Genomic DNA, 72,089 nt, shown 5'->3' on the forward strand with positions numbered 1-72,089 from the left:
ATGGCATTTAGATCATCATCCTTTTTCTTTATGAGGGCTTTTACCCCGGTTGGGTCACTAGGGTCATGCCCTAGATCAACAATAATCTCCTCAAGAGATTTTATCCTATTGTCCTTGGCCTTAGAGGACAACCTCTCAAAATCTAGTTGAGTGTTTGTGTTCTTCAAAGATTCTTTCAGCTCATGAGCTAATGTGGCCTTCTCTACCAAGGTGGCATAGACCATCTCCCCAGTCTGCTTGTGGAGCTCAATTTGGTCCATAGGATGTATGTCTTTGGCCAGGACCTCCACCCTTGTTTTGATGAAATCTGCAGTTGTCATTGGGTGCGGCCCCTTAGGTTTGAAATGGCTGAAAATCATTTTTTCCTCTTTGAAGTCGTAGACCGACATCAACCTTTCCTGCTGGGCTGGAGTGGCATCTATAAACTGTTTGTAAACCTCAGCCCTCAATAACTCATTTGCTGCCTTGATTTCTTTGAAGGTAGCCTTAGCACTTTTAAGCTTCTGGCTTTGCTGAGAAGAGGATGACACCTCCAAACCAAGCTGTAAATTCTGCTCCTGCTGAAAGGAGCTTGTCCCTGTATGTTGGCTGCCTTCCCTGTCCTTTGCTGTATCGTTCAAGACATCTCCAGTGATGTCTTCCACCTCTGGGGAATCTGCCCTTTGCCTTTTGGCCTCTGGCTGGTGGGAGGATCCACTGAGGGGAGTGGACTCTTCTCTTTGCCTTTTAGTACCCCTCTCTTCATGTGCTGGGGTCTGCAAAACTGAGGTAGTTAGTGGCTCAATTTGAGGTGGCGGTGTTTGCATTAGGGGGGTTTCTGGCAGCCCAGTTTGTGGCAGAACAGTTTGTCCTTGTTGCTGCTCTGTTTGTTGTTCTGTTTGCTGATCCTTTTGCTGTGACTGTTGCTCTGACTGTTCCTTTTTTGCTTCATCCTCTGCATCCATTTTTCCTTTTCCTTTATCTAAGCCTGGTGCTGCTGTAGAGAGTGTCTGCGGCGCTGTCCTGGTAACTGAGGCTCCTTGTCCCACTGATTGAGGTAGTCTGAAAGGTACCTGGATCACATAGTCCAGGTCAATAGTCTTCTCAAGTTCTTTCATATTTCTAAGCATTCTTTCTTCTTCAGTTAAGCTCTCAACTAGAGTGTCCAGCTGCCATTCTTGTAAGTTGGCATACTTTTCTATGTGTGGGTAGTGGCAGTGTTTAATCCCTAGGAGTCTGTACTTAGTTCTCCTAGCAGTGATGAAACCTTGAGGGTCATAAGGGACCCATCGAAAACTGTATGACAATTTATATTTGTCCTTGAGGATCAGGTCTGCAGATTCCCATCCTTCCTTCTTGTTCATGATGAAAGGGCCCAACTCATTTTTGAAGTTAAGGTGTGCCTTTTTCTTGGAGCTGTGGAAATGGGTAAGGTCTGACTGAATCAATTGCCTGTAATACTCCAAGGCAAATAATCTCATAGGAACATACTTGGGTAGCCTGTATGGACAGAGCTCACAGCCATATACTCTGAACACAGTATGGTGTTCATATAGGTACCAATCACCTATTTTGTACTTCTTAGACAGCTGCAAAGCTTTCTTGATCTCATTAGATACTCTGGGTGGAGGGGACTTCATAAGCATGCAGGAGACTGGGTACACAAACTGGTCAACAAATTCACAGTAGGTATAGGGTGAATTTGTGATTTCATGATAGACTGAGGTCCAGAAAATGACAGATCTCCTCTCTCCTTTGTTATCCAGCCTTCTGATGTAGCATGGGAAAGCTTCAGAATGATAAAACATGAACAGGTGGTAGATATAAGCTGAGTATCTGAAGACCCCCTGTCTGTCCATTTTGCTCAATTGATCATGAATCCTATTGGCTATGAACTTAGCAAAGTTATACTTTCGGGCAGGGGGTTGACGTGGGCTGTAAGCAGACAGCAATACGAGCATGGCTTGATCCACATGCTTACTGTTTTGGTAACCTAACACATAGGCTATCATGTCTAGTAGCAGCCTGCCTGAGTCATTGAAATGTTCATGCAGATAAGGGGGTGGCCCTGTAGGCTGGCACTAAGCTCTCATGTAGTTCCTGGTGACCTTTTGCAGCTCCTCACTGGTCATCTTGTCACCAGCTTCCAGCAAGTACCTCATGGAGAATGGGACTAGCAACTCCGTTTGATCAAACTGCAACATCTTGTTGATGGACTCAGCATTTATATAAAAAAGGATCCTCCCTGATGGAGTATTGACAGCTCTGTGCTCCAGATCATAGTTTTGAGCACATAAGTGAATGATTTCAGGGAAAACATTCACAGCTGGGAGACAGTAATAGGGCAGGTTTGACTCCCACATTCCATCTGTACCAAGTCCCTCCTTATGGTCTTCCCTCAGTGTAGTGAAGGTCTTCAAAAAGTCCCTGTCTCCCTCAAAGTCATTGATGAGACAATCCTTGTCAATAAATGGCAAGGCCTCCAGTTCCTTATTGGTTTGATTCAGTGGAGTAACACTGAGGGAAGAGGATGCAGAGGCAGCCATGATTTAATCTGTATGTGTGCAGGGAGAGGTAATAGTTTGATAAGTCTTTGAAGACTTAAGCAGCAGGTAAACTGTACACAATGTGATGTCCTCTTCTAGTGTAAAATTGTAAGCAGGTTGGTAAAATGCTGTAATTTCTCAGGGATGTGGATTGCCTAAGGGAACCTTGCAGAGACAGTGATAATTCATTAGGAAGAGTGCAGGTGGCCTGTACTTGGCAAAAGGGAACAATGCCGAGTACCTCGGGGGTAAATTTTGCAGTTTTAACCCGCGAACTGATTTCTCCAATGTCAAATTGTGGCTTAGGGATGGGGCAAGTTGCTTGGGTTTGGTTTAGGTGCTCAGGTGGAGCTGAATTAAGTGAATTTACCAGTCTTTAATGGTGAATTCTACAGAGAATTGGAATTCATGGGCAAAGTGGAAGGAAATGGCAAAATACCTGGAAAATCGACTTGGAAGCTCGCGGGCCGGGTTGTGGAGACTTGGTGCCGTCGAATTCTGAACTTTGAATGGTCGGATTGCTGAATTTGATGGCTGAGTGAGAGGTTTCGCAGCAGCTGTTGGCAACGGCTAGTTTCTCTTTCGCATGAAAATGAGCGAAAACGACTCATTTAGTCGTTTAAATCGTTAAATTTGGCAAAAGTGTGCACTTGGCGCTTTTCCGCTGATGACGTCAGCATGACGTCATGGCGGGGCCCAGGTACCGAGGTGACGTGGCGGCTGAGGTGTTCGCCAGGGTGGCAGGACACGGTGGCAGGCGGGTACAGTGGCGGGTCCGCGTGGAGGGCCACGGGACGCTGGGGCGGGTACCGGCGAAGTGACGTCAGGGTGACGTGCAAATGACGTGGGAGGGGAGTGGTAATAGGGGTGGCGGTAAGCGGGTTCCCCGCACCACCTTTGGGCAAAGGCGGTAATGGGGAGGGGGGCTCCGAACAACCCCACCGCCTGCCACGCGTCCCCTGTACGGGATGGGCGAAACCACTTTCCCCGGATGCTAAAGGTCGGCAGGTCGGGGAGTGAAAATGACCGCCCACCTTTAGATCTGGGCGACGGAGATCTGACGACTGGCGGGCCTTCCGACTGGTCGAGCATGTTGGGGAGGGGTCCCGTCAGCGTAATAAAATATTCAATTTAATAATTGGGCGGAGGACTATAGGAAAGTGGGTTTTTTCACAGTTTTTGGGTTTTTTGAGCTTTTTCAAGGGTTTATATGGGAAAACGGGGTTTTTGTGTGTTTTCAGCAGAGAGACGGTGAGGGTTGAGGGAGAGGATTTCTGCTCATAACCAGAGGTCAGAGCACATCCAAGACAAGGTTGACCGCAGTCCCGGGTGGACTGAAGTCCCCTTAGACCATTTAATTGGCTATAATGCCAAAAGGAGAATATGTAGATAATGCTGGGATTTATACACCTTGGTGTTAGTAATATTAGGGAAAAAGGTGATATAAGGGATTTATATAGTAGGGTAAGTGTTAGTTATGGAGGAGGGGGTAAGTGGATGTGGAAACCATTGAGTTTATGTGAAACAAGCTTGGTTTCAAGAGTAGATCAAAATGAAAAGATTTTTAGACAAGAAATGTGGCTTTTAAAGATCAAGAACCACCATGAAAACTTAGTCTTTTCCATGAATCTCAGGCTAGTGAGGGAATGTTAGAAATGAAATTGGAGGGGAGTGAGGGAAATTAGTCATGCTTCCAGCTGTAATCTTTTGCCTTGCTGCCCACCATCACCAATCTTGCAATGATAGGGATAACCTTTCTGCAACCCCAGCTACCTACCCAGCTACTTGCCTAGCATTTTATTTCTTCTTGGAGGGTGCATTTGGACTTGCAAACCCTTACTTGCCTTTTCTTTTCTTTGGCTTTTTCTTTTGCTTTTTCTATCTACTTCTACCCTTATCTCTTCCAAGGTCCCAGATTAAGCTGTTGGGATCCTTTTCTTCTCTACCTAAACTAGTTGTCTGCCAAGATTAACCAGTTTGGACAGACTTCTTTCTCTAGTCTACAACACAAAATTGAACACATGGCATGATCCAGATTAGACTGTTGGATCATCCATCAAAATTTGAAATAAGGTCATCAACATTTGAAACACTTTACACACCTTCTTGCTCTTTAGGAAATATGGGACCTTTGTGAACTCAAAGCAGAGCATATTTGGACTTTCTCTTGCCAATCATGAAATATGAAACCTATTGGTATAGGTATCCAACAACATCTTCAAAACATTGCTTGATGAAGGGTGATGAGTTGATTTCATTGTAGTGGTAGGCTCATATTTAAGGATTTTTCCTTCTTTATGGTGTTTCTTCCTCTCTAGTGAAGAATCTCCCTCCATGATGGTAGAAACCCTAGAATCAGGAAAATGGAAAAAATAGTCAAGAATGAGTGAAAAGATGAAATGAGGGGTTTGAGGAATGGAAATGATGGTAGCAAAGTTTTTAGGAGGTGAATAGGGACTGCAAGAAACTTATTAAGCTTAAATGAAGTGAAATGAGGGAAAATAATTCTTATGAGAAATTGTAAGACATAGCTTTGAGGAAATCTGCTCAAACTGCTAGGTATTTGCTAGGTTTTAGTTAAAGGTGAGGCAATTTAATGATTTATATGTTGTTTAGTGAATCAAAGTTTATTTTAAACATGTACAGAGGTGTGAGGTGGAATATTTACATGTTTAGAATATCAAAAATAGACAAACCATCAGTTACCCTAGCTTGCAGCATGAAAATTTCACCTAAAGCCCTAGATGAAGAGAACTTACATTTGAATTCATCTTGCTAAAGGAAAAAGGTAAGCAGAGTGTTATACTTACTTGGGAACGAGCTTAGGATAGAAAGAAATAAGTTTGGAAGCTTCAAAATCAAATTTGGGCGAGTTTTTAATAATTTCTGGCTGCTCTGGCACAAGCGTAGTGTAGTGTCTGGAAGCGCAACATAGTGTCTAGAAGTGAAGCGCAAGCCTCAGAAGCACAACGTAGTCTCTGGAAGTGCAGCGCCACCAATTTTTGACCAAGTTTGCCTAGAAACACATGTTTTTTTTTGCCAATGGAGGGGAAAGCTTGATGAATAAAGGAAAATATAAGGCAAATGAAATGAGTTTGGAGCCTTTTGGGTTTTTATAGGCAAGTATGATTCCATTTTGAATGGAAAAGGGTCCCACATACCTTTTCAAACCCTAATTTTTCACCTTTAAAACTGAGCCACTTTGGAGAGCTCAAACCTGAGTTTCTTTATACCTTTTTTAACAATGCAACTTCTTCTTCTGGAACCTTTGATATTTAAACCATGAATAAATTATGAAAATTCATCAAACTTATGCCAAAGAATTGCTTGTTACAACTCATTTAATGTTGGATTTACACATGATGAGGATGGACCTTGAAACCCTAATGACTTAATGAAGACATGAGACTAAATGGAATGTTAATGATGATGACTGATATAATGAAAACATCATTTTATTATTATTCCTTCATTTGAGTGAGGTAGGCGACTAGCATGTGTGATTTTTCCAAAAGAATGAAGACCTTCCTAGACAAACTAGCTAGTGACCAAATTTTACTTTGAAAACCTAGTGACATGATAAAATTTGACCTTGAGACTCCTGATAGACTTGGTAAAAGCATATTTGATCACTAGTAACAAGAAGAAAAGATTGACACTAACATTGTCTCCAGCTGGGGATGGAAGCTCCTTGGAGGTGTCAAGAACATCGTAGACCAAGTAGCCTTATTCATTAGGCAATGGAGTCAAAATGTAGAAAACTAAACTGTAACTGAAAAGTGACTAACTATTTGACATGACAAAATTGAAAAAGTAAAATAAAAGCAACAAATGATCAAATAAGCCTTATGGCCTTCTCCTCAAGTTTCAAACCCCTATGATAACCACTTAGATACTAGAACATAAAAAACAAATCGTATGTACAATGGCAGTGAGAATTTGCAGAAATTGTTTCAAACATGGTAGTGCTTGAGAAGCATACCATTGATCGCTCCTCCTGAATAATATTCTCCATTCATTTCCTCCAAATAGAAAAGCATTATTCCCTCTGAAAGCTGAAATTTTGTAGGGTCCCTTCCACAAAATTTCAAATTTTCCATGTTTGCCTTTCTCTTCATTTCTAGCATCCCAACGAAGAACCACATCTCCCAAATTGAAATTGTCTTCCTTTGTCTTGCGATCATAGATATTTTTTATTCTTTCCTGAAGTTTAGAGGTGTTTTGAAAAACTTCCTATCCAGTTTGTTGTAGATGGATCATCTGGTTTATTCTTTTTTGCATATCATTGGTTTCGTTGTCCAATTCCTACAAAATTTTCATGATCAGGACAATAAGAGATAAGGAAAAACTGTGTCGATCTCGTACACCGACTGAAAAGGATACATACCTATTGATTTCTTGTTACTGACTCTATCCGCCCATAAAGCATTAATGAGCTTTTTGTGCAAGTTCTTCTTGTTCACTTCTAAAACTTTTTTGATGATGTTGATCAAAGATTTGTTGGAAGATTCAGCCAGACCATTCCCTTGTGGATGATAAGCAGTGGAGTCTCCCAATACAATATGGTACTTAGCACAAAACTCCACCATCCTTTTTGACTTAAAAGCAACAACATTACCAATGAATATTATCTGCGAGCATACAAATCTAGACAAGGTATTAGATTCAATAAATTGAATGATAACAAAATCAATAGCTTGCCTGGTTGGGATTGCCTCAATCCATTTTGTAAAGTAGTCCATGGTTGTTAAGATCCATTTGTGATGTTCTGATGATGAAGGATGAATCTTTCCAATGAAGTCAAGACCCCATTGTTGGAAAGGAGCTGTGATTGAAATGGGTTGCAAGGGTAATGGCAAAAGTTTTATTTTTCCTTGGAAAATCTGACATTCATGACAACTCATCACTATTTTATATACATTAGAAAAAAGAGTGGGCCAATAGAAACCAACCCTTAAGATCTTATTTGTTGTAGTGTTCCAGAAGTGATGGCCACCACAGTCTCATTTGTGAAAATATTTCATCACATCCTTTGCTTCATTTTCTACCAAACAATTTAGCAACCACCACCAGGATCTTTCCAATATACAACACAATTAATAACACAATGCTTTGAAGATTTCAACTTTAAAGATCTAGTTTTAACTTTGGGAAATTCTGGTGGAGGATTAAAATGCTACAAGACATAAACAATGTCAGAATACCATGGAGATGAAATGAACATATCAGGTACCTGTAAGTATGAGTCTTCTTCTTCTTCTTTTTTAGAAAGTGTTGCAATCAAATTGATGTTTAGTGCATGTAGATTAGATTCAGCCATAATCTTATCTAAACCTTGTCCTTTGATGAGCTTTATGGGCTTTATCTCCAAGTCATACTCTAGCATGGTTGCAATCCATTTTCCCCTTCTGTCTTCAGGATTTGTTTGCAAAAGAATTTCTTTTACTGTTGCTGTTGGAACATAAGCAACGGTGTGATAATGCAGAATATAAACTCAGAAATATTTGAGATCTTTCACCAATGCCAAAGCCTGCTTCTCAATGATGTTGTATCTTAGTGCTAGATATCTTATTGTGCAACTAAAGAATGCTATAGGCTGCTCATTTTTCTGATCTTTCTTTTGCATTAGGACTAATGCTAATGTATGCTCAAAGGCAAATGAAAAAATGATAAAATCTGAAGTGTAATCTGGACTAATCAGTATAGGAGCAGTAGATAATGAAAATTTGACTGCATGGAAATATTTCTTTTAGCCTCTAAAGACCATTTTACCTCGTTTTCCTTCTTCAACATGTCTGTCATCTCTTTTAAATGTTCAACGAGGTTGGGGATGAATCTTCTCAAAAAATTTATTTTCCCATTAGAAGACTGAATTTATTTCTTGTTCCTTGGGAAATTTAGGTGCTAAATGGCTTGGACTCTTATAGGATCAATGCGAACTCCATCCTTGGAGATAATGTGTCCCAACAACTTACCTTCTTCCATGGTGAATAGGCTCTTCTTTGGATTGAGTGAAATACCAAATTTTCTACATTTCTGCAAAATAATTCTTAAATGATGTAAATGATCTTCATCAGACTTGGAAAAAACTATAAGATCATCTAAATATATAACCAAAAATACATTCTTTTCATTAGCGAAATCTATGTCCATAGCCCGTTGAAAGATCGGTCCTGCATTCTTTAATCCAAATGGCATCTTGGCATACATGAATGTACCCCATGGCGTTGTGAAGGCCGTTTTCAACTAATCATCTTTGTGCACCAAAATCTTGTTGTACCCAGAATATACATCTAGCAATGACATCCTGGAAGACCCAACTACCCTCTAAAGTATGTGATCCATCTTTGGTAGGGGATAATTATCTTTCAGAGACACTTTGTTTAAATTTCTGAAATCAATGCAAAGCCGAATTTACCCGTCTTCTTTATTACTGGCACTAGATTATACATCCATTCAAAAAATCAAATAGGAACTATGGTACCATACTTATAAAGCCTATTTACCTCTTTTCCAATTGATGGTAGCAACTTAGGACTAATCCTTCTTAGTTTCTGGCAAAATGGCTTTTGATCAGGCTTTTATGGAATGGTATGCTGAATGATATTCTTGTCATAAACCTTTAGCTCTAAATAGTCCCAAGAAAATATGTTAGAAAATTCTATCATTAAAGATATGTACTTACTTTTCATTTCAGGAGATAAGGACTTTGACAGTTTGATCATCTTAGGCTTGTCAACTGCACCAATGTTTACATCTTCAACACCTTTCTATGTGGGGACCATGGTGGGCTTTTTAGCAACATCGTCATGATCAAGAAACTCTTCCAAAGGTACAATACCTATTGGAATGTTGTTGTCCTTCAGCTACAATATTTCAATCTCAGTTGATTGAATCTCTCAATCATTTATATTGGATGTATCATCAATGTGGGAATTCTAGAATTCCCCTTCCATTTGTAGAAAATTGTTGATTTGTTTGTCATCCCAAAACACTTGCCAAAATCTCATATTATCTGGAATAACTGGGTGGTGTTTAACATGGATAGAATACTTCTGATTGGAGTGAATGGGAATCTTCACCATACTAGTTGCAGTAGCAAGAGACTCACCTATAACATTCCGAGTTATAGGAATAAGAGACAAAGTATATTCTCAAAATTTTTGAGGATGTCAAGTACAATATTGTGATAAGCTCTCATTCTTGGATGCTTGGCTTGGTATTCCCCTTTTACTTGTTTTATTACCAACTCGGAGTTGCCATAAACATAAATTTTCTTTGCTCCCAACTTCCTCAAAATCTCGAGGCCAACAATCAATGCCTCATACTCCGCCTCATTGTTTGAGCATTCAAAAGCTAACTTGTAAGAACTCATTCTTACATTGCGTGGAATTTTACATGAATGATGCAATGTACCATGAATCGAAGAACCAATCCCAACTCCTTCTTTTCCCAATGCACCATCAAACTCCATGGTCCAAAGAACATTTATTTCATCTGGAAAAAGGATTTTTGAAGGCTAAACTATTTGATCTTTTGGAATATGGTTGGTTATCTCAAGGCACTCTGTTTTCTGCACTATCTTAGCAATCTTTTCAAGAGGGTTTATTGGCTGGAAACACTCTTCATTCATCTCTTTTCCTTCAGTAATCATAACTTTCTGCACACTATTTATAACATCTGAAACTTTGAAATTTCTACAAGTTGACTTTCATCATCAACTGAATTCATATCACTATACAAAATGAAAGAATCAATATTAGTATGCATAGCATGTATAGGGTAATTTATTTGTTTTTCCTTGTTGTTGATCACGAATTTCATTTTATTTTCCTGATAAAGTTTTCTGAGTTGCACAAATAATGGGATAGTAGCATATGAAAAGTCAAGTTGTAGAGTGCATTTTAGTTTTTCTCCCCAAGATCTTGAAAGTAACATACCATACTGAGGAGGAATATCAGTGACCACTACATCCATCAACACATCCTTGTTTGGAATTTGGTCCAAGGACACTACTAAATCTTTAATGAGGCCAAGATATTTCACTCTATTCGAATCAAAAGAGTAGAGGTCATGGTAAGGTCAGGTGATACTTAGTCCTAGTTTGTCCATGATGACTTTAGGCATAAGATTATGTGAGGCACTAGAGTCTATCATGGCATTATGGAGGATAAAGTCATGAAGTTTGAGACAAAGATAAAAAGGTGGGATTTCACTATCTTCAGGACTTCCTTCTATGGATGGACCAAAAACAATTGTTGGCTCATCATCAACCACATTTACTGTATCTGATATTTGGTCAACCTTAAGAATTTTGCAATCTGAAACATATACTTATCATTCTTCACTAATTAAGTGAAAGGAATTGAAACTTTCAACTGAGAAATTTCATTTTCCAAACTAAATAAATTAGATTGATTTTCTACCTCTTTTGCAGCAATGTCATTCTTTTCAATCTGCCCTTTAGCTTGAGATTCCTTCTTATGACTTTCACTTTGAAACTCATTATCTTTTCTCACATTGCTATAGAGGCCTCATTGGTTTTATCCCGGCTCAGTATGACAATCTCTTTTTCTTTATTTTGATTTGCAGGAGCTACTTCTTTGCTTTGTGTGTATTTCTGTGCATTTTTCCTCTTCTGGTTCAATGTAACAAGTACATTTATGTTCCTTAAGTTGTACTATTTTTGCAAATGACTAAGAGCATTCTGATATCCTCTTTGGTATTCTTCAGTTTGCACAACCCATAAATCATCACTTGTAAGTACAAGCTATTGATCACTTGGTATAAAAGACTCTTCGGAGAACTGATCTTCTTCTGTTAAAAAGGCAGGTATCTCATCTTCTTCAAAGAAATGATTTGCTTCTACAATCTCTTCCTCATATTCTTCTTGACCTTAGGTATAATTTTGCTGAAATGGAGAACTTACTTGTCCTTGATGATCTTGATTTCGCTGCTCTTTTTGTCTATTTCTTAACTGTTGTTATTGCTTGCCATGAAAGTTTGAATTCCTTACTGAAGGCTCCACTTATTGATATGTTATGGACATCCTATCCATCATTATTTCCATGGTTTTGATCAAAGTGTCAAGCTTTACATCTGAAGATGATGAGGGTTCTTCTTTAAAAACAACTTTCTTCTCGGTCCTCTTAGGCTTTGATTTAGATTTCTTGATGAGCAGATTAGCTTCGACACTTACTGCATTTCGCTGCATTTCTTCAAGATTTGTAGGCTCTCTCTCCCTAAGATGATATGCCATGTCTGGGTTGAAAGCATCAAGATAATGGAGAAGTGCTAGACCAAGTGGAGGTTTCATATCATTAGGAATAGAATTGTATACCATATTGAATCTTGTTGTGAACTCTTGGACTATCTCATTTTGATTCCTTTTCATAGAATTATACTCAACCAAAATCTATAGTGGATTTTTATTTTCTTGCCAACATGTTGAGAACAATTCTATCAGTCTCTGAGAATTATTGATAGAATTAGCAGCCATATTGTGAAACCATTTCTTCACATCTTCAGAAAAACTGTGAGCTATTAGTCTCATCTTAGCATCATCTTCATCAATTTCTTCCAGATTGATAAAATCTATCAATTTATCAACATGATGCTGGGCTGTGATTTCTGATCTTCCATCAAATAGAGGGAGTCTTTGACCATAGTTCTGAGGTAGAGCAACAAGTTGAGCAAGTAGCATAAGAGGTGCAAATCATGCCATAATTATTGGAGGTGGTGGAGGTACTACAATGGGTTGTGTAGGTAAAGATGATGACACTAATGGAGGTGGTGGAAGAAGGGATGAGGTAGCTGAGGTATTTGGAGATGCAGTAGAGGATGAAACAATAGTTAAGTATTCAAGATGATATTGGATATATGTTTTTTCAGTAGTGATTTAGAGCTGGTCAACAAGACTTTGAAGTTTATCAAAATTCAACCACAACTCATGATCAACTCTAGCAGATAGAGGTTCTGAAGAATGGGAAAGAGATTCAAATTGAAGAGGTTCAGATATCACTTCAAAAATGTAAGACTCAGATTTTGACCTTGAAAGAGACAATTCTAATTGAATATCAAAAGGAAGCTGCTCAAAAGCAAATAGATTTTTAGGCAAAGAAGTTGTTCTTTTTATTTTTCGAACTTCACTTTTAGAGATGGGTAACTTGATTTTTTTGAGAATTTTTCCTGGGTCTTCAACAATAAAAGGTGGATTTGGGTCAGGATTTGACCTAGTATATTTTTTAGGACAATTTTTTTTTTAACCTTAAACTTGATGAAATTTGTAAAATCAACCTATCTTTAGATACTAGAAACTATCAACTACAGAACCAGTTTTCTTGAAAGCTCTAAAATAATTCCTAGGATTGATTTATCAGTCATTTCCCCAGCAATGACGCCAAAAATGTTATCCTCTACAATTTCCTAGGTTGAGGAGGAGATCGAAAGAGGTAACCTCGAACCACTTTCAGCTCAGTAGCTAGCCCTACTGAACCAGAGAGGGATCTCTCAAAGGATTTGTCAATGAATATATGTAAAGAAATAGGTTTTAGGCTAGATATATAAGTTTGTTTTGAGTATTTGGAATTCAGGATTTTTAGGTTTGCTAGACTAGGGTTTAGAACAAGTAATTAGGTCTAGGTTTCAAGTATGCAGTACATGTATAAAAAGGAGCTAGGTATCAATGTGTTATGATGCACTTGGAGTGTTTTTCAAAGTAGTATATATATGTGAGTTTTAGAGAACCTAATGAGCATGTGAAAGCGTTAATTCATTAGCTTTAGAAGAAAAGAAACACAAGTATGAATTCCACATAAGCAGAGCTTAATTTCAAGATTTTTGTCTATATAACTGCGAGGAAATGTAGGTTTTGACCTTGTACAGAAATTACCTGCATACAAATTCTAAAACACATAAAATAAATAGTGCGAGAGCATAACACATAAAGCACATATACATAGATATTTTCCCCTGGATCCCAAAACCGAGACTACTAGATTTATTTTTCATTATGTTCCTTTCAATGTTACAATACATATATATACATGTTGAAGCATCCAATACCATGGATTGAAAAATCATCGCTTTCAAAACCATGTGCTAAAACTATGCACAAAACCATAGGTATGTTAGTCCCACCTAATATATGGTCCCAAACAATTTTCCTTGGGGTGTTGCCCCGGACCCCGTAGAGGGGGACTACCCACCCCCCTCAAACCCCCTGTGACCCCCCTGTTGTGCAATCGATGCAATGAAGGGGAGGGGGGGGCTTTGCCCCCCCTCTAACCTCCCGGTTAACTAGGGTGGCTAGGCATGGAAAGAATATAACACAACCCAACAGGAAATTCATAGGAAGAAGATAAAGCATGTAAAGAGAGATGATTTATCCATTAGAAACTGATAAGAAAAGGAAACAACGCCATAGACTCACTGAACTAGAGTTCCTGAAATATAATTGCAACTGCTCCTGTATTAGCTGAAGAGAACATAAGATACAAGCCTTCTCCACAAAATTCCAACCCTTCTCTTTGAATGAGAAATGATACATATAAACTCAATTTAAATACTTCCCCATCTTCAAGAGTCAAATTCCTATGTGGTGGAAATGTTTCCAAGATTATCTCAACCAACAGGTGAGAGTGAGAAGGTCAAATACAAATACTTCTTTTAGACTTTGTTTTGGATTTTTCTTCCTTAATGAGGCCTAATAAACCATAAAAACATCCTATCATGTCTATTTATTCATGATTACATCATCTAACCTCGAACTAACTTCAATTACATCAAGAGTTTTGACTTTGACCAATTCAAACTAAAAACTAGGAAATTACACAATGAAATTTAAGCCCACTTTAAGGTGCCTTCCTAAGGTCCAAATTAAGATCTGAAAGAATGTTCAACTAGATTTTCTAGTCTAGTTTCTAGAACATCTTGAATTTTTGAACATGACCCATGGGAAGGCCTTCCAAAACTCATTCCCCCAAGGTGTCTCTAGAAGTGCAGCGCCTGTCAAAAAGAGGGGCTGCATGTTGATTTTTGACCCCTTTTCCTCCTTTTTCTCAAAATTTGGGCCCTCTTTGAAAAATTTGATGAAATGGATTTTGAGGGGAGGCCATGAGCTTTCCAGAGCTACAAACTATTTGTCATTTGGAGGCCTGAGGGAAAAGTGCAACGCCTTGTGACTAGCCAATTTTCTGAATTTGGCACCAAAATAATTGAAAAACAAAAAATGCTTAGAATTCCTTCAAAATTAGTCATAAGCTACAAAATGATGTATATCAAGCCCTCATGGATTCTTTTTTTGGCATTATGATACAAGTGTTGTCCTTGATGGCAACTCACATAGATGACAGTTCACAGTGCAACATGATTAACAACAAAGGATTACATATCAGACTCCATAGATTGAAGAAAGAGAGGTATACGTTGGTTCACTTTGTCCAAATAGTGTGTACACGCAGGTACATAGAAAAAAAGAGAGCATATACATATACACGCACTCTCAAAAGAAGAAAAGTGTGTACAGGATGGAAAATCAAGGTTTTGGTCCGAGATATTGGTCCAAGGTATTTGGTTCGAGGTATTTGGTCTGAGGTATTGGTTCGAGGTATTTGGTCCAAGGTATTGGTCCTAAGTGGTTTTGGTTTTAGGTAGTGAGAAAGGCCTAAAACTATATAAGGAGGAGAAGATCATTAGGCCAATGTGTGCAAGCAATGAATATCTGATGAAGAGTGAGACAAAAATAAAAAATGCATGTTATGGGTTTCTAGGGATGAAACTTAGAGGTTGATGAGGGATGAGTTTTAATGATGGATCAGGATCATGAGACCTAAAATGAATTACTATTATATGGTTTGATCATGGATAGTCTAGATGTTGAAAATGGCAATAAGAAATGATAAAAATAGAAGTGCTAAAAATAACACTGCTATAAATAACAGTTTGGGTACCAGTGCTGGATTGAGCAACAGGGAATGAAAAATGGAAGTGCTAAAAATAGCATTGCTATTTTTAGCAATTCGGGATGGATTCCAATTTTAGTCAATCCCTGGACTAAAAATATGAAGTAAAATTCGAATTTGAACTTAACAGCTGTCTGAAAATAAATTAATTAATTTACCATGAGTTAATTAGTCATGGAAAATCAAACATGAAGTCTATGTGAGGTGAAGAATTTATCCATCAGTTAAAGAGATAAGGATGAGTTCTAATTTGAGTTGTAATTAGTTGGCTCAGTTAACTGAGTCAAGTCCAGTTAGATTGATTTAAACAGTTTGTTTAAAGTAATGTGAGTTCAATTAGTTAATGCATGCTTGCATATAACTGTTGCACTTCAGATAACTAAAGTTTCTCTCATGAATAACTCATGCATGTCAATTCAGACAGAGACCCAGCTGAGATCAAAGAAGGGACAGTGTACTATCAGTTGGATGAATTTTTTCCTATAAAGGAAGCTCTTCCATGGAGAAGGATTTATCTCCTTCAGGACTGCATAGTTGGATTAGAGGTTAGTGAGTGTGTGGAGAGGCCAATTCACACAAGTGACAGCACTGGACCCCAATCAAAATTATGCAAAGAAATAGGAGGCTTCGAGGGTAGATCAGAAGGTTTGAGAGAGGCTTTTGACTGTCTATGAGCAGCAGAGGGATTGCAGAGAGAGTAAGATAGCTTGTGAGCTGATTCTTTTTATAATCCAGACTATATTTCCACTTGTATGATAATATAGAGTTGGGGTTTTAGGCTGAGGCATTTCCCAGATTATTTCTTCTATGTTATGTGTGATTGATTTCTCATTCTCAGTTATATGTGTTCTCATTGATCTTGCTCAATTCGATTAAGCTTCTGCAAAGTTTGTTGTAGAAGTAGATCTTGTATTTTGCTTTTGTTTACACTAGATCTGAATGCTAACACATGATTTACACTGTAAATGTTCTGATCTGGGTTTTTCTGAAGTCCGGAATAGCAACAAAGTTATGAGTTAATATTTGCAGATCTGTACGCTGGTTCACTTTGGTAAAAGCGTGTATACACATTGGTTAGGAACATCAAAGTAGTGTATACATTATGAAATATGATATTTGAAGTTGCAATTGGTTCTGGTTGTTGTTGCAGAGTTCTGGGTTCTGCTTTGTGTTTTGATGACTGTGTTCTGAATGTTCAGATTAATTGATTGTGATTTGCTTCGGTGATGATGGGTTTTCAATGATTGATTGATTCAGTTATGGTTGATTCAGAGATTGATGATTGAGTTTTAGTTATATCAGGGATTGATGATTGAGTTTCAGTGATTGGTTAATGCAGAAGTAGTTGATGGATGTATTGCAATAGTGATAGATTTTGAGCTTCAATGTTATTGATGGGTCCAGTGTGAAAATTTGATGAAACGTGGCCTTCATATTGTAGTGTTGTGTACCAGAAGCATCCAGCCTGAAAATTTATGAAACGTCGACCCTGGAGGAAGAGAGAAGGTCATAACCTTCTATAGGATAGTGCCTACGTACTGGTAAACATATCAACTAGTACAAGAGCCAGGGGGTTGGAGCTCCCTTCCAGTAGAAAATGGAAAACGAGTGAAGGTTGGAGCCTTCTATAGGCTGGTGCCTACGTACTAGTAAATGAATCAGCTAGTACAAGAGCCAGGGGGTTGGAGCTCCCTTCCAGTAGCGGCTGGAAAATGAGTGAAGGTTGGAGCCCTCTATAGGTCAATGCCTACGTACTAGTAAAATGGATCGGCTAGTACAAGAGCTTAGGGGTTGTAGCTCCCTTCCACTAGAAGCTAGAGAATGAGAGAAGGTTGTAGCCTTCTACAGGTGGGTGTCTACATACTGGTATGAGTCTGCACTTGTACAAGATTGTAAACAGGTTTTTCTTATATTAAAAAAAGACAAAAGCAGGTGGTTTTTGTCCTGCATTAGGTTTCCACCTTAAATCTTGGTGTTCATGTGTGTTGCTTATGTGTGATGGTTCATTCTGTTATTATTACACATGGTTACTGTTTATATGGTTAATGAAGTACTGATGCACTGACTAAATATCAACAGATGATGAATTAATTGAACCATAAGTTTGTCAGATATACGCTGGTTTCTTTAAATACAGTTGCGTGTACACGCGAGTTACCTTCATTGAAGTAACACATATAAATATGAGTATGAAATGAAAAAGTTATAGATTTGATAATATTGATTCACACCCACTCTTAGTATTATTTCCAATAGGTTCAGCAAGCATCTCTAAGTTATCCCTCTCATTTTTGTCCTTTAGGGTTTCCTTGAGCTTGTTTTCCAACTGCTTGAGCTCAATGTTACATATCACGTTCCTGGTTTGATAGTGATGTTCCATGTGCCTTAGTAGTTGGTTATATCTGTTGGCTTTGTCAAGAAGATTTTCCAAGTGGTCATTGACCTTATCTAACCAATACTCTCTGTCTTCATTGACTCCAAGGCAATTATGTCCTCCATGTCTAGGTCTTCATCTAGAAAACTATGTCCTTTCTCCTCCTTCAATGCCTTTTTGAGTCCCTTGGTCCTTGGTGTCTTTCTCTTGCCTTGTTTTTTAGTTTCCTCAGGTTCACTAGGCTCCAAAACTGCTTTTCCTTTGCTTGCTTGTTGCAACAATTTAGTTTTCTCTTTCTCCAATGCGAGTTGTCTAGCTTTAAGCTGACTGTTTTCTTGTTCGAGGAAGGAGATAATAAACCTTGCTCTTTCCATGTTGTCCATGAGTTCTCTGATCTAATAATCTTTCTCTTTGATAGTCTGTTTCATGTTTGAAGGCCCATTTTCTATTTCCAAGTCCACCAATTCAAATTCATGCTTAATCAAGTCTTCATCCTGTATTTTTGATCCCTGTTTTGCCGATGTATAAGGCTTGGCCCTTTTCTCATATAAGAAGTAAACACAAGCCTTTTTCCTCTTTGATACATTCTAGTCACCTTGGGTCTAGGTGCTTTAGGAACCTCCACTAATTGGCTTCATGATCCTACCTCCATATGCTGTGTTGGTATGTTTTGATGCTGAAGTGAAACATTAGTCTCATGCCATTTCAAAGTTGTTTCTATGAAAGAATCCCATGTCATGTTTTTCTCTACAAGCTGATGGAGAACTACAGTCTTTATCAAGCTATGATGAAAAAGACAAGGGTAGTGTTCTTTGTTTTCCACCTGTAACTCCTCAAAATTTTTGACAAGGCTTCTACATAGATAATTGCACATGTTGAGATAATTTTGAGTTGTGAAGTGCATTAGAAGCCGGATGTGATATGCATACAATCTAGAAAACCTTCCCTCACAGGTGAAAAAATTCATGATAACCTTCATTAATGGAGCATACTTCTTCAATAGGTACCTGAATGGGATAATGCGTGTATGGGTCTTCCTGTAGGGCATTTTCAAGAAAAACCTATAATGTTCAAGATCCAAATTCATACCCTTAAACTAGTATTCTACATGATCAGGTATCCCTGTAATAAGTGAAATAGCATCCACTGAAAATGTAAACACAACCCCTGCTATGATGGCACTTTCCCCTTTCAAATGAGTGGCAATACAATCTATCAACTGTTCATGAAAACCTACTTCACATACCCTTTTACAAAACTCTAAACAATTTACATCTTCAAAACACTGCTTGATGAAGGGTGATGAGTTGATTTCATTGCAGTTGGTAGGCTCATATCTGAGGATTTTGCCTTCTTTATGGTGTTTTTTTCCTCTCCAGTGAAGAATCTCCCCCCATGATGGTGGAAATGCTAGAATCAGGAAAATGGAAAAAATAGTGAGGAATGAGTGAAAAGATGAAATGAGGGGTTTGAGGAATGGAAATGATGGTAGGGAAATTTTTAGGAGATGAATAGGGAATACAAGAAACTTATTAAGCTTAAATGAAGTGAAATGAGGGAAAATAATGCTTATGAGAAATTGTAAAATAGAGCTTCTAGGAAATCTGCTCAAACTGTTAGGTATGAGCTAGGGTTTAGTTAAAGGTGAGGCAATTTGATGATTTATAGGTAGTTTAGTGAATCAAAGTGTATTTTAAACATGTACAGGGCTGTGAGGTGGAAGACTTACATGTTTAGAATATCAAAACTAGACAAACCATCAGTTACCCTAGCTTGTAGCATGAAAATTTCACCTAAAACCCTAGATGAAGAGAAATTACATTTGAATTCATCTTGCTAAAGGAAAAAAGTAAGCAAAGTGTTATACTTATTGGGAAAAAGCTTAGGATAGCAAGAAATAACTTTTCAAGCTTCAAAATGAAATTTGGGTGAGTTTTGAATAATTTCGGGTTGCTCTGGCACAAGCACAATGCAGTCTCTGGATGCACAGCGTGAAAGCACAACACAGTGTCTGGAATTGCAGCGCTAGCCTCAGAAGCGCACCACAGTCTCTGGAAGCACAGCGCCACCAATTTTTGACCAAATTTGCCTAGAAACCTATGTTTTTTTCGCCAATGGAGGAGAAAACTCAATGAATAAAGGAGAATAGAAGGCAAATGAAATGAGTTTGGAAGATTTTGGGTTTTTATAGGCAAGTATGATTCCCTTTTGAATAGAAATGGTCCCCACATACCTTTTCAAAACCTAGTTTTTCACCTTTAAAACTGAGCCACTTTGGAGAGCTGAAACCTGATTTACTTTTTACCTTTTTGAACAATGTGACTTCTTCTTTTGGAACCTTTGAGCTTCTTGTTACAACTCGTTTAATGCTGGATTTACACATGATGAGGATGGACCTTGAAACCCTAATGACTTAATGAAGACATGAGACTGAATGGAATGTTAATGATGATGTCTGATATAATGAAAACATCCTTTTTATTATTATTCCTTCATTTGAGTGAGGTATGTGACCAACATGTGTGATTTTTCCAAAAGAATGAAGACCTGCCTAGACAAACTAGCCAATGACCAAATTTTACTTTGAAAACCTAGTGACATGATAAAATTTGACCTTGAGACTCCTGACAGACGTGGTAAAACCATATTTGATCACTGGCGATAGGTAGATAAGACTGACACTAAGACTACTTACACATGCTTAGTCTGTAATGAATTCATGAGTGCATTCTTTCGCTCAAGCTTGAACAGGCCTAATGTAGTCCATCAAGATAGTGTTTTTTCTATGCTCAACCAATGTCGACAGTTGGCGCACATGTTCATTGGCAGTCTCTCACTTTCGACTATGTTGGTAATTCTATTTTGGTGGTTTTTTTAGAATGTCACTTCTGCACACCTTCACTCTCTTGAGTGTCATTTTCATGTTTTTGAATGTCATTTTTTCTTTCCTTCACTCTAATTAGTTTTGTTTTCATGTTAGCTTCACTTCGGCATGTGTCACTGTTACATAACATTTTTTCACTGTCCCTGTACTCCCCATCATCTTGGAGGACCTCTGTAGTGTACTCGACATGCTTTCCTATCATGAAGAAACTCCCAGTATGTTGCTCTTCATGAGAAAAATACTTCCCCTTTGCATCATTTCCCAAGAATCTTACTTCTATCCCAGTTTACAAGACCAGTGCTATTGACCAGTTTTCTCCTCGCGCTGATTTACAGAGATTAAAACTAGCCCTCACACTGTTTAGATTGACTAGGCCCTTTTCCATTTGCGTCGGTCCTCTTTTGGAATGTTTTTTAAATAAGGAGCCAAAGCTTACATGTATAGAAGCTTTGTAATGGAAGTCTAGTAGATGGTTGGACCGGATAGAGCTGAGGAAATTAGTTTGGGCTCCTTTCCCCTATTAGGATGGAACAACATCAAGAGATAAGACCTTCTCCCATGATGAGAGGAACCATCTCCCATCCATCCAAGCTATATAAACCTCTCTTTTTCCCAAGCAAAAGCTAGTTGGAGTTTTGGAGCAAATTTGAATAATCGGCAAGTCATCTATAGCTTGTAGCTTTCTAGTGTATGTTTGAGGGAGAATAGCATGGTTTTGGTTTGGTTTGAGACTAGAGGGAAAGAGGCCTTAAAAATTCCATTGTTGGGGCTATCCATGAAGTGCTAGTAGAAGTGTGGGAACCTGGATACATCGAAGGAGACCAGCAATGTCAAGGCACCGGCTGTAATCTCTTTCTGATTTATATAAATGAAACTATTGATTGATTTCCTCCATGAAGTGTCATTTTACATCTTTATGGCTTAATGTTCCTTGACCTATTAAGTAGGTTGAATACAATATTCTGTGCTATCACGTTTGTTGTTGTTGTTGTTTTATTGTTTCAGGTATTCGAAGGAAGGAAACTAAAGATAGCTGGAGTGAGGAAGCATGATCATCACCAAGCGGAATAACGTTCTAAGAGGTAGGCCCTCTTAATTTATTCTAGCTTAAGGAGATTTTCCATAGATTGTTTATTTGTGGCTAGACTCGCTCTCTTTGGCTAGAGGAATTGTTTGTGTCGGCATTGAGAATTTACCCGCACCACAAATTGGAGACTCCACTGGGGAGCCAATCCTTCTGTTTGATTGATTATCATTTTATGGTTTTGTGTGAACTTTTCTAGTATCACCATTTCCCTTTAGTGTTCTCTACTTTGTCTGGTTTACTGCTTTGAGCCTAAAATTTACAGTGGCAAGTCTGGTCTTAGCCTTTGAAAATTTTTATTTTTTTCCTTGAATCCTCGGTCAGTGCGTTTATTTTTCTAACAATCGCGCCAATCAGAGCTAGTTTCTCAAAAATAGTTGCGCCAACCCCCTTTTGGCACGTGTTGTCCGTTAGGCAGTCATGTTGATTTCTGTAGGTGAAGATCAGGGTTTACCCTAGATCATATCCACTGTGTCTTTCCCTTTTGATTGCTCTCTCTTAGCTTGTTTTGACTGTGTTCTCCTTGGCTAGAATTCTTTGTTCACTGGTTTTTGATTGATTGATTGGTTTGAAGTTTCATTGCTTGATTTTTTGAGTTTTTGGATGGTTTCTATGACCCTAGGGCATCTAGGTCGATTACCGTTCATTTTTTTGTTTTCTCATTATGTCAAGTTTCTGATTTTCTGCTTCATTTGATCCATCTTTCAGTTGCAATATCTTCATTGCTTCACTTTCAATCAAATGAGTGAAAGAGTCTCATTTGTTCTATTATTTCTAGTGTCTCTTTTCTTGTTTCGAGCTTAGATTACATTGCTTGGTTTGTCGATTGAAGCATTTATGTGTTTGGTTTGTTCGACTCAGGGAAGAAGTTGCTTTTAGTTTCATTTATCATGCTTTGGATTTGATCGATGCTTGTTTGTTCAGAATTGTGAAAACTTTCATTCAAGTGCTTTATGTGGAAGATTCATTTTGCGTTTTATGAAAAGAAGAACATCATTATAGTTTACTTAAGTGAAAATATTGCATTAGTAGCGTCATTGAGAAGCTAGAATTGCATCATTGTAAGCATTGGAAATGAAATGAAACTTATTTTGTTGTTATAGGAAGATTCAGTGCATTGAGGAGATTTATTAGAGAAAGATTTCATTCTTTGATTGTTGCATTGATTTTGTGTTCCCTATCTCTGAATTAATGTTAATTTTCATCGAAGACAAAGATGTCTTTTCTCATATAGCTGCATGTAGGAGTTTTGTCAGATGACAATGGTAGGGCCTTTTAATTGAAACCTAATTCAAGATCAACTGTTAAAATTTAGTGAATTAGCCTAAGGAAGAATTGAAACTTAACACTCACATTTAGTGGTCTAGGCTAGAGACATGTTCCGGTGTCTTTAAACCTAGCATCTGTTGTTCGCTTAGACATTAAACAACACTAATACATACTTGTGCTCCCTGTACCATCGTAATTCTTTATCCATAGGAAGTCGAGTCTAGGTTTGAAATCCTTTATCCATAGGAAGGTGAGTCTACCACCTTGTAAACATGATACACCAAACACAACATTTGGGGAGATAGCCTACTCGTACTTTTTGGTTCGTTGGGAGGTATTCTGCAGTGCACAGTTACCTGGTAATCCCTTTTTCCTAGATTATTCTGAGTAGTTGTTTTTGTCTTTTTGACTCTTTAAAATTAAAAGATCACCGAGCGCTTGTCCTCTCAAGCTCACTTTAAATATGAAAGTGACTAGATTCACCTTTCGTCCTTTTCTCGACTCTTAAAATATGAAAAGGAAAAGTTTTGTTTTAGTGTCTTAAAATTACCTACCCATGAAATATTCCTGGTTAAAGTTATCTTCCTTAGTGATTCTTTATGGTCGTTTCCAATGGCAACATTTCCAGAATCTACCAGTCAAGGATTCCCCTCGGATGGGTATCCTGGCCCTTTTCCTTCTTTTGGAAATGTTGGTGCTCCTTATATGGTGACGTTGTCCCTTCCTGGGTTAACCATTAGTCTACCTGTCTAGTTTTTTTCGACCTCGGTGGTCCCGAGCATCACGATTCCTATCCAAATGTCTCCTTCATTCGAATCAGATCACATTGATTCTAAGGTTGACCTCTTACCTTCTTTCGTTGTTTCTTCATCTTCCCCTTCTACTTTGCTTAGTGAAAGTTTGAAATCCAGTAATCAGGAGGCTAAGAAGAAGAAGAAGATTATGAAGAAGAAGAAGACATATAAGCAAGAGGCAAACCATGTAGTTGTTACTCCAAATTCACCTCCTATAGACAAACCTTCTGATCCTACATGGAAGGCCAGATTCCCTTGCAAGCTGTGTAAGGGTGACCATCTCCTTCGAGATTGTCCTGGCATTCCCAGAGTCTTAAAAGTATGGTCTCAAAATCTGGATCGACCATCCCCATCGACCTCTAGAGACCATGCTGATGTTGCACCCTCGGTTAGTGATTGTAAGAAGAAAGGGAAGATTAGATTCCCCTATAGGTTATGTGAAGGGGAACATCTTCTTCACCTTTGTACTCTTATGGATAGAGCATGCAAAGTTTTGGAAAACCTTATAGCTCCTCAACCCCATCTTCCTATTGGGTATCAAAGGCTTTCTTCTGACCCTCTCTCAGTTGGTAAAGAGAATGACTTGAATCTATCTCTTGCCGATCTTGCTCTTCTTGAGCATGACTCTCTTGTGTCTATTCACGACCAACCATTGGTTAAGAAGAGTGTCAACTTGGATCTGCCTTCAGTTGTTCACTCTATTCTTGAAGAGAGTAGTGATCATACCGCTCATGTTCTTCGCATCTCCTCAGATTCTCTTGAATCAAAGAGTGACCCTCCCATCTCGGTTGTTCAAGAGAGTCTTTCTTCTATTATTGTAGAGTATGGGGTAAATCATATGATACCCTTGCCATGTAGTTATATCGTATCTTTTTATTGGAGCCAATTGATTGCTTTTCGCCTCCCATATTATGTTCCTTTCCAAATCACAGTACAAGCCTATAATATGGTAGTAAATGGAACTGTATTAGATGAAGTTACATCTATTAGCATCATGTCTTCTACTACTTGGCAAGATTTGGATTCCCCATAGCTTGTGCCTGTCACCCAGAATCTGTTGGCTTTCAACAAAGGAACCAGTCAGCCCTTATGGATCCTTCTAAAGTTCCCTATTACTTTGGGAGGAAAGACCGTCTATATAGACGTGATGGTAGTTCAAGGTCCCTTAGATTTCAATATTCTCCTTGGATGCGACTATGTTTATGTCATGGGAGCTCTTGTTTATTCACTTTTCCATGTGGTTTGTTTTTTGCACAAAGGGAGAATTGCGACTATTGATCAGCTATTGTTCATTGGTCACTAGGAACCTCCTTTGCAACCATCGTCCCCTATCATCTCTTGTTTGCAAGAAATACCTTCCCCACCACAGATCAATTATGCGGCTACCCGTTCTATCTTTGCATCTGCTAATGATCACACAGATGGTATTATACATTATGTACTAGAGGCATTAGAACCCGATCTGTCATTGATACAAATTGACATGTGTTAAGCCTCAAAATTACTCTTTCCCTAGCAACTCTTCTCATTCATTTTCTTTGTTTTTCCATGAGAAAGATGTATTCTCATCACCAATGACCAATATATACTGTCTTGAGGAGGACATTTAGTGATTTACATGTTATGTTTTATGTTTTGCTATTTGAATAAATTTTTGTATATTAGCTACGAAATGCAGCCTATTCTATAGCTAATTGGCTGTTCTGCAGCTACCTTCATGCTCTAACAGGTTCCAGGTGTCGAAAGGAGAAATTAGCTACATGGGTAGCTTGGAAATCATTGTGACATGGACCCTGTCCTATTCACTCAGCCCAGGTTGACAAAGAAGATGGCAGAAGACTACGATTAATGGATAAGTCAAATGCAGAGACCGAAGGTAACATGACTCTGTTTCGTGGTTAATTAACACGTTTCACAGTGATGGAAGCGTTATCTGGAACAACTACCAGTACCTACGGACTCCAACAACCACTTGTACAATCAAATACAACAACCACCATGTCTTGGATTTATGTCTCCAACAGCCGAGGAAGAAATTCTGCATATCTGTCTTCTACGTGTTTGGTTATTGCATGTTTTTCTCCACAAACAGTTGTATGGTTTTCTTATAAATACCTGTGTAAATGACCAAATAAGTTAGTGGTAATAGTGATAGTTTTATTGTGGAATCGAATTTTTAAACTCTGTAATTTATGGGCATTTTGTGTCACTGTTTTTGATACGAAGACCGCATGTTTTATGAAAATCTAAAGGATTTTTCTTGGAGTTGATTGAGCAAGCGTAGCCTACTCAGTTGCAGAGGGCCCCTGCACTGAAGAAGGTTTCATTTCATTTTATTCTTTTTCTTCTTGTTAACTGTAAATTCATCATTTTCTTTCATAGTGTTTATAATCATTTTCTTACTAACAATGTTTATAATGCAATTTTCATCATTTTCTTATTAATAGTATTCATAATTTAGAGTAGCTTCTATTTACTTGATATCTTTCTAGTTTTTATCAGTAGTTAGAAGATGAAACTCAGTGATGTAATCAAGTTTACTTAATTCATTGTTTTACTAGTCTATAAATTCTCAATTAGACTAATCAATGCCATTTACTCTCTTTGCCATTTTATTTTTAGTTCACTGACTCATGGTGTTAATGAATGTTCCTGAAAAACCCTTCATGTTGATAATTCATCCTAAACTAAGTGGTTGAACATTTCATTTATACAATGAGTCTTTGCTGCATCTCTGTATTTGTTTTCTCTTAGATTAATGAAGTACAAAATTCCTCAAATGTCATCCCAAGGAGACTTTCTCCCAAAATTGAGAGGTAGAGTAACTAAGTATTTCATTTAGTTTTATTTCTATAATTAGTTAGACATCAGTTGCAAATTTCACTTTTAGTTTTAATTCATGATTTGGAAATAATGGTAAAACAGGAATAGAAACTTTGTTTTCATTTCTTGCTTAAACTTTTCTTCCAAGTCTTTCTTAAGCTCTGTTTTCATTTTTAGATTTTGAGCAGTATTTACAAAAGTTAGACTTAAGTTTTTGATAATTACATTGTAAATCATTAGGAATTAAAAGACCAAAAACCCCCAAAACAACATAAAACACAAAAAAAACTAAGTAAGAAGGGTTATCTAGCACAAATAGTGCACTACACTTCATCAGTTTACGATACCCAGATTGATAATTTATGTAGAGCAATTTAGGACACTAAATTGACCAAAAATTTTAGCACCATTGCTGGGGAAGTGTAACTAGGTAGCCTTATCTCTTACATTCAAAAAAAAAATGACATGCATAGAGAAAGACACTCTAGGGGTAGATTTATAGCTAGGGGTAGAATTTCAAATCCTACAACACCACCTACTCCATCAAGAACAAGAAAAGGCACACCTCCATCCCAAACTCATACTCCCAGCCATAGGACTCCTGGAATTCCAGGGGTATAAATCCAATCAAAATAATCTCCTACTTCATCTACCAAGTTAGTCCTAGGGCAAAAAAGTTTCGAATCTCAACAACAGGAATAGCCTTTTTCACCTCTACAGGAGAGCACATTGTAGTTGAAGAATTAGGAATACCTGGTGAGGAAGAAGAAGTAGTGTAGGAATTTACAGGGTAAGTTCCTTAGAAAGAACACCAAAAGGACACCGCTCACAACCAGATCTCAAATCAATACACCAGTATTTTTGACGTGGTTAAAACCCTCAAAGTGCAAGGAGGGAAACAGTCCAAGGCCTGTCCCAATGTGGGTACTACAAGCAATTTATTAATCAAAGAATGAAAATTTACATAAGCTTCTCTCATGCACGGATTACCCGAACAATGACCCTCCATGCGCTTTAAATAGAACTCATGGACCAATCGGGTGTCAAGCCACGGATCAAGTGTCGGTAATACCGAGGTGAGAGTGAACCGTCGGATCACTACATATCGTGACCGTCGGATTGTAAGTTACAAAATGTACAACGGTAAAGAAACACACTTTACCTAACTCTATACCTAACTCTAAACTAGACCAAGTTGAACTTAACTATATCCTATGTGTCGGAATATCCTAACATCCCCCCTTAAGAACAACTTGGGATAGGATTGAAGGATTTACAAATATGACACAATAGGAGAAGGAAGGAGGCACTAGAGCCTATCCCCCCTTAGTGACAACTTCCTGAACTCCAAGCATATATCGAAGTTGAGTGAACTTCGCCTCTGTGAGAGCCTTTGTGAAGATGTCTGCAACCTGATCATCTGTTGGACAATATTGCACTTCAAGAACATGGTCATGAATGAGCTTTCTGATGAAGTGCATGTGTAGTTCAATGTGTTTGCTGCGTTGATGCTGGACTGGATCTTTGCATAGCTGAATGGCACTTTGATTATCACACCAAAGTGTGGTTGGATGCTGCTGCTCAAAGCCAAACTCTGATAGGATCTGACGAAGCCACAAGGCTTCCTTACTAGCTTCCATGGCACCACGATACTCTGCTTCTACTGACGAGAGAGAAATGGCAGCCTGTTTCTTACAAGCCCATGTAATAGGTCCTGAACCAAGAGTGAAGACATAACCGGCAGTAGACTTCCGATCATCAGGGTCACCAGCCCAGTCAGAATCAGTGAAACCAACTAACAGAGGAGCTGCTTTGGCACTGTAATGAATCCCAAACTGTACTGTACCTCGAACATAACGAAGTATTCTTTTAGCTGCTTTCCAATGACTTTCACGGGGGTTTTGCATAAAACGAGCAACAAGGCCAACAGCAAAGGAAAGATCAGGACGAGTATGGGTTAAATACAAGAGTTTTCCGACAAGTTGACGGTATAAGGTAGCATCAACTTCAGGAGAAGTACAAGAGACTGAAAGTTTGACTCCAGACTGAAAGGGAGAAGGGGCTGGCTTACAGTCTTCCATGTGAAAATGACGAAGAATATCACAAGCATACTTGGACTGGGAAAGGAAAATACCCTCCTGGGATTGCAAGACTTGAAGACCGAGAAAATAGTGTAAGTGTCCTAAGTCTGTCATTTCAAATTTCTTTTTAAGGCTGGACTTTACATGGTTTATAAGGTTGGGATCACTACCAGTAAGAATAAGATCATCAACATAAAGAACAAGGATGATAAGAGAGTTTCCCACTTTCTTGGTGTAGACAGTATTGTCAGAGTGACACCTAGAAAAGCCAGATTCTAAAAGAAAGCTATCCATTTTGGCATACCAAGCCCGAGGAGCTTGCTTGAGGCCATAAAGGGATTTCTTAAGTCGACAAACAAGGCTGGAGTCTGTTTGTATGAAGCCAATGGGTTGTTCCATATAGATTTCTTCCTGCAAGTCCCCATGCAAGAAGGCAGATTTAACATCCATCTGATGGACTTCCCATTTTAAAGAGGCAGCAAGGGAAAGAACAAGGCGGATAGAGTTCATTTTGGCAACAGGGGAGAAGGTTTCAGTGTAGTCAATGCCTTCAACCTGTGAAAAGCCCTTAGCAACGAGACGAGCTTTATGTTTGTCAACTTCCCCATCTGGTCCATACTTGGTTCTGTAAACCCATTTACATCTAACAAGTTTGCGTCCCTTTGGTAGAGGAACAAGATCCCATGTATCATTTGTCATCAATGAATGATATTCTTCATTCATAGCTGCTTCCCAATGTGGATGGCCTGAAGCTTCTGCAAAAGTGTCAGGATCATGATTTACTGGAGCTTGAGCCAGTAAAGAAGAGGCTCTTTCAAACTGAGAACGTGTACGTCGCTGATCTGTAGGATCACCGGCAAGATCACCTGCTGCATCCCGAGTAGCACGGACCCATCTTGGAAGTTGAGGATCCTGAGAAGGTGGGGGAGGATTATCATCCTCGCTTTCATCATCTGAAGAAGAAATGTTTTCAAAAGTAGAAGAGATAGGAAGAGGTGGCACATTCGCCGGACTAGGCTCGCAGGCCGATTTATTTTCATCAAATTTTACATCTCTTCTAATGATAACATTTTTGGACTTAAATGGAATAAGTCTATAACCTTTTACATCTTCAGAATATCCAACAAAAGTACATTTCTCACTCTTAGGTTCTAAAGCTTTATGCTTTTCATCTGGAATATGGGCCCATGCTTCACTTCCAAACACACGAAAGTGACTTACATCTGGTTTAATGGAACTCCAAGCTTCTTCTGGAGTGATATTCTCTAGAACCTTAGTAGGAGTGCGATTGATTATATAATTTTCACAATTAATTGCTTCGGCCCAAAAACTAAGACTGAGTCCTTTAGATTGTAGCATACAATTAGCCATTTCCTTTAAGGTGCGATTTTTCCTTTCAGCTACACCATTTTGTTGTGGAGTGTATGGAACAGTATGTTGCATTTGAATTCCATGTTCGGTGCAAAAGTTGATGAATGTGTTTTTAACATATTCTCCACCATTATCAGTTCTTAGCTTAAGAATTTGATGTCCAGATTGTTTTTCAACAAAGGCTTTGAAGGCCAAAAAGGTGTTAAATACTTCACTCTTGAGTTTTAAGAAGTATACCCAAGTGCGTCTGGAGAAATCATCAATGAAAGTTAAGAAGTACTTGCAGCCAGAGAATGAAGCAGCAGGAAGAGGACCACATAAATCACTGTGCACAAGCTGTAAAGGGGCTGAGGCGTGCCAAGAGGCACGTTTGTCAAAACTGTCCCGATGATGTTTTCCGAGTACACATCCGGAACAAACACCATCTCTGCAAGATACCATAGGAAGACCTGTCACCATATTTTCTTTACATAGATGCTGAAGGGAGCGATAGTTTAAGTGACCAAATCGCTCATGCCAAAGTTTGCTCACTTCATCATTATGAGCAACAAATACTGAGGGAAGATTTGATGACCCAAAGTTGTGAAACTTATACAACCTTTTGGAATCATTAGCAAGACCAGTAGCTAGAATCTGTTTAGGATCTTTTAGATCCTTGATTACAACATCATGAGGTGAAAATTCAACAATTTTACCTTCACCTGAATGAGTTATCTGATAGACAGATAGAAGGTTGCAGGATAAGGTTGGAACACATAATACATCATTAAACTGACCATTGTCTAGATGAACAGTTCCAGTCCCTACAACATTAAGAGATCTATCATCACCAACATATATATTTTTGGTGTTACAATCATTTAAAGAAGAAAACATGGCTTGGTTTTTGGCCATGTGACAAGAGGCTCCAGAATCAATGAGCCACTCATGAGAATGAGAAGAAGAAGAAGATACATTTAATGCATAACCAGACTGAGATGATTGACAATGACATGCAGAAAGTGCCATTCCGGAAGTTGAAGTTGAAGTAGGCTCCACATGGATGTTATGTTTCTTCATTGCGGCTTCCAAGGCTTCCATCTTCTTAAAGCATTTAGATTCTAAGTGGCCATCTCGATTACAAAAGTTACAATGTCTATCAGTCTTCTTCCATTTGTTTTTATTGGTCTTATCATTTTGCTGAAATGATCTTTCATTTTGAGGCTGAGATGGTTTAGGACCATTCTTTTGAGGATATGACTTCTTAGGATTCTTTGAATTTGGTTGCTGCTGGGCGGCTAACGCTTTCGTGGAAGAGTTTCCAAGATTAAGAAGACCAAGGTGTAAGAGTTTTTCTTGTTCTCTTATTAAGGAATCACAAAAGGAGTCAAAGGAAGGGGCCTTGTAGTCTTTTCCTTGACAAATGAAAGCTTCCCTTGTAGAATGGAAAGTGGAAACAAATACAGAGTAGTAAGGATGGAATAAATAAGGTTACCATCTTCTTTCTTAACTTTAACACCTTCCAAGAGATATCTAAGGTTCTTGAATTTGGACAAGAAATCTTCAATGCAAGAAAAATTATTAGGATCCAAAGTAAGCAACTCATTTTCAAGTTGATGGGCTCTAATTTCATTTTTAATCCCAAAAATTTTAGCGAGTTTTTCTAATGCTTCATGAGGAGTCTCAAGTTCTGCAATGTGGAATCTAAGATCAGGAGAAATAGACATCCCTATCAAACCACGTGCTTGATCTTGTCTATTTTCCCATTTTGCAGCCTTGTCTTCATCTTTTGGTTTCTTCTCTTGGTCTGTGGCTATTCTGAAGAGACCTTTGCTTCTAAGTAAATCTTCCATGTAGGCTACCCATTGGAAGTAGTTAGTGCTGTCAAGAATGACTTGGCATGGACTTTCCATTTTAAAAAAACTGAAGCTGAAGATGCTGAAAGTAAGTGTTCCAATGGATAGATCTCGAAAAAATAGGCGGTTTTAAAAAAAACGGCTCTGAAAAAGGCTTCCGGATGAAGAAGTTATGGCTTTTTGAAAAAAAATTGTTGACGTTGCCGGCAAAGTGCGCGAATGTGCGGGAATGAAAAAAAAATCCGCCCCCACAAAATGGAGACTTGAACCCAAGACCTCTACTCTCTTAAAATAGCTTTGAACCAATTGATCTATACAAAAAATTTGAGAGAGAGAGAGAGAGGGGGGGGGGCCTTGGTTTGCGTGCTTGCCTTGAGAAAGCTCTTTTTCCCTACAAAACACAAAACACAAAACCCAACACGAATATGCAAAGAAAAACGAACCTTGCGGCTCGAAGTTAGCTTTAGCCAAAAAACTAGAAATTTTTAAAAAAAAATCTCAAAGTTAGCTTTAGCCGAAAAACTAAATATTTTTCTCAATGTTTCTGATTTTCCGAGATCACACTAAGGTGCAGGGAAAAGAGCATACGCATGAGAAAAATCCTTCCTTTCTGTTTCTGATTTGCCCAGATCGCACAGAGTCGCAGGGCAAAGAGCATACGCAGAAATGAAAGGTATAGATCCGGTTAAAAAAAAGGCTAAATAAACTGAGACCGAAATAAGCAGAGAGAAAATAACAGTAAACTGCAAAAAACATTGTATACCTCCCGATCTGAAAAATGACGCAGCTAGGGCTACCGGAAACCTTTTCGCGTGAAACGAAAGGGGTTCCTCACTGGAACAGATGCTCCGAACGCAACAGAGCAGTCCTCTCGGCCCGAAAGCAGTCAGAAAAAGCAGATCTAGGAACCGACAGCCGCATGCAGTTCTACCGGCTTCAGATTTGGATCACCAACGGACGCGGCCCTCAAATAGCTCCGATACCATGTAGGAATTTACAGGGTAAGTTCCTTAGAAAGAACACCAAAAGGACACCGCTCACAACCAGATCTCAAATCAATACACCAGTATTTTTGACGTGGTTAAAACCCTCAAAGTGCAAGGAGGGAAACAGTCCACGGCCTGTCCCAACGTGGGTACTACAGGCAATTTATTAATCAAAGAATGAAAATTTACATAAGCTTCTCTCATGCACGGATTACCCGAACAATGACCCTCCATGCGCTTTAAATAGAACTCATGGACCAATCGGGTGTCAAGCCACGGATCAAGTGTCGGTAATACCGAGGTGAGAGTGAACCGTCGGATCACTACATATCGTGACCGTCGGATTGTAAGTTACAAAATGTACAACGGTAAAGAAACACACTTTACCTAACTCTAAACTAGACCAAGTTGAACTTAACTATATCCTATGTGTCGGAATATCCTAACAAGTAGAACCTCTCTCCCATATTCCATTAATAGAAGAACCATAGGTGGAGGAAGTAACCTTGTAGGTTGAACCCTATACTGACTCTGAAGAAACTATAATGGCAGAAGAAGAACAAGATGGAGAATTCTCACTGTTTAGAGGAGGGGGTAGAGGGAGAGGTAGAGAAAATAATGGAAGAGGTAGAGGAAATAATGGAGAAGGTAGAGGAAATAATGGAGGAGGCAGAGGAAATAGGGAAATAGATAATTCTTTTGGATTCCCTATAGTGGATGAGGAAACAAATGCCACAATGAAAAATATCTCACCTTCTGTCCTCCCAAACTTCTATGGGTTGAAAAGTGAGGATCCTGAAACATTTTTGTTTGAGTTTGAAGTCTTGTGCAGAACTTATGACTATCTAGAAGACTCTCAAAAACTTAAATTGTTTCCTTCAACACTGAAAGGAGCTGCTTTGAAATGGTTCATGGGGTTAGTCAATCAGTCCATTAGAACATGGAATGACATGAAAAATACGTTTTTGGATAGGTACTTGGATTATTGCATGCCTACCAATCACAAAGATGAAGTGTTCAAAATGATGCAAAGAGAGGATGAAAACTTAGAATATTTGATTGAGAGATTCAACTATAATTTGAAAAGAGCAAAGATGAACAATTTAGATGAAGAAACCTTGAAAGCTCTTTTATTAAATTCCATTAAAGATGAGTGGATATATATCCTTAACATGATGGGGAAGGGAGATATCTCTCAACTTCCATTAAATGAAATAGGAGAATTGTGTGTTCATCTCTCAAGAAGGAAATCTAAAACAGGGAAAGGGCAAAGAGATCCTTCTATTGTTAGAGTAAACAAATCTACAACAGGATCTGTAAGTAGGGAAGAAATTGGTAATATGCTTGATGAATTTAAAATTGACATTCTAGGGAGACTTAGTGAGCAATTAGACACCCTTTAAATAAAAAACAAATAGAAAACCGAGGCTGATGCTTTAGCCATTTTTTGTCCAAAATGCAAAAAAAACATGCTCTAAAGGAATGCCCTTTAGATGCAAAAATTGTAGAAACTTGTATGATTTTCTTAGAAAGCCATGAAATCAAGGGTTGTCCTTCAATCCCAGGTCTTAACGCCGTCTTTCAAGAGGAAACGGTTCCAAATCCTATAGAACCTCTTTGTTTTGTTGCTATAAGACCTTGGCAGGGGCCACAAAATCAGGGATTTAACAATCAAATTTATCTTCAACCCCCACCAAACTGGAATTCTTGGCAACAACCTTGGCCTCAACCTCAACCTCAATCTCAATCTCAACTGTGGGCACAAGGAGTACAAAATCCTTATGGGATATTTTCTCAATATTACTAATATTCTCCATCATATCAGAATTATCCTCCCCCACACATTCAACAACAAAATCAGTAACCACAACTTCAAAATCAAAACCCTCAACTTTCATTTCCATTTCCACAACAACCTCCACAACAAAACCAAAATCCTCAACTCTTACTGCCATTTCAGCAGAAACCAAATCAGCTACTTGCCCAACCATTACTGAACCCCAAAAATAAAAACCCTCAAAATGCTTACATGGTAGAAGGACAATAATTTCCAACTTACATGATTACTCCTCTAGATCTTAATGATGTTCAACTAAGATCTGGAAGGATATTAGAAAAGGAAAGACCTTCTGTAGTTATTCAGGAACAAAACGGTTCTGAGAAAGATTCTCTAAAAGTCAATAAAAGTTTTGAGGGAACATCCCTCCAAAATCAAAACATTGAAAAAGAAAAACAAAAAGAATCAGTGAACACAACTCCTATCATTGAGCAGCCAACATCTACTTCTACACCTCCTTTTCCTAAAAGACTACAAATTGATAGAGGGGTAGAAAAACAGATCTTGCTGCTCAACTATGATTTTCTAGATGGATTGAAGAATGTTTGTATCAAAATTCCTTTTCTACAAGCCATTAGAGAAATTCCAATTCTAGCCAAAACAATAAAGGATTTGAGAATTAAAAAACCAGGAAGAAAAGCAAAAGAAACAAAAAAAAGTTCACCTGGTAGGAAAAATAACAGACATAATGATGGGAAAATTTGCCATACAAAATATGTGTATCTAGGTAGTCCACTTGTCAAAACACATATCAATGGAATTTAAATTCCAAATACATTGATTGACTTAGGGGCAACAATAAATATCATGAATAAATGAACTATGGAGCAACTTAAACTTGCTAATCTTATCTACACACCTACCTTACTACAACTAGCAGATAGAACAATAATCAAACCAGATGGTGTGCTAGAAGATATTTCAGTATCCTTAGATTCTTGGGAATATCCTGTTTATTTCATGATCTTAAATCCCAAGAAAAATCTAGGAGGATATCCACTCATATTAGGAAGACCGTGGCTGGCCACAACTGATGCTTTTATTAGTTGTAGATCTGGTGACATGTGTATTTCTGATGGTAATTCAACACAGAAATTTACTCTATATCCTCCAGAAAAAGCAATCACATAAATAGATGACAAAGAATGGATTGATGATGAAGATGATATTCAGCCTCTCTTTACTATTTCAGAAATTAGTGAAGATAGTCAAATTTTGAATACAATGGAAAATTTTGAATCATCTTCAAAATATGACCATGAGCAATTTCAAGAAAAATCTAATGTTGAATATTTGTCATATAGGCAGGTGTCTCTCTATTCTATGGAAGAGTTTGGTAGCTCTACAATTGAAATTTTTCCAGGTAGGACATTGAACATAAACAAAAACTTGGAGAAACTACAACAAGAAGAGCTAATCAAAACATTACAAAAACATTCTGCTGCATTTGCATGGGAATACACTGACATGAAAGCCATTGATCCTAAGACTTGTATCCATCACATCTACATTGAGGAAAATAGTAGACCTATCAGAAAACCTCAGATAAGGACGAATCCAAATCTTAGGGAGATTGTGAAAGAAGAGCTCCAAAAATTACTGAATGTAAACTTCATTTACCCAATTTCAGATAGCCAATGGGTTTCTCCTTTGGTAATTGTGCCTAAAAAGAATGGTAAATGGAGGGTGTGCATTGATTACTGAGAATTGAATAAAGCAACCCTTAAAGATCATTTTCCTTTGTCTTTTATACATCAAGTGTTAGATACATTAGCAGGTAAGAAGTATTTCTCATTCTTGGATGGTTTTAGTGGTTATAATCAAATTCAGGTAGCACCTGAAGAACATGATAAGACCACATTTACTTGTCCATGGGGAACTTATGCCTACTGAGTACTTCCTTTTGAGTTATGTGATGCACCTACAACATTCCAAAGAGCAGTACTAGGAATTTTTTCTGATCTGATACATGATTGTGTAGAGGTATATATGGATGATTTTACAGTCTATGGAAATACATTTGAAGAAGCTTTGGAAAATTTGGAAAAAGTCCTTAAAAGACGTAAGGAAACAAACCTTTCACTAAGCCATGAAAAATGTTTTATGATGTTTACAGAAGGTATTGTTTTAGAACATCACATTTCAGGAGATGGGATTAAAGTTGACAAATATAAAGTTGAAGTCATCTCTAAATTATCAATTCCAAATTGCCAAAAGGATGTTAGAAGTTTTCTAGGATTTATAGGGTACTATAGAAGATTTATAGAAAACTTCACTAAAATAGCATCCCCACTCTTCAAATTGCTTACCGAAGATTGTGAATTCAATTGGAATTTTGATTGCCAGTTGGCATTTGAAACCTTGAAAGAAAAAATTTCTGAAGCACCCATTTTAAGAGATCCAAATTGGAAACTCCCTTTCCATATTTCCACAAATGCTTCAGATACAACTCTGGGAGATGTATTGGGACAAAAAGACTTGATTCCTCATGCCATTTGCTATACAAGTAAGAATTTGACTCCCACTGAGTTGAATTATACTATGACTGAAAAGGAATTTTTAGCTGTTGTTCATGCAATTAACAAGTTCAGACACTATATAATACGTATGAAGCCTTTTTTCATACAGATCATTCTGCAATTAGATATTTGATGAATAAACCTATTGCTAATGGCAGGGTTACAATATCGCTTTTACTTTTGCAAGAATTCAACATTACTGTGCTAGATAGACCTAGAAAACAAAACACAGTTGCTGATTTCTTGTCCAGGATTCAAAATATCAAAGAAGATTCTCTGGTTGAAGATATTTTTCCTAATGAATATCTTTTTGCAGTAACTACTCAAACTCCTTGATTTGCATATATTGCTAACTACTTGGTCACAGGAAAGTTGCCTTCACATTTGTTTCCTAGAGAGAAAAGAAAAATTATTCAGGAAAGTGCAAGATATTCATGGATCACTAACAAATTGTATAAAACAAGGCCAGATATTATGATTAGAAGGTGTGTCAGGGAAGATGAAATTCCCTAGATTCTTAAGGCATGTCATGATGAGTCGTGTGATGGACACTTTGCTGACAAGAGGACAACCTATAAAATCATTTCTTTAGGATGTTATTGGTCATCCATCTTCAAAGATGCTAAAGAATATGTTAGGAGATGTGACAGCTGCCAAAGGGTAGGAAAACCCGCTCCCTCAAATGAAATGCCATTACGAATTCAGGTACTCATCGAACCTTTTGAAAAGTGGGCCTTAGATTTTATTAGAACAAATAATCCTCCATCTAAAAAGAAAAAGTATATATTGGTATGCATTGATTATGTCACTAAATGGGTAGAAGCCAGAGCATTATCTTTTTCTAATGAAAAATCTGTAGTTAATTTTCTTTTTGAGGACATCTTCACTCGTTTTGGTGTTCCAAGAGAAATTGTGACAGATCAGGGATCTCAATTCACATCAAACATGGTGGAAAGGCTTGTGGAAGAATACAAGATCAAGCATAGGAAATCTACTCCCTATCATCCACAAGCAAATGGTCAAGTGGAATCTACAAATAAAGTGATTGAAGGAATCCTCACCAAGATTGTGCATATACATAGAAGAGATTGGGCAGAAAGGCTTCCTAAAGCCTTATGGGCCTATAGAACTACATGGAGGAACACAACGGGACATACACCCTATGAACTTGTTTATGGGAAACAAGTCCTGTTCCCTATAGAGTTCCAAATCAGAACTTTCAAGATGGTAGTACAATTGGGACTAGATTTATCAGAGGCACAAAAGCATAGGCTAGAGCAATTAAATGAACTTGATGAAATCAGGAAAGAGGCAGTTCAAAGGTTTGGTATAGTCCAACAATAGAGGGCTAAATGGCATGACAAATACATCAAGGACAAGAGGTTTCAAGTGGGAGATTGGGCGCTGTTATTTGATTCAAAGTTTAAAGATTTTCAAGGAAAGTTTCAAACTCATTGGCTTGGGCCATATGATATTGAAAAAGTTTTTAGTAATGGAGCAGTGAGGATCAGAACAATAGATGAAAGTAAAACTCTTCTTCTTGTGAATGGTCATAGATTAAGGATATATCAGAAAACAATTTCAAGAGAGGAGTTCATCAAGATTTTCCAAGACAATTCTGAAATGAAGTTAGTGAAGAAGAATCCTTCTTCTCCACTAACTTAGTTTTTATTTTTCCTATGAAATTTTTTTAATAAAAATAAATAAATATAATAAATTGTATAAGGTTGAAAACCAATCATTGATTGGCATACTTATACGGAAAATACAGGGTGAAAATCAGAGGTTTCTAACACCTTGTATTTTCCATTTTATTTCTGTAATAAGTAGTGACAAAAAAAGCCACAGTCACTCTGTAGTTTAGATTCTACAAAATTCATCATCTCATCTCACTTCACTCCGTTTTTACAGTTTCACTTCATCCCATTGTCATATTTCATTAATAAATTTATTTAATTAATTAATTAATTAATTAATTTATATTTATTTTATTTTTTAAAATTTAATTTAATATATATATATATATATATATATATATATATATATATATATATATATATTTTCTTCAGTATTCATTCCATCTCCATTTCATTTATCATCTTGTCTTACATCTCATTTCATTTCACTTACATAGCAATTTCCATTTCGTTCATGATCCATAAGCTATATTTCACTTTCTGTTTCACGTTCTGCGCTGATTTTGTTTTGTAGCTACAATTTTTTTATCAGTTTAGGCACAAGTGTACAGTTCATAATAAAATCATGTATGTAGGGAATTGAAGAAAAATCAATTTTTGAAGACCAATCATGCTCAAGGTACCTGTGGATCAACATCTAAAAAAATTAGTAAGCGAAAGGTAAAGGTTCCAAAGGTAAATACAAAAATTTATTTCAAAAAGCAATTTAAAAACATAAGTTTGTATAGCAAGTATAATTACATGTCTCCTTAATCAACCATCATTTGATTTGACTGCCACGATGTCTCCGCCATATCTTCTGTCTTTAATGACAAACGGTCTCAATGATTCTTTCATAACAAATCTCTGTTTCAAACTCCATAACCTGTACTCAAACGGTCCTCGACAACTACACCTGTTAACGGTCAAGATAACAATGTGATCTACCTATCTACGACTCTCTAAACCCTTACTGTCTATTTATTACATGCCAACTCTTAAGTTTTTCTCTCATCTTCACGCAACCATTTCATATACACAATCTTTCCATTTTCTATATACACAGTCATTCCATTTCCATACACACAGTCATTTCATTTCCTAAATAGCACTCGTTTTATAGACAGTGAGAGTAATTTTGAGGTTAGTAAATTCTACAAAATAGACACCATGGGACTCATTGTCAGGGTAGAGCCTATAGGGGCAAAATTTATGGAAGGGTACTGTTGGGTCCCTATAATACTAGTGATTACCCCATTACTATTGTAGTTATACCCCTTATTAATATTGTTGTGCCCCTATTACCCCCATATTGTTATCACTGTGCCCCATAGAATCCCTCTATTGTTATTTTTGTGGCTTTATAATATTATTGTTAGGTCGGCTGGGTTATATTGTGACTCCTTAGGCTCCTATATATAGAAAGGAGGTTTTGTCATTTGTATCATCAAAGAATTGTTCATTTATGTAATGTAAAGGAGGTTTCCACCTCGAAGAGGCTGAATTCTAAGGCGTTGATCTATCTTTTCTTGAGCTGGTTTCATAACATTTGACATCAGAGCTTTGGATTCTAGGGTTTCGCTGCTCCAAACAGGTCATCGTGCAATTTTCGCTATAACTTTTTTTATGCAAAGTTTCAGAAGTTAAAAAAAAACCCATTTGAGAAGAAATCGCGCTAAACCTCAGGTCTAAATTTCAGAGCTTTTCGCACTATATTTGCGGAGATATGATCTAAGGAAGTTGGTCTTTTTGCAGACTCCTGAATTACATTCCAAACAGGTGACCTGGGGAAAATCATCATAACTTTCTCTCTGGGGATCGGATTGAAATTTCGTAAGAAGGTACAGAAAGAGGACGGAATGTAGTTTATTGTATGCATTTTTCAGATCCAAAGGTCGAAACAGTGACTCGTGGCACGTCGTACAAGTTCGCTCTACTGAACTAGTCTATAATCAAGTCACTGTGGGAGATTTCACATAACTCTTCCTTGGAGAATCCAATTTAGATCAGACTGGTGGCATTGGAAAGAGGACACAACGGGCTACCAGAGATTGCAATTTCAAAACTGGATGATCTGAAAGTACAGAGATACATCAGAGGCAATATCGAGCTCCTACAAACTGAAAAAAAGGTGTGTATATTCCTTTAAATTTTTGCTTAAGAGTGGTTTGAAAATTTATTTTGAAGGAATTCAAAGGGCTAGTAGAGTATTATTATCGGTAACTAATGCCCTGAGAAAAGAAAATGCAAACACCTAGTAAGGAACCTGAAATCTCTAGCATGACTCATGAAGAAGAAGAAGAAATGCTATATGATATATCAAAATTACAAGAACAAGTGCAACAAGTGTCACTTGCACAAAAAGCAACAGAATCTAAGATGGATGGTTTAAGGAAAGATGTAGAAGCTAAGATGGATGGTTTAAAGAAAGGTATAGAAGCTAAGATGGATTGCTTAAAGAAAGGCGTAGAAGCTAAGATGGATGGCATGGAAGCTAAGGTGAATGGCATGGATGTTAAAATTGATGGCATGGATGATAAGATGGAAGAATTGAAGATAAATATGAATAAGTTGCTACAAGAAATGGTCACTAATGGTGAAAGGGTACTAAAGGAAACTCATGATGAGAACAAAAGAAATGTTAATCATGATTCCATAGACTCTAATGTTGGATCGAAGACTCACCATATTCCAAAAATCGATATGAGGAAGTTTGATGACAAGGATCCCGCCACATGGATATTACAGATGGAGCAATTCTTTGATCTCAATAATGTGCAAAACACACAAAAGGTACGCATGGAAACTTTATATTTGGAACCAAATCAGTTTGTATGGTATCAATGGCTTTGCTCTCATAAACAATTTATCACTTGGGCAATTTTTACGGAAGAATTGATAGCACATTATGAGGATACAAAAAGCAACACTTTTTTTAGCCAATTGATAAGTCTCAAACAAAAGGGTTCAATAATGGAGCACATTGAGGAGTTCCAAAAATTGAACATAAGGGTAAAAGATATTCCAGAGGAGCATAGGATTGATGTGTTCATAGGGTCTTTAAAGGATAATATCCAACATGATGTTCGCCTTTGGGAACCTGATTCATTAGAGAAGGCATTCAGGTTAGCAAGAAAAATGGAAAGCAAAATTATGGCAACCAGGAAGCATACCACTCACAACTATAAAGACGGAAGTGTTGTTGCCCCTAGTCTTCCACAACCTATAAGGTTGACACCACAACAATTGGAAGAAAAAAGAGCAAAAGGGCTTTGTTACAGTTGTGATAGCAAATACACTAAAGGTCATAAGTGTGCTGAGAAGAAATTATTCTACATAGATTGTGAAGAGGAAGAAGAAAAGGAGCAAGAAAGGTCAAAAGAAGAGGATATACTCCAGGAACAAAGCCTAGATGAAGAACAAATAAATCCGACCATATCTTGTAATGCATTGGCGGGAATTACCACTCCTCAAACCATCAAGATAGAAGGACAAATCAAGAAGAAAAAGGTAATAGTGTTGATTGATTCAGGAAGCACCCACAATTTTATTCATTGTAAGGTAGCAAAAGAATTGAATTGCTTCCTATATCCAGCACCAGAGTGTCAAGTGATGATTGCAAATGGAGGAACAATAAATTGCTCTGGAAAGTGCCATAATATCAAGCTATCCATGGGAGAATATGTATTGACTAGCCCAATGCTTTCCATTCCAATGGGAGGTGCTGATGTTGTACTAGGAGTCCAATGGCTACAATCCTTGGGTACAATAGCTTTTAATTTTCAAGAACTTTTCATCAAATTTTCTACGGAAGGAAAGGAAGTTGAATTAAGGGGTATTGCAGGGAAACCAGGAAAGATAATCAGCTCTAATGGTATGACAAAGCTTCTAAAAAAGGAGCAAAGAGGTGTAATTGCACAATTATGTTCGCTAGATGTTTCCACATTGGAATCATCTATTTCTCCAGATCTCCAAAAAGTCCTGGACAATCATTCCAAGGTATTTGAGACTCCCAAAGGTCTCCCACCTATGCGTGATCATGATCATGCTATTCATCTGATTCCAGGAAGTGTTCCTCCAAACATCAGGCCGTACAGATATCCCTATGTCCAAAAGAGTGAAATTGAACGTATGGTTGCAGAAATGCTAGAGGCTGGTATAATTCAACCGAGTCAAAGTTCTTTCTCTGCTCCAGTAGTATTGGTGCACAAGAAGGATGGATCATGGCGCATGTGTCCAGATTATAGGGAGCTCAACAAGCTCACTATTAAAGATAAGTTCCCCATTCCTGTCATTGATGAATTACTGGATGAATTGCATGGATCAATTTACTTCACCAAGTTGGATCTTCGTTCAGGATATCATCAAATCAGAATGAAGATTGAAGACATTCCGAAAACAACATTTAGAACTCATGAGGGTCATTATGAATTTTTGGTCATGCCTTTTGGCCTTACCAATGCACCTTCAACATTTCAAGGTTTGATGAATTCAATTTTCAAACCATTCCTTAGAAAATTTGTGTTAGTATTTTTTGATGATATACTAATCTACAGCAAGTCTTGGAAGGATCATGTTGAACATGTTGACAGGGTGCTACAACTATTGGAGGAGAAACAATTATATGCAAAAAGATCCAAATGTTTCTTTGGAGTCCAGGAGGTGGAATATCTGGGTCATATTGTATCTCATGAAGGAGTTAAGGTAGACCCTAGCAAAATTAAAGCCATTAAGGAATGGAAAATCCCCACATCCATAAAGCATCTGCGAGGATTTCTCGGGTTGACAGGGTATTATCGCAAGTTTGTTAAGAATTATGGGAGAATAGCAGCACCTCTAACAACATTATTGAAGAAAGATGCATTTTCATGGACTCCGGAAGCAACAAAGGCCTTTGAACATCTTAAAGAGGCAATGTGCCAAGCACCGGTCTTAGCTACACCGGACTTCACAAAAACCTTTATTGTGGAATGTGATGCTTCAGGAAATGGAATTGGTGCTGTTCTAATGCAAGATGAAAGACCCATTGCTTTTGAAAGTCGTCCAATCAAGGGAAAGTTTTTAAGCAAAGCTATTTATGAGAAGGAAATGTTGGCAATACTCCATGCACTTAAGAAATGGCGACCCTACCTAATGGGAAGACACTTCAAGGTAAAAACGGATCATGATAGCCTTAAATACTTTTTAGAACAAAGATTATCCTCTGAAGAGCAACAAAAGTGGGTCACAAAGATGTTGGGTTATGACTTTGAAATCATCTACAAAAAAGGGAAGCAAAATGTGGTGGCAGATGCACTCTCAAGAAAGGATGAGGATGTGGAAGCATTGTTGTGCGCCATTTCTATTATCCAACCAGATTGGATAAACGAAGCAAGGGAGGAATGGAAGAATGACGAAGAAGTGTGGGCACTTATTCGAAAGTTACAACAAGATTCCAGTACGTCTGATACATTTAGCTGGCAAAATGATTCGTTATGGTACAAAGATCGCTTATACCTCTGTAAGAATTCCCAGCTAAAACAAAAGATTCTTATGGAATTGCACACTTCTCCCTTAGGAGGGCACTCAGGATTTTTAAAAACTTACCACAGGGTTAAGAAGGATTTTTTTTGGATGGCCTTAAATCAGATATTCAAAAGTTTGTGGCGGAATGTTTGGTTTGCCAACAAAATAAAGTTGAAACAATTAAGACACCGGGTCTATTACAACCTTTATCCATTCCAAGCCAACGTTGGGAGGAGGTTTCAATGGATTTTATCACAGGTTTACCCAAGTCTGAGGGAAAGAGTGTCATCATGGTGGTAGTTGACAGACTTACCAAGTATGCACACTTTTGTGCATTATCACATCCATTTAAAGCCAGTACAGTTTCTACTGCATTTATGGAAACAATTCAAAAGCTACATGGAAACCCAAAGATTATTGTAAGTGACAGAGATCCCATTTTCACTGGAAATTTTTGGACAGAATTATTTTCTTGTCTTGGTACTCAGTTAGCTCATAGCTCATCTTATCATCCTCAATCTGATGGGAAAACTGAGATAGTAAACAAATGTTTGGAAGGATATCTTCGTTGCTTTGTATCTGATAAACAGACACAATGGGTCAAATGGTTGCCTCTGGCTGAATGGTGGTATAACACTTCCTTCCATACAGCAACAAAAATGACCCCATTTATGGCACTTTATGGGTATCAACCACCATCCATCACATCATATTTAAGAGAATTCTAAGGTTCAGGCAGTGGAACATCACATCGAACATCAACAACAAGTCCTCCAACTCTTAAAGGATAACCTCGTGTTGGCACAGAATAGAATGAAACAACAGGCAGATCAACATCGCAGTGAAAGAAGTTTTGATGTAGGTGATTGGGTATTCCTACGGCTACAACCATATAAGAAAATGTCCCTCAAGCAAGCTAAGAAGGATAATAAATTATCACCAAAGTATTATGGTCCATACAAGGTGTTGCAAAAGATTGGTACTATGGCATACAAATTGGAGCTTCCTGCAGCTTCTCGATTGCACCCAATTTTCCATGTTTCATGTTTAAAGAAGGTTATAGGCGACAAGCTCCCAGTTCAAACAATATTTCCAGAACTTGACAAGGAAGGAAAAATTATATTGGAACCAGAAGCAGTCACAGAAACAAGAACTCAATAGCTACGAAATCGATCAATTTCAGAGTATCTTATCAAGTGGAAGAACTTATCTGCTGAAGATTCCACATGGGAGGATGAGAATTTTATACAAAAGTATCCAGAACTAATCAAGCGTTGAGGACAACACTTTTTTGAAGGAGAGGGGCATGTTGGGTCCCTATAATACTAGTGATTACCCCATTACTATTGTAGTTATACCCCTTATTAATATTGTTGTGCCCCTATTGCCCCCATATTGTTATTACTGTGCCCCATAGAATCCCTCTATTGTTATTTTTGTGGCTTTATAATATTATTGTTAGGTCGGCTGGGTTATATTGTGACTCCTTAGGCTCCTATATATAGAAAGGAGGTTTTGTCATTTGTATCATCCAAGAATTGTTCATTTATGTAATGTAAAGGAGTTTGCCCCTTGAAGAGGCTGAATTCTAAGGCGTTTATCTAACTTTTCTATCTTTTCTTGAGCTGGTTTCATAACAGGTACCCCCAACTCAAGGAGATATTGCAGAAGACTGGATGGCTCAAGTTCATTGAAAAATTTGATGGATATCACAAGGAGATCACAAAATCTTTCGCTAGATCATTTGATGGTACAGAAGTGGAGATCGGGGACATCAAGTTTGCAATAACAGAATCTTACAAAGTAGAGGCTATATAACTGCCAAGACTTGGTGAGAGGTGGTTCAAAAACAAAGAATTTCATAGTGAATCATAGAAGGTATTCCTCAGGAACCCGGGTATGGATGTCACTGTGTTTAGCAAAGGAATCCCTATTTCAGCACTCAAAAATAAATGGAGAAGCATGCTTTTGATATTACAAAAATTTATTACCTGTGAGGGAAGATTCAGATGTATGTATGTTTATCATATATGTTTATTGATGAACATTCTAGACAATGGAAACATCAACCTCCCTTTCTTCCTTCTAAACAGCCTACGGAGAATGGCTTCAAATGTACAGAAGAAAACAAAATTTCTGGAAACAACTATGTACCATCACGGATTGGTCAAAATCCTAGTTGAATATCATCTAAAGAAAATAGGGGACACCTGGGAAAACTTTCTGATAAGAAACCATTTCCAAGAGACACCAGAATCCCCTGAAAAAGATAGTGTCAAAAAGAGTAGGAGAAAGAAGACTAATCTCACCATTCAAAGCAACCCTGAGCCTCCAGTACAGAAAAATGATGAAGAAGAACCAATCTTTGAAAAATTAACAGAGATCAAAAAGAAAATCAAGCAGAGGGAGAAGATAAAGCAGAAAGTTGGTGGAATTACTGAGAACACACCTGAATCTCCATTACAACCAGATGATGAACAACCAATCTCTGAAATTTTGACAGAGCTTAAGAGACAAATCAAGGGGAAGCAAAAGATAGGAAAAGAGAAAAAGGGTGCAAAGGAGGAGAACATAAAACCCCTTAGAAGAAGCTCTAGGCTCAGAGGAATGGTAAAGAAGGTATCATCAAAGGAAACAGAGTTCATCAATTTGGAAGGAGAAACCCCAATATCATCTCCTGAAAATATTCCATTTACATACAGTCCTCAAAACACTCCTAGACAATATTTTGAAGGCAACCCCAGCAGAGGATCCCCAGGCATAGATCCAATACAACAACAAATTTATGATTACATAGAATCGCTAGAAAATAAAAATGCCTCAAGGGATCTGGGTTCCTTAGCCAATCCATAATGGACCATTAAATAATTATTACACAATTACCTAGTGTAACTAAATTATAAAAATAATAGTGATTTATTACCATTCACTTGTATTTAAATAATATTGGAATAATAATAAATATAGATTATTTAATATATTTTATGAGATATAATTTATTAATGACCATTATAATTAAAATATTAATAGTATACTAGGGATTCTCTTAATATTTGAGATAATAATAATAATATATCTATTTATTTTTAAATTGACAAATGAATTCCTTTATTTACCTATTTTAGCTATTTCTAGAAATATTAATTAACTAATTTAGGGGTTTGACCAGGATCATTAGGTCAAAATTAGCCGTTAGCATTATAGCTGTTGGAGTCTCTGCACACTCTATTTAATCAAGCTAAGCCGGATTGGTTCTTCAACTTGTCCTGACGATGAACCACACTGGTTGGTTCGAAACGCGTCGACAAAAGATTGGTTATGTGATTTTGCCGAAGATTATCTAAACAATGTTATGGATCACAGAAGTCTAAATTCCTTAACTTGTCAATCCACAAGAACCTCTAACTGACTCAAGCAAGAAATCTATGAGTTGGAGATATTGAACATGCATATTAAGAAATAAAATGAATCCCTAAAGGAACAAAGCAAATTGGATAAATCCATTCACGACAATACCATACTGCACTTAGGCCTATGTTACAAGGAAAATAGGAAGTTGAAGAGGAATAATAGAAACTTGAGCAAGACAGTGATCAACCTTAAATAAAAACTTCTCATGAAGAAATCAAGGATGGTTGTCACTTCAAAGAAGAGCAAGAGAAGAAAGTTGGATGTGATGGAAGAAGTGTCAGAGTAGATGCAATAGGAGAAAGAAGTTCGCATTTTTGAAAATTGCATGGGGATATGCAATGATTTTGTAATGGGGGTATGTTGAGCCTCAAAATTACTCTTTCCCTAGCAACTCTTCTCATTCCTTTTCTATGTTTTTCCATGAGAAAGATGCATTTTCATCACCAATGACCCGTATATACTGTCTTGAGGAGGAAATTTAGTGATTTACATGTTATGCTTTTATGTTTTGCTATTTGAATAAATTTTTGTATATTAGCTATGGAACGAAGCCTATTCTGCAGCTAATTGGTTGTTCTGTAGCTACCTTCATGCTCTAATAGGTTCTAGGTGTTAGAAGGAGAAATTAGCTACATGGGTAGCTTGGAAATCATTGTGACACGGACCCTATCCTATTCACTTAGCCCAGGTCGACAAAGAAGATGGCATAAGACTACGGTCAATAGATAAGTCAAATGTAGAGATTGAAGGTAATATGACTCTATTTCGTGGTTAATTAACACGTTTCACAGTGATGGGAAGCGTTATCCGGAATAACTACCTATACCTACAGACTCCAACAGCCACCTGTACAACCGAATCCAACAGCCACCATGTCTTGGATTTATGTCTCTAGTAGCCGAGGAAGAAATTCCATATATCTGTCTTCTACATGTTTGGCTATAACATGTTTTTCTCCACAAATAGTTGTATGGTTTTCTTATAAATACCTGTGTAAAGGACCGAAGAAGTTAGTGGTAATAGTGATAGGTTTATTGTGGAATTGAAGTTCTAAACTATGTAATTTCTGGGCATTTTGTGTCCTTGTTTTTAATATGAAGACCACATGTTTTATGAAAATCCGAAGGAGTTTTCTTGGAGTTGATTGAGCAAGCGTAGCCTACTCAGTTGCAGAGGGCCCCTACATTGAAGAAGGTTTCATTTCATTTTATTCTTCTTCTTCTTGTTAATTGTAAATTCATCATTTTCTTTCACGGTGTTTATAATCATTTTCTTACTAACAATGTTTATAATGAAATTTTCATCATTTTCTTATTAATAGTATTCATAATTTAGAGTAGCTTCTATTTGCTTGATCTCTTTCTAGTTTTTATCAGTAGTTAGAAGATGAAACTTAGTAATGTAATCTAGTTTACTTCATTCATTGTTTTACTAGTCTTTAAATTCTCAATTAGACTGATAAGTGCCATTTACTGTCTTTACCATTTTATTTTTAGTTTACTGACTCATGGTGTTAATGAATGTTTATGAAAAACCCTTCAAGTTGATAATTCATCCTAAACTAAGTGGTTGAACATTTAATTTAGGCAATGAGTCTTTGCTGCGTCTCTGTATTTGTTTTCTCTTAGATTAATGAAGTACAGAATTCCTCAAATGTCATCCCAAGGAGACTTTCTCCAAAAATTGAGAGGCAGAGTAACTAAGTATTTCATTTAGTTTTATTTCTATAATTAGTTAGACATCAGTTGCAAATTTCACTTTCAGTTTTAATTCATGATTTGGAAATAATGGTAAAACAAGAATAGAAACTTTGTTTTCATTTCTTGCTTAAACTTTGCTTCCAAGTCTTTCTTAAGCTCTATTTTCATTTTTAGATTTTGAGCAGTCTTTACGAAAATTAGACTTAAGTTTTTGATAATTACATTGTAAATCATTAGGAATTAAAAGAACAAAAACCTCCAAGACAACATAAATCACAAAAACAACGAAGTAAGAAGGGTTATCTAGCACAAACAGTGCACTACACTTCATCAGTTTACGATATCTGGATTGATAATTTATGTAGAGCAATTTAGGATACTAAATTGACCAAACAACATGTATTCCTCCCAGAGTGTGGTTCTCTTGTCTAGTGAGGACCTATTGGGAGCCATGTTCTCATATGGTTCATGAATAGATGTGATGAAGATGGTTCCTGGTCTTGTATCAACCTCGTTAAAAAATGAAACAAGGTAAGAGCATAGTTCCTTGTCTTTTGTCAAGCTCGTTAAAAAATGAAACAAGGGTCCGAGGATAGTTTCTTCTTGTATCTACATCGTTAAAAAATGAAACAAATGTTCGAGGATAGTTCTTTTACTATGTTAATCTTGTTAAAAAATGAAACAACTCCCTTTTCCAGTTGAGCCTTTCCTGGATCTCAAAAGTGAACCTTAATTCTGTCCACCGAGTTGAATGAAATGAAGCTTGGGGAGCATGTACCTCGAATTGAGTCATTATGCTGGGGGCATTCAAACTTAGCTCAAGCATAGTTTGTCTTTGTTTCAAGCTTGTGTAAAAAATGAAACCAATCTCAAGTATAGTTTTTCGTTTCAATCTTGTGTAAACATGAAACCGAATCCAAGAAAAATCATCCATGGTTCAAGCTTGTGTAAAAATGAACCCATGCCCAATTTACATCATGTGATCGCCATTTTCATCAGCTAATTTCTGCTATATGAGCCTTGGTTGTTTCATTCCATCGCCACCATCTCTTTGGCCAATCATATGCTTTAACTTGGTTGTTTTTCCTTTCCTTAAGGGCCGCAATAATGAGTGGTTTTATTAGCTAGCCTCTTGACCATTACATGTTTTGAGCAGTTCCACCATTACTGGAACCAGTTGCTACCCTTTATACCACTCATTCCTCCAAGACGAGTCACCTTTAAGCTCTTTTCTAACTCGTAAAAAATGAAAAGTTCGCCGAGTATTTTTCCCTTTCTGACTCGTTAAAAGAAATAAAAACAGGAGGTTTGTTTTAAGTTCTTTTTCGACTCTTTAAAAATGAAAATATTTCCGAGATCTTGTCATTTTGAACTCGTTAAAGGCTGTGAATTGTCATTTACCCAGTATACGTTTACCCCTTTTTCAAGATGGACTAAACTATTTACGAAAAAGGTACTCCTTGGCTAACATGGTCAAGCGGTTCTCTCAAGTATTGTTTTGTACCTTTTTGGGCTCAAGAGACACACATGTACGAAAAGGGACCTTTTGGAGTTTTCTTTTCCATGTCTTTTTCAAACTCTCTAAACATGAAAAAGATGCCAAGTTTCACCTTTTTCGGACTCGTTAAAAAATTAAACGACATAGGACTTGTCATTATGACGAGACCGAGCTACTCCTTCCTAGGGCTCGTAAAACTTACTAGGATGGATCCATCCAAAGGATGAAATTACAGGACAAACATACGCTATCCCCTTCAAGCTTGTGATAAAAAATAATTGGGGTACTTGCCAGAAATGGTGGGGGAAAATTTGGAAATTTTATCAGTCGTGTCGGCAACTCACTCTTGAACATGACACTTTCTTCTTCATGTCGGGTTGGGATATCCTCCTTTTCATTTGACCTTCCTGGGTTGGGTGCTCATTTTTTCCTTCCATTTGATCTCTGCTACATCATCATGACCACCGATTCTATGGATCCAAAAGCTGCCAAACTCCAGAATCGTGTTGCCGATATGTTCAAGTGTCAGTGCTTCTGTAGTTACACTTACTCTTGATTCTTTGTATCATCGGAAATCATTTGCATTCCTTTGTCTCGTGTCAATGATGTGGGATACATCATCGCCCTTCTTTGACACGGTCACTTCTTGTCGACTTCAGCTCATTATCCAGGAAGCTAGCTGAGAGACTCCCTTCTAGTACCTTAGAGCTTGCATGACCTAATGGAAAGTTCTTCACACTCGATGACAAGTTCACGTCATTGGCTTTTGATCAGGTGATTTCACGGGTGTTTGACATCAGTTCCTTTGTTCACATTCCGTGAACTATGCTGCCAGTACCTTGAGAGCCATTGTAATTATTGGTGGTTTATCTCATGCTTGTTAATGGTTCACATCATTGACTGGTAATCAAGCGACTTCCTAGCATGTTTGACTTCAACATATTCATTCACATGTTAGGAGTTGTACTTTGATCGGGTAGTTTGGAACGCAAGACCCTGGGCTAAGATTACACAAGTCCAGGTTGTGAGGCAATGTGACATGGTCATGTTGATATACATGTCTCTTTCACATGGATAGCTACAACCATACCATTAGTTGTTATATGTGATCCTTATCATTATTGGATGGCTGTGACCATACCTTGGTTTCGTTATGATCCTTTCTACTGGATGGCTATGCCCATGCCTTAGATCCATTCACATGATTATTATCTGGATGGCTGAATCCATACCATGGTTCATGTATCATTATTCAGAGTTTTCAGTGATGTATATGTATCTATGCTTGCTTGTAGGTTTTCTGATGACAAACTCAGGTTCCCCGCTTCCACTTGTAAAGCATTTCACCCCTTACTCTAGTTCGGCCTTCATGCTTTAGGGGGAAATGGTTACACAACATTTTGTCACTGTCCCTGTACTCCCCATCTATGATCCTGGAGGACCTCTACAGTGTACCTGACATGCTTTCCCATCATGAAGAAAATCCCAGTATGTCCCTCTTCATGGGAAGAATAATTCCCCTTTGCATCATTTCCCAAGAATGTTCCTTCTATCCCAATTTACAAGAACGATGCTATTGACTAGTTTTCTCCTTGCACCTATTTACAGAGGTTAAAACTAGCCCTTTTGTCGTTCGAATCGACTGAGCCCTTTTCCAATCACATTGGTCCTCTTTTGGAAGGTTTTTTAAATAAGGAGCCGAAGCTTCCATTGCTAGAAGCTTCGTAACGGAAGTCTGGTAGATGGTTGGGCTGGATAGAGTCGAGTAAATCAGTTTGTGCTCCTTTTCCCTATTAGGATGGAATAACCTCAAGAGATAAGACCTTCTCCCATGATGAGAGGAAACATTTCCCATCCCTCCAAGCTATATAAACCTATATTTTTCCCAAGAAAAAGCTAGTTGGGATTTTGGAGCAAATTTGAATAATCAGCAAGTCATCTATAACTTGTAGCTTTCTAGTGTATGTTTCGGGAGAATAATGTGATTTTGGTTTGGTTTGAGACTACAGGGAAAGAGGCCTTAAAACTTCAAATGTTGGGGCTATCCATGAAGTTCTAGTAGAAGTGTGGGAGCCCGGATATGTCAAAGGAGACCAGCAATGTCAAGGCATCGGTTGTAATCTCTTTCTGATTTATATAAATGCAACTATTGATTGATTTCCTACATGAAGTGTCATTTTACATATTTATGGCTTAATGTTCCTTAACCTATTAAGTAGTCTGAATACAATATTGTATGCTTCACATTTTTTGTTTTTTTTGTTTGCTTGTTTCAGGTATTCAAAGGAAGGAAACAAAAGATAGTTGGAGTGAGGAAGTAGGATCATCACCAAGCGGAATAGCATTATAAGGTAGGCCCCCTTAATTGGTTCTAGATTAAAGAGATTTTCTATAGATTTTTTTTTGTGGCTAGACCCGCTCTCTCGGGCTAGAGGAATTTTTTTTGTCCGCATTGAGAATTTACCTGCACCACAGTCACTTTCACCATCATTCACATATTGCAAGTGTCATTCGCTATTTTATTTCCAAATCATATTTGTTGTTTTTGGGCATGGGAAGTGTCACTTATCGTGTAAATCAGATTTTTGGTTTGTTTCAAGGGGGAATATTTGTGATAATGAGTCATTCTTATCATGTAGACAAGTTTCACACTCATTTCCAAAGTTCCAAACACTATTGTACAAGTGTCACCACTTATTTCAAAAAGTATATGCTTTATGTCGCACTTAGTAGGAGCCATCACAAAGTTGTTGCATTGAGGAAGGAATGTTGTTCATGAGTTCTAAGTGTTCCTTGTCATGTTTTCAAGTGATCTAAGTGTGTGATCATGCTTAGAGTCTCTATTTTTCTCATCTTCAACTCGGTGATGCAACACTTAGTCCAATTGGGAAAACTCCCTGACTGGTCTAATAAACCTCATTCTGCCCATCCTAAGTTGCGCATTGCACAGTCTCAGCCCTCTAGCAGTATTTTTTTCTCTTGTAACTACACAATGTGTGGTCTCTTCCTTCCAGGACTACGCACTGAGCAATCACGATGCTCAAATGCAACCTTTAACCTCCAAATCTACGCAATTTTTCTCTCCTCCCTAGTCAGTACTACACATTGCACAATCTCAAGGATCATGCCTCAGTCCATAAGATCCTAGACTGTGCAATTACACGATCACCTAGCCTCCCTGCCTCCTAGAACTATGCAAAGGGAAAACTCAAGGCTCATGCCTCCAACATGAGTCCTCAAGTCCCTCAACTACATAGTCCCTCTACCTAAGCCTCCAAAACTCCACATTGTATAGTCTCAAGGCTTAAGGCTCCAGATTGAGTCCTTGATTCGCTCAACTGCACAATGCCTTGGCCTTTATCCTTCCATAATTTCTTAGGGGGAATATTCAAGCTTCAAGCCCTAGACTTGAGTACTTAAGACCCTTAATTGTCCATTCTCTTGAACATGGCCATCCTGAACTATGCATTGCAAAATATCAAGCCCCAATCCTGGACCTTTGCCTTTGGAATTATGTCATTCCTTTTCCAGTCACTCAACCAGTGGCCAGTTCTAGCCCTAACAGATGAGTTCATGAAATATGTTAGGTTAGTGGTTTTCAAACTGATGTCGGATTGTCATGAATGGGTTTTAGTTGCAGGTACTCTATCTTATCATGACATGATGATGATGGAGGAAAAGGAGAATGGGACCATGCTACAAGACACATATGAAGCTAAAGGGATAAGATGATCATCAGGTGAGATGAAAAAGTAACACCATAATACAACAAAATATCAAAGATCAGGATCACATGAAGGCTCCATCTGATTCACAACCCTTTGGAGGGTGAATATGAAGAACAAAGCATATCTCTCATGAATATGAGGCATTTGACATCTATTATTGAAGACAAAGTAGAAACAAAGAGTGGCTTGACATTACCATGTCATCATGCAATCCATGTCATCAACGTCATGTCATGTCATGAGTTGTCATGTGTCACATAATTTGCATATTATGTAAATTCTATATTGGTAAACACAATGTAAAGTGGAATTCTAAGACTCATCCATGTAATGTGAAAAGTCATGTGGGAGATGAAAGGTCATAGAGAAGTCAAACAACCATGAGGGTAGCCCAAGAGTCACACGGGAGGTGTATGATCACCCCATTTGTTATGTATACACGCTCATTGTACATGACAAGAACTTTTCACCTTGGATCCTCTGGGCCAAGAATTGGAGAGGAAGATAGTTGTTTTGGAGGAGCAAGTGACTTCTCTAATGCTCCACTATTGGGGCTAGTGGTGTTCGCTATCTTGATGTATCTTGGAACTTTTACTTAATTCAAAAGCTCGTTGAGCCAGCACACTCATGCATATGTCATGAATATTATAAGACTATTCTTTGAATGTTTGCGATGTATGTTGTTCTCATCCATACTAAGGAAATTGAACTATTTCAATGGATTTGGTACTTATCTTGTTAAAGGTGTGTTGTAGTTTCTTTAACAATCGTTTCTTCCTTGTGAATTATTTAATTGGTTGATCAACAATTCATTCTTATGTATGTGCGCATGTGCCTTTTCTATATTCATACTATTACTTGTCTTTAAAGGTCCCACTTTTCTCATCCCTTTCGGTAGAAGGACCTTGATAATTTCCATAGTTGAACATTTCACAAGGCATACTCACTTGTTGATCCAAAAATACCTGTGTGTTACTCTCTTGTGCTGAACTTTATAGCCAAGGAAAATATACAAGGATATATGGATGCTGGGCCAATACTCCAGATGAAGCTCCTACTCCAAATGATGTGAGGTCTAATTGGGACTTCACATCGGGGAGACCACCTTGGTTGACTTATTTCCAGCATCGTCAACAAAATGTCGCTAGGAGGAGGGCCAAATGACAAGTTGTGCATGTTGAATTTGTTTTGAACCTCTTATCTCAAATGGTTCATCCTCAAATCATACTCCTAGGCTATTTTTCTAACCTATGCCCTGGTAAAATTTTAATCCTCGATGAGCCTCTTTATCACTTGTCTCAATTGAAGTTTGATGGTGAGGATGGAACATCCATAACTGAGCACATCTCCGATTTTCTTAAATTTTGTGAATATCACAAAATTGATGACGAATATTTTGCATGTGTCTCTTTCTTCCTCACCCTTGAAGGTCATGTTAATCGATGGTGTCATACCTTACCATTCACTTCCATCCATTATTTTCATCATTTCCTCAAGGAATTTCATCAAGGCTTTGATAGGTATGATTATCAATATGTTTATCAAAGAATCAATCGGCTAAGAATAAAGACTAATGAATAAATTAAGGGATTTTTTGATCAATTCATTCACCTTTGTTACGAATTTTCTGAAGAAGATACAAATTGGGATTTCTTGAAACAAAATTTGACTATTTGGTTCATATATTTTTTCACGGTGAATCCAAACCACCTGATGTTTCTTCTTCCCCAACTCTTGTAAATCGTGAGGCACCTGTAATTTTAGAAGAGGAACACACTATTCTTTTGTTCATTATACTCCTCCTTTTCCAATTCTGACGTGGGTGCCTTCTCACGATAATAATAAAGTTGGTAAATCTGCACATAAAAATTTCCTAATCCATCTTCTTATCCTCCTTCCACTTTTCATGATTCAGATTGAGGAAATTATAGAATGGTTCATGAATCCTACGGTAAAGACTAATTTCTCCATTTCACAAGATGGTATTAACAATCATAAATTTAGTCTTGAATCTGTTTTGGATTTATATTATCCTCTGTCATCTACATGCCATGACTCTTTGTACTGTGATCCACTTGATAAATCCACTCTATCAACTAGTTTTTCACATTATCTTTATTTTCAAGTTGCTGGTCCAAATTGCAATCAGTTTCAAGGTAGTCATGTTACACAGGTAGAGGAGTAGGAAGGTGAATATTGTTTTAATATTTCTTCTCTTTTTCAAAGTCCTTTGTGTGAAGATGGTGTTTCTTCACTCTTGGTTTATAATGAATCTAAGAATCTCGGTGCTGAATAGAATATAATCAATTTTCTTGATCAATATGAAGTCTTGGACAATTATCATCTCGATGATTCTAAATCCATTAGTGTATGGGTTGATGTATTCCCAAGTGTACCATCTGATCTTTCGATTCCTCCAAAATATGTTGATTTGACAGAATTAGATCTGGTCCAACCGAATAAAATGTTTTTATCGAAATTTATATTCATCTCACTATCCCTTGTGCTCTCTTGTTTGTGATGAATCTACACTCGCTAAAGATACTCCATGATTTTCAAGTTCTTCATTAGATATGTTCACTTCAAAATTGACACGAAATAGTGAGGTTTTCCATGATGAGAGAGAAAATAATCATATCATTGAGTATCGTTTCCATACTGTATCATCTCTTGTTTTGCATGAAGACAACTCTTCAAATAAGCTTACTTATGAAACTTATATGATTCATATATCTGTAGATTAGCAATCAACATAATTTTTATACTTAAGTAATCTGGTTGTCGAAGTCGTAAAATCCGATCAAACCAATGACATAGATGGTTTCCATTTGGTTAGTTGTGGTCTCATTGAAATCGGTGAAAGAACACAACCTCACACCATGCATGATTTGGTTCAATATTCAAAATGTGATTTTACAATCCTTGAAAGTTCCAATACTTTCCAGGGAGCGCGAGGTACTTCAAATTCCGTTGATGGTTATGTTAGGATCTCACAACTATGGTAAGATCCCGGAAATGAGTTAGTTCTGATTTCCCTCACAAAATATTTCTATTTGCATGGGTTCATTGAATGTAAATTCCTTATTAAAATATGTTTGACATTGTGGATGTAATCTTTCAAACTTTCAAGATTCTATTTTTGATCGAATTCAAGTTTCTATTTTAGTTGATTCATCTCCTTGTAAAAATATTGCTCTTGACTCAGTTTTGGAGAGTGTGTCTCTCATAGAAGCATGGAATTGGGAAGTTGATTATTCTAAGGATTTCCTTCTGCCAAAGGAGTCACACCTATTGTTATAGACAATTTTGTGCCTTACAACATCAGGCATGAATTGTCAATAATCCAAGGGATCCAAAGTCCCTAAACATGATGTTCCTACCCCTAGAGGAACAAGGTCAGCAAACCAACAGCTCTGAGATCAGTTCTCCACCTGAAAACACTCAAAAACAAGCAATCCTGAAATCAAAGCAGGTGCTCCACTAGGCTTCTGCACTGAAACTCAACTCCTCCATGGTGTACCTGCGTTGCAAAGCAGGTAGAACAAAGGCCACATGCGCTGAGCGAGATGGGACAAGTGGCACACTGAGTCATTGCTCTGGAATCTTCCAAAAATGACACTTGGATCAGGGATTTCGCCTTGTGATGAGTCAGAGGCTCTGTTTCTCCAAGTGGAAGCAAGGTTCTCCAAGTGGGCTCAAGAACTGAAGATCAACTGAAGAGAGAGAGGACACAAGGCAGCTACACATCAGTTGCAAGCTGACTCATCCTTTCTCAATTCATCTATATATTGAGCTCTCTCCTATGAGCTCAGGAGGCTGGAATTTTGTGCAAAGTAATGATATGCTGTTGGTTTCACTATAAAGCTATTGGGTGATTGCTTGAAGGAGGTGAAGAGGAGAAATTCTTTCTGCTGGGAGGTGTTGCTGGATTGGGGCCTTCAATGGTTGTAACCTTCTCAGAACTTTACTTCTTCCATTAATAAAAGCTATTGAGGTTCTTCTATATGCACTTGTTTCAATGATGTATTGTGATAATTGTATATTTGATTTATGCTAATCCTTGAATCAGTTATGATTGCATGCTTCTTGTAGTTTCCTTCTTTGTTATTTTGCAGGATCTCATTGTAGCTGGGCCAGCAAAAGAGCAAGGAGCTGGGAGAAAGCAGAAAAGAGAAGAGTTTGGATTCGACATTAAGCGCGAGGCAACGGTTAGTGCATTTCTTCATTCTCTCTTGCTTTCGTAAAGAAGTAAACCTTAAGTAGTTTTCTTTACAGTTGTTGCTGAGGTACTATCACCCTTAGAGTGGGATAGGGTCATCCGAGTCGGATACTTTTCCCTACAACAAACTGGCGACTCCACTGGGGAGCGTATCTGTTTGATTGTTTGTAGTATTTTGCTATTCATTTCCTGAACAAAAGAGTACCAAATCGAAAAGCTTTTGACTATATCAAAAGCGAAGTAGAAGGCAGCTACTCTAGCTCATTTCTGAGCATGTTCATGATTTGAAGAGCTGATCTACAAGGATCCTTGTAAGCTCTTAGTGATAGCTTTTCATCTTCCTTGTCATCCCTTAGTGTGTGATTGACTGATAGCTTCTGATTTGAGCAAAAACTGTGAATTTTTGAGAAAATTGTGACCCGGAAACTGTGAAAACGCAACTTTCGTTTTCCAAAGCAGGTAGTACACAGGCTACCTGCTTTGTAACGCAGGTCCCGAAGGGGCTACCTGCGCTGAGAGCTAGATTGGCTGTGCAGCACCTGCGTTGGCCCAATTTTGCCTTGTGCATTTGGGGTTTCCTCCCTTTTTCTTACCTGTTTTCACTATAGATTTTGCAGCCAGTTGCCAGTCTTGTACCTGTTCTGAAACCAACCTTACTTGCCATCATTCCGCCTCTGTTATATAACGAAATTGTACTTGTTCTTTTGTATTTCTTACATCATTTACAATTTCCCATAACGAAAGTGAACTAGTCTTGCTTTGGCCTCTTATATCTGAACCTGTGTTAGGCATTTTGCTGGTCTAAAGAGTTAGCTTGTTTGCTATCCATAGCTGATTAGTCTTTTTACTTTCGTCATTATGGTTTGATTTCATGTATTTCCAGTGATTAAACAAGTAAATCTTAAGGTGTCTTTTGATTTTGGACAAACTTGTTTGTTTTCGCTTTAAATCGAAATCAAAGTTAAATAACAACTTTCTTTTTGTAATACATCAACATTAAGAAAGGGAAAAGAAAATACATGCATTGTGCATTTTGCATTTGAAAAAGTTTGCATGATGATTTAGGAGAAAGTGCATTAGTTTGTGCTGTATGAACTGTGTGAAAAGATTTGCCTTTCTTCTCCCTCAGTAGTTAAGATTTTCATCAGTCCAAAAGATTTGAAAAAGCTTGCTTCTCATCTTAGGCTGCATTTAGGAATTTTTCATATACATCTCGTGGTGAACCTTGAAAGGCAAACTTTAAAAAGATCAACTTAAAATATACTGAATGAACCTAACAACGCATTGAAACATAACGCAAACACATAGAGGTCTAAGCTAGAGACGTGTTCCAGTGTCGTTAAACGTAGTGACTGTCGATCTCTACGAAGGTGGGTGATTCCTCCTGAGGGACGATAGCACTAACACGGACTTGTGCTCCCACGTACCGTCGCGTATATATTGGGAGACCCCTATAGGCATTTATCCTTTATCCTTAGGAAGCCGTGTCGGCCGCCCTACTGATCGCGATGCAGTGAACACAACATTCACGAAGATCGACCACCCGTACCGTAAAACGTATTCTGTGGTTTCGCGAAAGGTTTGGCACACCCTTTGCCTAGATCTCCAGAGCAGTTTCTTTTGGCCCTTTTCAAACTCTATAACTGAAAAGGTCCAACCGAGCATTTGTCACTTCGGGCTCGTTAATACATCGAACGAGACTAGAGTCATCTTTAGCTTTTTCTCGACTCTTAAAACATGAAAAAGCAAAGTTATGTTTAAAAGCGTCTAATAAAATTCATTCAAATCGGAAACACAAATTTTCCCCTTTATATTTTAGTTGATCAAGTAATCCGCAATTGTGGAAGAAAGTCAATTGAATATCCGTCGTTCTCGGAGGCTTGCGAGTCAACCATCTTTGTCTCCGGAATTGAAAACAGTCCGGACAAAGCGAGCTCGTCGAACCAGTTCAAAATCTCCTTTAAAAGTTAGAACAAGTGTTCCAACAACATCTGAGATTCTGGTTACTGCAAACATTTCCGGAAACCCTGCCTCTATAGAAGAAGTTCAACCGCCACAGAAGGACAGTAATACTGATCCTAGTCTGGGGGCAAATACTTGTATAACTGAACCAGTTCCATCTGTAACCGGTCCAGAGAGTTTTGTTCCTCAAACAGCTGTCGCTGTCGATACAACCCCTTCTTCGGCACCGGAAATCTTTTACGGACCTGACGGTCTTCCTCTTCCACCTGGTCTGATTGCGATAGAGGAAATTATAAAGGAACCGCAAGCATCCACTCCAACTCATTTTGGAGTAGGGGTCACTCTATTTCCTGCTACAACAGAAGTTTGTCCATCACCAGTGGAAGTTCCTGTAGAATCACTCGGAAATCAATTGGATAGACTCAAAATGTCTGAACAACCGTCGACATCTAGGACTGTGTCAAATGACACGGCGACGGCAGAATTACCTGCTGCAAATCCAACAATGTTCGCCGGCATACCATCTGTCCCAACTAGCTCTCAATCGCTAGAAGGAGTCCACCAAGGGACTATCTCGGCAGTATGGTCTGTTCCTGTTTGTTCCGGAGTAATGTCTGGTAACTCTTATGGTGAGACTCATCAAATTGACCCTTTTGGGAATCAATTTAGGCCATCCAGTCCTCCAGGAAAATCAATTGCCTTGAGTTCCGGATTACCACCGTATGGGGGGCAGTATGCCCTTTCATTACCCCCTCCGGGAGGGTACCCATACGGGAGTTCTCAACCTTATTCAAGTTATGGTGGAATTGCAACGAGTAGTTGGGTACCTATGCTATCCCAGCCACCAAGAGTTGTATATTCTATGCAACAGTGTGTACCTGTGACGAACATCCCAACTACACCGGCTATCGTAACCGTGTCGCAAGTTCAAACGATGCCTATTGTATGTCAACCTCAGATTTCTCAGGTTCTCATGCAACAGCCCCTTGACCCTGCGACCCAACCACAATCGCCTACTGGTGGGGCGACACAAGTACAATCGGGTACAATTACCCCACATCTTGGTCCAATGGTTAGTGTAGCGCAACAACCCATGGTGTCGCAACCGTGGATAGTGCAATACCAACAGCCACAATTCCAACAAGTGTACCAAGGTTCTGAACAACAAATCTTTGCGAATACTGGACAACCATATATCCAAAATGGCCAAAATCAACCACTTTATAGTGGTCAAGTCCATCAACCGTATCAATCATACCAACATCAACTCCATTATGCTGGTATGCAAAGACCAACTGTTCAGGCAATTCCATCGTACCCTGGTTACGCTTCCCCTAACTTGAATCAACAGTTACCATTCGTGGCGACTTTAGAGTTGCCTGATTTACATCGGTTAACCAATGATCCAATTGCTTACGCCCCATGGTTGCCAGTGATCCCGCACAAACTTCCATCCGACATTCCTAAATTCAATGGAAATCCAGGTGAAGACCCGTCGAATCATGTGATGACATTTCATCTATGGTGTTCGTCGAACACTTTAAATGATGATTCGATAAGGCTTCGCCTCTTTCAAAGGACATTGACAGGTCCAGTGGCGAAATGGTATATAGAATTGCCAAGAGCTTCGTTCGACAATTTTAGCTCCCTTGCCACGAAATTCTTAACCCACTTTCAATTACCAATAAGGTATGAAACGGGAACAGAGATATTGACCAACTTCAAACAGACAACCGCCACTCATATATCAGATCATATACATGAGTGGCGACGTCGACGAAGAATGGTTAAAACATACGTTCCTGATCAACTTTTAGCTGAGTGGTTTATAAAGTCGTTACTTCCGGCCATAACGGAAGATGTGGCAAAGGGGGGAGTCGTAACAGAAGAGCAGGTTATTGCTCGTGCGCAATATTTGGACTTAGTATATACTCAGTCCGGCACGCTCTATGACAAAATACCAGACGCCCCTAGACCAGAGTTTTCAATCCCTCCTCCTCCTAAATCAAATAGTGACTCTCATGCCGGCGATGGCGTGATTGGCACGGCAAACACAAATCCAAAAAGGACCAATCAAAAGAAGGCCCGTAAGGATTCGAATCAAAATGCGCATGAGGAAATTCTTGCTTCGGAAGTAAATTCCATATCGACAGATAAAGGCAAAGAAACCAATCAACCAGGAAGCAAGAAGAAACAAAACAAAGGGAAGAAGAAGAAACAAGGTGAGTCATCCCCTAAGAAAAATTCTTCGAACCCTCCTGGGAATAGGAAACCGAATCCATGTCAAATATGCGATGACAAAGATCATAACACTAAGAATTGCCCATTCAAAGCTGAGCTAAAGAGGTTCTTCAAGAGTCCGCATACCTCAGCTGTGTCAAGTGATCCATTTCCTAACCCAGGTCAGAATCTGGTTGATAGTGGAAACGCTTCCCCGTCTCAAGTACTTATGTTGTCGATTTCGAAACAACAAAATGATGCTTTGATTTCGACAAGGAACAAAGATTACGGGAATCCACAGGTGTCGAACGATAAAGGTAAAGATCAACCTAGCAGTTCGACAACAACTTCGGCAGAAGTTGTACCCCCCATCACGCATGAATTAACGATAAAACCGCCAAAGGGAGTAGTACACAAGTCAACATTTAATCCTCGTGCCAGAGCGGCACAGCATTATAACATAGTAGAAGATTTGGTGCAATCGCCATCTGCTATGTCGACTCTTGAGGTACTACAACATTTCCCATCCCAAAGGCAGGCATTGTTATCAGCAATTGGTGGGGTGGATCCTAAAGATTCCAATCTGGTATCCTTTGATCACAAAGGGTATGATCCTCAGTTACCAGCTCAACTAGCTTTCCTCGTCCAAGTGAAAGCCCTCAACAAAACAGTTCATAGAATGATTATTGATGAGGGGGCATCGACATGTATTATGTCAATGAGTTGCTGGAAAACTTTAGGATCTCCAACCTTGTCGCGATCATCGACAACTTTAAAAGCATTCGACGGAAGGATATATACCCCTTACGGTATCCTTAGTAACCTGAAAGTTGAACTAGGGGGCAAAACAGTAGAAATAGATGTTGAAGTCATTGATGGCAATCTTGACTATAACATCCTACTGGGAAGACCATGGATTTATGCCATGCAAGCTGTTGTGTCGACTTATTTTAGGAAGATCGCATTCCCCTTTGAAGGAGGGATTACGGTCGTCGATCAACAAAACTTCCTCCCTAATGGTTCACAAGTTACAGGAAGCGTTCCCATGATCCATGGCAGCGACCGGTCGATTCAAGATATTGGAGTAGGTCTATTGAAAGATCCCACTATGATGGGAACTTTCGTGCTACCACCTCCTAGTTGCATAGGAAATGTACCATTTGTAGCAACATGCAATATGGTATCCACCTTGAAAGACACAAAAGGCAAAGTCTCTATGGATCATGCAATGGTTTTGCCACCAAGCCCCATTGAAATATTGTAGCAATCAATGTTTCATGCCTGGGAGGCGAATCCCAATCAGCGCTCTTCGAGCGTTTGGGTAGATAGATCTAGAGAATATGGTACCCCATTAGATCCTTGGTCGAAAGTACATGGGACTGACGAAGGAATCTTACAATCAATGATGATTGAGGGGGCACCATGGAATGACCACCACCATCGTTCCCTTCTTCCGGAATACGAAGAAGATACTCAGAAAGATCTTTACCACCCTTCAGTCTTTGAATTCCTAACAAATACTGTAAACACGGTGGATTCTGAGCGAAACTTATCCAATATTGAAGAGACTATAGCCATAAATATCTCGACCAAAATAGGTATTGTAGAGAATATTCATGTTGGCAAAGGTTGTTCCCCTTCAGAACTGGAAATATATAACGCTCTCTTTCGCGAATTTAGAGATGTCTTTGCTTGGTCGTATGATGAAATGCCAGGCATCGACTCGAGTATCGTTGAACATGAAATTAAAATGTATCCTGATGTTAAACCAGTAAGACAACGGCTTCGACAGGTGCACCCTAAGAAAGCCGCTGCCATTAAAGCAGAAGTTGAGAAACTTCTCCATGCTGGATTCATCTACCCGGTTCCTCTAACCGATTGGGTATCGAATATTGTTCCTGTTATGAAAAAACAAGGAACAATACGAGTGTGAGTCGATTATAGAGATGCAAATCAAGCTTGTCCGAAGGACAACTACCCTACACCCTTCATCGACCAGATAATTGATGAATGCGCCGGATGTGAAATCTTTTCCTTTATGGACGGATTCTCCGGGTATAATCAAATTAATATCCGCCCGCAGGACCAGTCAAAGACTGCATTTATATGTCCGTGGGGCACATTCGCTTATCGAAAATTACCCTTTGGCTTGAAGAACGCAGGGGCGACTTTTCAAAGGGCTATGAATTATGCCTTCCATGACATCAAGAGCATTGTTCAACCATATCTCGACGATCTTCCGGCTCATTCGCGAAAGCGGACTGATCATCCGCAGCATTTAAGAGCGATATTTCTACGTTGCCGACACTACAAGATAAGACTCAACCCACACAAGTGTGTGTTTTGCGTCGGTTCTGGTCGTTTACTTGGCTTTGTAGTCTCTAAAGATGGGATTCGTCTCGACCCTTGTAAGGTTCAGGCAATCATCAATTTGCCTCCACCTTCGAATTTGCTTCAGATTCAGAAACTCCAAGGGAAAGCAAACTTTTTGAGGAGGTTCATTCCAAATTACGCAGAACTTACTAAAGGTTATACACGTCTTTTAAAAAAAGATGTACCCTTCGATTGGGACCAGGTTGCGCAAGCTTCCTTTGACGCTTTGAAAGAATCTCTAGTAAAAGCATCATTAATGTACGCCCCAGATTATCTTAGGGATTTTAACCTGTATCTAGCTGCAGCAGATACAACCATTGCGATGGTTTTAGTTCAAGAAGTTGATGGAGTTGAACATCCTGTATATTATTTAAGTAAAAACTTAAATGATACAGAAAGTAAATATTCTTACGTTGAAAAGCTAGCGCTTGCTGCTGTTCAAGCGGTACAGAGATTTCGACATTATATCCTCTTTAGGAAAACTACCATTCTGTCAGATTGCAACCCCATGACTTATATACTGTCACGACAGTTGCTGGGGGGCAAGTATTCCAAATGGATAGCGATTCTTCAAGAGTTTGATCTGGAATTTGTGAAATCCAAGTCAAAGAAAGCTCTGGTATTCGCAGAATTATTATGCGACCTCCCTTCGTCATCCAACGATGAAACCTCCAAGGAATCAATCGTGGACGAGACTTTGTTTCTGATATCTGCAAACGATGAATGGTATGGAGATATAATTATCTATCTCCAAACCCAAAAGTTTCGGCCAGACACCTCACACTCCGAACAGAAACGTATACGATACCAAGCAAAAGACTACATGATCGTCGGTGATACTCTTTACCGTCGTGGTATCGATACCGTTCTGAGGAGGTGTCTCACCCATGAAGAAGCCGAAAAAGCCCTGAATGAGTGTCATTCAGGCGCGTGTGGGGGGCATCAATCAGGTTTCGCTACAGCCCAAAAGATATTAAGAGCAGGATATTTTTGGCCAACAATGTTCAAAGATTACATAATCGCAGTTCGAAGTTGCCATTCCTGCCAAATCTTTGATAGCAAAACCAGAAGACCGCCCACACCCCTGCAACCAATAGTTGCAGTTGGGCCTTTCGCCAAATGGGGCATCGATTTCATGCAATGTAACCCCACCTCGACCGGGGGGCATGGGCATATTATAGTCGCAGTAGACTATTTTACCAAGTGGGCCGAGGCGATGCCTACATTGGACAATACCGGTGAAACAACTGCCCTATTATTTTTCAATCATGTAGTCGCTAGGTTCGGCGTACCCCAGGCTATAGTTACAGATCATGGATCGCATTTCCGCAATCATATGATGGTCGAATTAGCTGCCAAATTAGGGCTATCTCACGACAGCTCTACTCCGTATTATCCACAAGCCAACGGACAAGTTGAAGCAATCAGCAAAGTCCTGAAGCGTATGTTTCAAAGGATGATCAGGGTTCATAAAAGAAGATGGAACCTAATCCTGTATGTAGCCTTGTGGGCCTACCGAACCTCGGTAAGAAACGCAACCGGATTCACACCTTTCCAATTGGTGTACGGTCTAGAAGCAGTCTTACCGATCCAGTGTGAAATTTCGTCGCTTAAACTCGCAATTGATCTCCTCCCCGGAACTTCGGAAGAAGAGGCTTGTTTCTTGGAATTAATCCACTTGGATGAAACCCGTCGTGATGCCGCTTTGGCTAACGAAGCCCATAAGAAATGAGTCAAGGCTCAGTTCGACAAAAATGTCAAACCCCGTGTCTTCTCAGAAGGTGATTTGGTCTTGCTTTATGACCAAGAATCCGATAAATTAGGAGCAGGTAAATTCAATTCCTTATGGATGGGCCCCTATATTTTTAAAAGAGTGTTAGCAAAAGGAGCCTACGAGTTAATAGATTATGACGGAATTCCACTGGCGCAGCCCCGGAACGGGCTGTACCTCAAGCGTTACTATTCTTAAATAGTAACCTGCATGCTTTTGTTGTATTTTGTTTTCGCCAAAGTTCTTGTTCTGGTTGAGTGATTTCCCTTTTTCATTCGTTGCAGATGTCAAACCTTATGGAGACATGTGTTGGATATGCCGATGGAGCGAGTCGTAGTTCGCGGAACCTATCCTCCGCAGCATGGGCCATTTTTGATCCAAGTGGCGAGTTAGTAAGTTTCAGAGGTGTATGTATTGGGCAATCAACGAATAACATCGCTGAGTATAGCGCGTTGATATAACTACTCTCTGATGCCATCACACGAGGCATACGCCGACTAATTGTCAGGCTAGACTCACAGCTCGTAGTACTACAACTCAATGGTATATATTCTGTTCGTAATCCAGCTATTTATCGCATGTTCCTAAGGGTAAAGATCTTGGAAAGACGATTTGATTCAATTCAATATCAACATATTTCGAGAAATCTAAACACATTAACTAACTCATTGGCAAACTATGTGTTAGATAGACATTTGCAACATTTATAAAAAAAGACACATCATAAAAAGTGTACATATGAATCATCCAAATCAACCAGAATGAGACTCGAAAATCAAAATATATATAAGCTGTTCATAAAGTTCATACATAATGTCCTGTAACCGAGACAAAATTGGTCATGTGACCTAAAAACTCAAAAATGCTAGGGGGCACCCTAGCCTAGTGATGCTCCTGATAGTACGCCACAGTCTGTGCTATCATGCGCAGAAGACGGGTCCATCGTCTAGGTACACCGATAGTATGCTGCTGCATCGATAAAGGTAACTCGTCAATCTGTACATCCGGAAGACCACCGGTAAGGTTCTCAACCTGCCCTTGCACAGCTGTAAGGGTCTCAGTATCGCTAAGATCACGGATAATAACTCTCCGAGCAAGTTCCTCTGCCAGAGCAGCAACAGGTGGTCTCAGACGAACTGCCGGACGAACAGGACCGACATCTGCAAGCACACATGAGTTCAATTAAAGTCTTGATAGAATAAAGCACAAGAACATTATAAATGAAAACAATGAAGAGTAATATGGTTGAAGTTCTTACCAGTAGCATCCCACTAAGCACCGTCTGGTAGTACCATATCCGGATCACCCCGGAAATCCATACCAACATATGGGTACTCAGAAAAAGCCATCTCCTGGCGATCGAACCACCTGAAGAAAGCGGCATTGAAAGAAATCTGGGATTGACCTGCATGTCTGGACATGTGATCGACCCATCGCTGCATACGTGGCTTGGCAGGAGAAGGCACTCCGAGATCAATGTACTGAGGTTGCATCAGAGGGATCTTCTCCAAGGCGAAGGCAGTCAGAATCGAACCAAAACCAAAGTTCTTCAGCTTCCCGTCCTTCACCTTGTTCAGTTGACTTTTCATTTGAGTAAGCACTGCATCACTCCAGTTGAAGATCTTCGGTTGGAGACATTCCAAGGCGTGCTGCATATGAGACCTGTTGGCAACATGTAAAGATGCGCTACCAGCCATCCTACCAAGAGTATACAGAATGGACCTGAGAGGCCTGCTAGTAACATCATGGATAACCACCTTGCCGTCTCTACTCGGCTGGGACCCCTCCCTGCAGTACTGGCGGACATAATCTCTCACGGAATCATTCCCCCGAACTGTACCTGATAAAGAAATGGGGGCACCCCGCCTTGACAAGCCAGTCAAGAAGTAAATGTCTGTCACGGTCAATGGAATAGGTTTGTTCCTGATCTGGAATACTTGGTTAACAGGATCCCAAGCATCAAGCATATACTGCAGTAGTGAAATATGTGCTCTCATGCTTGAGATACGGAAAAACTTCAGCATACCACAGTCTCGTAGCGCGCCCACCGTAACAGGATCATGAAGGGCAATCATATCTTCTTCTTCATGTTCTCGTTCTTGCCATGTGAGGGCCATCTTGATCGAGAATCCCTGCAAAACAAACAAGAGAATGAGTCAGCTCCTGAAATTGATGAAAAACTGGCGAAAATTTCATCAAAATCTATAAAAAATTGTTGTTTTTATGCCCCAACGCAGGTGCCCAGTGTACTACCTGCGTTGGGGGACAAGCTACCTTCAAACAGCTTGGATCCCAACGCAGTTTTCGAATGGGGAACCTGCGTTGATCAGAGGGCTCCCTGGCAAAACCCCAGAGGCTCAATAGAACAGCAAAACAGGCATAAAACAGGAAAATGAAACCATGAAAATGAAGAGCTAAGGTTTAGCTCCTACCTGGTCCAAATGGCGCCGAAAATCTTCCACAGAATCTCCCGGAATCAGCTGATGAAAATCAAGGGGAAAGAGGCTCCTCCAAAGCTCCAACAAGCAAAATGCAAATGAAATGGTAAAATGAGAGGTAAAAACCCTTTTTATTTACTTTCTTACGTAATTCAAGGTAAATATTAATGTGTTAATCTCATTTTCAAGTAAATATTACTCATTTCTAACTAGTTTGTTGCAGCAATTTGAAAATGCAGTGTTATCAGTGAAAAAGAGAAGCTAGTTATGGTAAAAAATCAAAAGTAAACCATATAATCGAGCAGTTTTAGCACACAGTTCATGCTCGTTAAAAAATAAACGCAAGATCCGAGCAGTTTTAGCACATAGTTCATGCTCGTTAAAAAATAAACATAAGTTGTGAGCAATCTTCCCCTAGAGTTCAAGCTCACCCAGAAAAAATGAACCGGTAAATAACCTTGGTAAATGTAACCTTTGACAGCCATATTAAAGCCCTTGGTCGTGTTCTTGCAGTCTCACCTCCATCCGTTCATTTGGCCAATCGTTCATCTCCATATGTGTGTTTACCCATTTTGAGGAACAGCTGCGAAGAGTGATTTCACTTAGCCATCCTTGTGACACTGCCGTGATTGGAAAATTCCAACCTGTACCTGGAATCTGCTGCTATCCCTGTTTATCACTCGTTCCTCAAAAGACGAGTCTTCTTTGAGCTCTTTTCTCCTGACTCGTAAAATATGAAAAGTTTGCCAAGTTTTGGCCTTCTAGCTCGTTAAACGACCGGAAAAGCTATCCCTCCTCTAGATTTTAATCTTTTTGGACCTGAGGGATTATTGCACAAAAAGATCGAGCGCTTGTTTTGTTCGGCTCGTTAAAGCAATCGAAAATTCATCCCTTCTGTATTGTTTTATACTTTTTCGGACTTAAGGGATTAGATGACGAAAAAGGAATTCTGGAGTTGACTTTATGTACCTTTTCAGACTCTCTAAAAATGAAAAGGACCGAGTTATCCTTGTCGTTAGACTCGTTAAATTCATTAAATAGCGACAAACTTGTCTTTAGACGAGAACGAGTTTCCCTATCGCTAGGCTCGTTAAAACATAGCGATGGGCTTGCCCGAAGGGCAGGTTATAGAACAAGCATATGTTATCCTCCTCAAGCTTGATAAAAATAAAGAGGTACTGGTCAGCAATGACTGGGGAAAAATTGGGAGAACCTCACAGCTTTAATGGTAGCAAGTCGCTCTTGAACATGACACTTTGTCCTCCGTATCACATCGGGTTGGGTTGTTTGATTCACCGGCCTCATCACCATGGTCCTCGCCACACCATCCACATTTGGGGTAATGCTACCAATCCATCACATCAGTGTCGTTATATGTTCAAGAGATGTTGTTCTGCAAAGAGTCAACCGTGTCCCATCCACTGCCATACATTGTCCTTCATCCATTTCATGACCGCCACCCTGAATCATACATCACAGTTTGTTTTCACCTCATCACAATCACTAGCTCCGTTCCGTGTCACTGATGTGGGATTCATTAAGGCCCTCCTTTGACGGATCGCTCCTTGTCGACATCAGCTCATTATCCAAGGAGTTGATCTAGGAACAACCCCTTCAGTACTTTGAAGCTTGCATACCTCAATGGCAAGTTTCTCACTTCCGGCGACAGGTATACATCAATGACCTTCGACCAGAAGATTTTGCATGGTGGTCGACGCCAAGTCCTTTATTCCCACCATGTGAATTGTACTGTCGTACCTTGAGGGTCATCATCCTTATCGGTGATTCCTCTCGCACTTGTTAACGGTTTACATCATTGACCGGTAATCAAGCGATGTCTTTCCATGTTCGACTTCAAGAAATTCTCACATGGATCGACTTGTACATCGAGTGAAGATCGGAAGAGATTGAAGACCCCGGATCTAGTTTCATCCATCCGGGCTGCGATATATATTCAGGATATAAAGACATTTGATATGTACATCATTGCAGCAGATGATCATCCTTCTCAAAGGATGATAATTTCAGCAGAGAATTATCAGTCTATCATCAGACGATCGTCTGCGCTATGTACCAAAATGAATTTATAAAGCTGAGCATGGGAATGCCCGCCTCAGCTAGATTATGAAAAAGAATGAAAAAATAATGTATTGTATTGTATCTTATTACAGGACACTTCTCAGCAGATTGAATGAACTTCGGATCCTCCTAATAAAGCATTTCACCCGATAAACGACCTCATAC

Source organism: Pinus tabuliformis, chromosome 7 (assembly GCF_031772625.1).
Source record: "Pinus tabuliformis cultivar Carrire ecotype Pingquan chromosome 7, CPIR1, whole genome shotgun sequence".
NCBI lineage: Eukaryota > Viridiplantae > Streptophyta > Pinopsida > Pinales > Pinaceae > Pinus > Pinus tabuliformis.